Source organism: Bactrocera tryoni, chromosome 1 (assembly GCF_016617805.1).
Source record: "Bactrocera tryoni isolate S06 chromosome 1, CSIRO_BtryS06_freeze2, whole genome shotgun sequence".
Classification (NCBI taxonomy): Eukaryota; Metazoa; Arthropoda; class Insecta; order Diptera; family Tephritidae; genus Bactrocera; species Bactrocera tryoni.
Window position 1 is genome coordinate 8862738 of NC_052499.1, and position 72089 is coordinate 8934826.

The 72089-nt window shown below is 38.5% G+C and overlaps 1 long non-coding RNA gene and 1 pseudogene across 5 annotated transcripts; one reads left to right on the forward strand and one right to left on the reverse strand.

Annotated features, from left to right (window-relative positions):
• Window positions 1–1426: 1426 nt before the first annotated feature.
• Window positions 1427–15452, reverse strand: LOC120781202. 5 transcript variants are annotated; one of them, XR_005706036.1, is made up of 7 exons: window positions 15049–15452; window positions 12285–12409; window positions 12075–12224; window positions 11803–12009; window positions 11540–11738; window positions 4758–5013; window positions 1427–4649 (listed from the first exon to the last, which is right to left on the reverse strand). It is a non-coding gene; the product is annotated as an uncharacterized LOC120781202 (long non-coding RNA). The 5 variants fall into 5 exon arrangements; XR_005706033.1 differs by having other exon boundaries at window positions 12285–12545; XR_005706035.1 differs by lacking the exon at window positions 15049–15452 and having other exon boundaries at window positions 1427–3963; window positions 4041–4649; window positions 12285–15025.
• A 24809-nt stretch (window positions 15453–40261) lies between these two features.
• LOC120778979 lies at window positions 40262–41352 on the forward strand (annotated as a pseudogene).
• Window positions 41353–72089: the final 30737 nt, after the last annotated feature.

A 72089-nucleotide genomic window follows, 5' to 3' on the forward strand; every position in this document is an offset into this window, starting at 1 on the left:
AAGAAGATGGCTGCAAAATTTCAAAATGATATCTCAAAATCGCATACATAGTATACAAACTAATAAACGTCGTGGCAAACTTTATAAGCTCTTTTTGGTGCATAAATATGTTAATAGTTTTTGGTATGCACCTCCTGCTTATGCTTTCGCTAATTGGCCCATATTCCACTCCACACACACATATAAATGTATACATTTGTGATATAACCAACCTTTTTACTTATCTCATTTATTGACAGATAAACTGATTGCACGAGTGCAGCATGCAGTCGATGGCTTGGGTAACGAGCGCGGTAAGTAGATAATGGACGCTTAAGCAAATGACGACGACAACGAATGCGATAGCAGCGCGCAAGGTCTGTGAAATGGAAACTCATGAAGTGCAGGGAATTGCAAAAATTAACTTTAATTACATTTCGCGCCTTCATTTGATTGAGATTAAAAACGACGCAAATTAATAAAGTCAATGAATGAACTACAACTGTAAAGCAGAAACTTAAATTACGATAACTTATTGTAAGATACTGACAGTACTTGGCGACGGAGTCTCTCTCCCACCACGTATCCCACCTCGAGTTTGCGCTCCTTTATATGGCCATTGAAGTAAATTCCACAAGGATCGACACGTGTCAGCCCTTTTCCCTTCTATCGCATATACTTCTAGCGCAGTCATGTCAGCCTGTATTTTTACGAGCACATCAACCAGCTGGATAGCGGCCCCTTCCCAATTAAGGGACCCGACATTCCAGGTGCATGCTTTCAAATCGTTATCCGTAATTCGGTTACCATAGTCGCCATCAAAAAGTGGGTCCCTCAGAGGATACTTGGTCTAGCACCGGAAGTCGTGAGCTGCTTGAACTATATGCCAAAGAATCGTTTCTGGTCACTCTCAAGTGATTGGCAATCAAAGAACTTTCCTCACTTACGTGCACTTTTACACATGACTCCATCTTCCTATCATAGCTCTCCATCAACTCCTGTTTCAGACTTCCCGACTACTGTAGTGTATTCCAGGCGGAGGTCGCAGCCATCAAGGTAACAGCTGATTTGCTGCTACAGAGTGCATCCACCTACAGACAAGTGACTATTCACTCAGATAGTAGAGCGGCTATATTAGCCTTGAATTCAGTATAGATCGCAGGAGATCAAATGATCTCTTAGTCCTCAGTAAGGCTAACCTCTCATTGTTAGCGGGTCTTTTAACAGGCCAGTGTCCTATTGGCTTACATGCGGTAAGAATGGGTATCTTACCGGATGCCGCCTGCAGATGCTGTTTAGAAGAAGATGCGGTAGAAACAAGCCAGCACTTCCTGCTTGACTGTCCCGCTTTTGGGAGGTCAAGACTCAGACACTTGGGGGCGCATACCTTTGGACACCCCACCGAACTGGCGGGGGTTGAAGTTAAGCGTCTGTGTAACTATACATATATTGGCTACAAAGCGCTTCGGCAATCTGTAAGTCCGAATACGTGAGTTTTCTTTTAATGGCATCACAAAGGACTAATTTGTTAGTCTACGTGCGATCATCGATCAGCCATTTTTACCTAACCTTACCTAACCATCTTCCTAGATATTGTATTCATATATTTCTGGTTAATATATTACTACTACATATCACTTATTTGTAACTGGAAAATTTTTGCTTCAAATGCTAACAGAAAAGAATAAATAATATAATATCAAATAATCAATTTAAATGTAATCGCTTTGCACTCATTCACCACTTTTGTAGACGCTTTCGACCAACGAGTGCTCTTGGTCAACAGCATCAAGAGTTGTGCTCAAAAGACCATCGAAAATCGCTGCGCTTCACAACCGCAAATGTTTTTCCAAGCTATTACTATGCTTTCAAAGCAAACACAAATAGAATTCATACACACACACACTTACGTAAATATGCATTTGTAAAATTAGAAAAACGACGTGGTAATGCACTGATGAGTAGCACACACATACATACATCAATTCATGCGCTTTCGTATGTAATTGTGTAAATATTTGTGCACACACGCACACATGTACATGCGTTCGCTTGCACACCGACAATTGTCTACAGCGATTTTTAGTGCAATCGCTTTATTTGCGCAACACTCGAGTGCGGTGCACCACATTAAAACGTCGCCTCGTCCTCCCCGCCCATCGAATAGCATCGCTTCACATTAATGTGAACTTTAATGCACGTTAAAGTGGCAAATACTCCAACGAATGGCTTTCGATATGACTCCGGCTTTGACTTTATCGCATGTCTGCCTTTCTGTCGTGTTCGGATGTGTGCATTTGTTCCCGTATGTCAGTGTGCTTGGATAAACCTGCAATCTTTTCGTTGGTTGTTTTGTGTTGGCTTTTTTGTTGCTTTGTCAATCAGGCGGTCGCTTTTCATTGCTTTTCCATTTCATCTCTTTTTCTGCTTCGGCTTAAATTGCAATTTAGCGAAGAGTTTGTCATCAGCAATCGCATCGCTTTATTTCATTGTTTACTTTTCGGCCAACGAGAGCGCATGATTTTTTATCCTTATTTGTCATTGGATTAGCGACTGTAGAAGCGTTAATTTTATGGATTTAACCAATGCAGAATAATGGATATATGAAGATTGGGATAATAAATTAGGTTAGGTTAGGTTAGGTTAGATAAGATTAGATTAGATTAGATTAGATTAGATTTGATTAAGGGGATAGACTGATTACTCGTTAGACCAACATCCCTCTTGGACTGTTAAAAACGCTACACCGCTGTGATGCCCAGAACTCTTGGGTTTAGATCAAAAATCATGTCTAGTAAGGACGTCTATCATTGCGGAGGTCTGAGCTTAACTAAGAGCTGACGGTTCAATGGATTTTTTAGAAGTTCCGTTCTGAGCCAGAAGACTTTCGCGACAGTATAAGTGCTGGTTGATAACGAACTCTTGCTGAACTCGGGCGAGGCGCATAGATTCTTGATGGCATTAGAGTAAGAGTGCTTTCTCTTGCGTCTTTCATAGCCCTTAAAATTACTGACAATTCCAAGCACGCAGTTAAATGCTACTCCAAGTGAGGATATGCACTCCTTGACTAGCTTTTATTTCACTGTTAGCGAATCCAAGGACTATATAGAAACTGTGTTATCGGAGTGGATGTATACCTCCCTAAAAACAAGCATTTCGGGGAAGTACAGCTGCTGCTAACTTGATGACTGTGACTTCTGCTTGAAAGACACCAAAGTGGTTCGGAAGTCTGAAACAATAGTTTATTGAGAGATTCCGACAGAAGGTAACCCCTCAAACCTTTCACTCGAGATTCGATTAATCCACTGCGCCTCTTTTCCAGTGACTCCGGCTCAACCCACATATCTCTGGCGGTATGTGCGCGGAGAAGATGCTGCTAGGAGAAGGTTCCACGGGTGCTATAGGTGTAATGACATTAAGTGCTAATTTGTCGTTGTTCGTAGTGTAGTACTGATGCTAATTAGTGCCGCTCGTTGAACAGTTTAGCGAGCGTGACTTTACCAAGTATCCTCCACTAGACAAATACACTATAGGATAGTATTGGCTTAACTGCCGTTTCGTAAAACAAAAGCATTACTTTTGTTGAGAGATCCCACCGCTTTCCAATAGCTTCTCTACAACAATAGTATTAAACCAATGGCAATTATATCAAAGATGCGGTCCCAGTACTTCACATTTTCGAGAGTGAGGTAGAGAGCCTCTTAATAAGGAAAAGGGCGAATTTGAGATTACAATCCTCCTGGTACATGAAGCCAGTTCAGTTTTATTTTTATGGTTGAGATTCGTTCGTTAGCATCGTTTCAACCTCAAACCTATCCGGGGAACTAATAAGCGCGTCCGGTCGCATTCTGTTGAATACTCCCTCAATGATGTTCCCACCGCATATTCCTTATGTATGAGGGATCGCTCCAGCTATGGCAGTGTCAATATTATATTTTTCGATATCCTGCCTCTGATGTGCAGGTGCGTAAGCCTCTTCAGCGTCTTCAACCAAAACAAGCAGATGCTAATAGTCCTGAAATATTTAACATTCATATGGGAACTTTATACACTAGTCTTACTTGTCTCCACGTCCGGGGAATGTGATCTAATCATACACAGTTCGTGTAGATGTGGGTCAAATAGCTGAATGACACCTTTACCGTCCGCTGAAGTTGCACAGGTATGATGTCATCAGGTTCCGGTACTTGAATGATTTGAACGAATTTAAAGCTCATGTGAGATCATGCTCGTCTAGAAGATCCAAGAAAGCTATATCGCCGTTCTAAAGTCCGCGGGCCCCTTCCTTGCTGCTCGAAGTCCAGTCACCGTCCACACTTCAAAGATAACCCACGGAAATAGCGTTTTGACGTGAATGCGCCTAAACCTTTAGGATTCGTAATCCCCTTCTTCGCCTTTACAGAAGGATCTTCATGAAACTCTTTTGGCGTTCTTTATTACCGCCGCTCTAAACGCTTTTGCGGACTTCATAGAACAGTTTATAATCTATCTGAACTCCGATTGCTTTGATTTCTGAGTTTTCACAGAACAAGAGCTTTCAAGATAAGTTTTGCATCCTGCACTGAAGACCTAGGCATACCCTTCAATTGGATGGCTGTGAACACTGAGTCGGTATTGGCGCGACCGAAAGAACCAATACTTTTTCGAATGTTTCAAGGTTCTTATAGAACCTACGATTATTAAAATAAATTAAAATGGACCTGATGTCAGATTATTTATCTTGCAAAGTAGCACTTATATCCAAAATGTATTGGATGTTGTAGAATTTTGAAGCTTACCTCGTTTTCTCTTAATGCCGTTTCCAAGCGATTCGAAATTTCCTGTGTAAAAGAGAGTGGTTCTGTCCAATCCCGCTCCACCAAGGTAAGGATTTACCTTGCTGCTTTGTTCAAAATTTATACACGGTTAATGCTCACATCTAATTTCGCATGTACAACTGTCTTCGATAAGGCGTTTGAAGAAAAGAGCCCACTCTAAAAATATTGTTCCCAGCACAGCAGATACCGAGTCGGCAACGGTGCATTTGTTGGAAATCTGAAAACGAATAATTCAATTTTCATTCACTGCAAAATATACGTAGATTATCGCATATCCTCGCCGTTTACGGTTACTATCAAGGCTGCGCCATAGCAGGATATCAAACACCTCAGAGTTTTTTTGTCGGCCATTGAATTGCAAGCATACATTTATATACATACCACTTCATGTATGATTACATTATATGTAGATATGTGTATGTAAATTAAAATAAATGTTATCCGGTGGAACGTGCTGGTGCCCATGAGTGTGGAAACACGAGGGGTGAAAGCGACCGGACACTGAAAGTGGCAAACGCAGCTATTTGAAGTATTCCAATTTGGTGCTGGTTAATTTTCACCCAGTGGGGGTTTAGGTGTCCAAACAGCGAGCAGGAACGGAAAAATATATAATTGTGTGCGTGCCAATTACACGCAACTTTTACCTGCACCGTTATCATGCAACTACTTCTGCATGTGCTTCCTTTACACCATCGACGCCGCGAGTTGCAGATTTTATCATAAATAGCAAATTTTATTCGCGGCAATGCAACAATTTTGCGGTGAAAATATAAACAATGCGTTGAGAACCATTCAAGCAGTGAAAGAGAATGGGCAACCGACAAGTTAGTAGCAACAGTGCGGCAGCAACATCGATAGCGACCACAACCCACAGTGTCTCAATGCCACTACAGCACAACAAACCGCAGCACTTCGTGTAAACGGCAAGCCGAACCATTCGCACAGGAAACTACGGCAACGGCAAAAGTATGAAATTCACACATGATGCGCGCGTGTGTGTGCGGAAGAGAGAGAGAGAGAAGGTTAATGTAAGTGTGTATGTCGTCATTTGTATACATGTCTATATGCATGTCCGTGTTGGCTGCGGGTGGGTCTGACTGTAAGCGCCACCAGCTCAATTACGCAGCATAACGGTTTCCGCCGTTCGTGCAACTTTCAGCAACTTAAAATGCAAAATGGCCATGCCACGACCGTCGCATGGCAGTGAAACCGCAACGATAAAATCGAAAATCGATTGTTGCAATTTGCGGTCATCACCAAAAAGTTGGATGAAATTTTATGACAGCGAAAGCGAGCGAATGAGGTGTGAAGCGATGAGGTCGCATGGGCACAGGCACCTACAGATACATTGATAATGAGTTCCGCGAATGTGCGTATATACGAGGGTAGCATTTTACATTTTACGATTACACACTTTTGCATGCGTTTCTACCAACTGTCGAATCACTTTTGCCACTATGCTTGAGGTATCACCAAAATATGCTTTGTGAAGGCATCAACTGTCTCATCAGTTGTCGATAAACATGGACATTTTGGTTTATATGGGAATTACAAGAAGGAAATCATTCCGTACCAAATCAAGACTATATTGTGGTTGACTTATGAAATCGATGTTTTGAGTGCTTCAAAATGCACTCAAGGTGGGAGATCTTGCATTGTCGTTGTGACTTGAAAGTCGCCTGTCAAACAAATGGTTATGGACCACTCAAAATTTACTATTCTGCTTTGTTCTTTTAAGTATTTAAAGCAAGGCTACGTATTTAGTAATTACACTAGTAGTAAGCATTTACCGTCGCAGGCCTATACCCAATTCCCATTCCTGCGTCCACGCCGCGTACCCTGAAAACGTGAGTAATCCTTCTGTAAGATGTGTGGAACCTGGGGTGAAGGCTAAAAGGGAGGAAGGGTTTGCTGTAGTCTAATTGAAGCGTCTGATCTGCGGCTACGAACGGTCGTCGGTATTGAAATAAGAGAAATATTGTGTAAATGTGTATAAAAGTACTCGGCTAGCGAGGTTCTGTGCTGGGTTTGGGACCCGTCACGTAGAAATCACTCTCAATGAAAAAGCAGCATGGAATGAAAACGACCACAGAAAACGTAATAAGGGCTATGATTTACGGGCATGCACTTGGAATGTCCGGTCCCTAAATTGGGAAGGTGCCGTTGCTCAGGCAGTTGATATCTTCGCAAAAGTAAAGGATGACATCAGCGCCGTCCAAGAAATGCGATGGACGGGACAGGAACGGAGATGAGTTGGTCCTTGTGACATTTACATAGAGCGGCCACATAAAGCAACGCAAATTCGGGATCCTGGAGGACTTAACATCGACTCGGACCATTGTTTTCTTGTAGCGAGGAGACCCGCCTGCCTCTGTATAGAAAAGCATGTCGGTCAACAAACACAAGGAAGGTACGACATCGAGAAGCTACGTTGTCAACCGACAGCGATAGCGGACAGCCCACCTCACAATGTTGCGATCGACCACAACACGATCGGGTGGGATGGATACGGAAAGTTAAAGAGGGAAGCGAGACGCATATGCCATCAACAAAAAAACAGAGAAAAGAGAGGTGCGTAAGTATGAAGAGTTTGAGAAGCTGACCGACAGAGGTAGTGCTCGAAATTTCTACGAAAAGATGCGGCGACTGTGTAAGCTGACATTGCGCTACGCAAGAAGCGCCGTCAGGATCGGGAAAGATCTCAACGAGTCGCTCGATAACAAACGAGATATCAGACTAGGCCACTCCCTATCGTGTAACTTCTTCAATCCATTTCTGGAGAACTGCAGAGCTCAAAAGAGAAGATACAATCAATAAGAGTGTATAGCGGCTGCGTTGGTTAGGTCAAGTTGTCCGGATGGAAGTGAACTCTCCAGCTTTTTAGGTTTTCGATTCAGTACCCACCGGTGGAGCAGAGGAAGAGGAAGACCTTCACTCCGTTGGAGAGATCAGGTAGATAAAGACGGCACTTGGTATCTTGAATTGACCCCACCTTGCGAAAAGAAGAGGGAACGACTGTTGCTATAACTTTGAAAAAATGTGTTATGAAAATATTATGGTTTTACATAATCCAATGAGTAGAAAGTATTCGAATTATGTCAATCGACATTTGAATTGCAAAGATAATTAATTATAACGAATTAATGAAATGAGGTATGGTGACCTGACTTTTTATTATCAAAGAATGCAGCTGCATTCCATGGTTAAATTATGAAGGAAATTCCAAAGAAAATTAGCAATATTATTGGAAATTAATAAGTATAAATTATGTGGTAAATATTGATTAACTTATTATTAAAAATTGTCTCATGCAGTACGGTGAAACGCAACGTATAACCGAAGGCGAATGCAGTTTCACCAATTTCATTGCCAACAGCACGTCCAGAGAAACAAATAAAAATATTTATTGACTCAATTGTTTCACTCGCGGTTAGTGGCTATAAACAGCACTGCGGCATGGGAATGGGAGCAATTGGCAAGAAAGCGCATCAAACGTATTTATTTGCCAGTGTCACAGCGACCTTTGTTGTGCGCTTTGCCACGGTGAATACGGAAAATAGAAGGTGAATGGCGCTCGAATGCGCATTATATCTCTTCGCCACCACTTTACTAGTCGCGGTTGATCTGCGGCTCGTGTTTCATTTGGATCAGCGGAACAGGGTAATGTAAAGGGTGTTTGTTTTAGGCATGTGGCTTTCAAGAAGAAATAAATAAAATAAATAATAATAAAAATTATATGAGCGGTTATGCAGAATGACGTTGAGCACAAGCATCAGTTGCTTCAAAATCAGGCAGGACCTCTCGGAACCATTCGATATTAGACAAGGCTTTCTCCGATTTTTTTTTCAATATAACGCTGGAAGAAGTGATACGAAGCGATAGTAAGAGCCTCAGTAGCACTGCAATGCGACTGAGGGACGCAGATGATATTCAAATCGTAGCTTTTAACAACAGAGCCATCATTGCAGCCTTTTCTAGTCGAAAAAGAAGCGAAAAATATTGGTCTTGTGGTTAACGATGGCAAGGCAAAATACCTGAAAGCCACACACAAAGACTACTCCCGTTTAAAGAACTACGTCACTGTTGTCAGTTGAAACACTTGAAAAAGTTAAGAACTGCTCGGAATAATAAAAAATAAAGCCAATAATCGATTCCTGGAAAACAAACGCAGAGTAACTCTTGTCAATTATTGCCATTATTTTATAAGGCGCTGAAAAACGGTCGATGACGAATTCAGATGAAAATTGGATTATTCGAGAGAACTGTTCTCCGCAAAAGCTTTGAAGACGTCCGCGTAAGCGATGAATAAAGAAGAAGATGGAATTACGAACTGCATGAGCTCTATGGTGATATAGTTGTAGTTAAGCCAACGAATGCGCTGGTTAAGCTCTCAAAAGCTTCTTCGAGACCCTTGGATGGATAAAGGAAGCAAGGGTGACCTGGCATCCAAGGCACTAATCGACGTGTCTGGCCTTGGTATGTACCACTGGCGAGACCTCGCAAATGATAGTGGCAACATGCGAAGTTTTGTCTTCTCGATCCGAATCGACCTCCGGTTGTAGGGTCAAAAAAGTATATAATGCTTTGACCAAGAATTTACGTTTATTATAATTATGAGGGTTTGCCTTTATGTTTTAAAAAAGATTTCAAGTAAGTGACGAACGCAATTGACTCGAAATAATTACAGCCGAGGGACCCAATTTTCGGCCACTTTTTGCAGTAATTGGGCGGTATGTCAGCAAGAACGTGTCGAATACTCTCTTTTAAAGCGTCAGTTGTCTCATATTCTCTGCGTTGACCTCACAGTTCTTTCCTATGCCATAGAGTACACCAAACAGTGACTGTTTGAGAACATAACGGCGTTTTAAAAATGCCTTTGGATTATTGTCACTTATTCAACGAACGTGCAACGCGCTTCATGATCGTTCGGTTTCAATTCTAGCGCGAGTTGGATCTTTTAATTGCGAAAACTGAGTTCCGTTCAAAAAATCGACTATCTTAAGTAGTTGGGCACAGCTTCAAGTCTTGCGCTCGATGGTAAATGAACTTATTTGGGTTTTTTCGATATCGTCAATATCGTCTTCGATACGCACCCTATGGCGCCTCTGCGCATTATCCACTAGAGCAAACGTGGAACCAGTTCATGGTTGCTCGAATTATTTACTCTGGTGGGTTACTGCGATGTCATTATTTTGCTAATGGATTTTCGGTCGTAAGTCGTAACTAAGAGTTCGTCGTTTGTGGCAATGAGAGAGTTGAGTACTAGCTGTCCATTTGCGAAGCTATGGGGAAATTAAGTTTGAAAAGTTCTGTGTATCCCCACGTTTAGTGTTATCACAAAATTTATGGTAAAAATACATTCTAATGTAAAATAATACTCTTTTTATAATAGCAATTTTATGTTGAATTTTAACATTCTGTATTATATGGCTTTTGGAACAGAGAAACTATTTTCATGTATTACTATTTACAACAAATGCATGCATATACATATATATATATCTAATAACGCAAATTACGTATGCATGTTTGTATATGAGCCTGCTTCATGTGTTAAAAAACTACTTTATGACGTTAGTTGATATTAACATAAAACATTCAGACATGGAGCGAAAATAATTCTCGCTTGTGGACAGAGAAACGGCGCATAAAATCGACGTCAGCACTTCAGTAATGAAACGCCTATTTTTCTAGTCAATTTTTTAACTTAACAGGAACTTGTTGTCTACAATAGTATCAAATTGCCAAGCCTATCAAAGTCAAAAAGCATATACATTTTTTAGCCATTTACCTCTAAATGCAAGTAAGGTGAGAATAATAAATGAATATTATTCATATGACATTCGCCTGCTTAAATGCAAATATAATTCACCGAAAACCAAAAAATGTACATAATTAAGCTTAAAGCTTTATGAATACCAAAAACTAAATATTTAAGCATATTTCAACTAAAAATTCGTGAAAAGACTTACTCGTTGTTAAACACGCTCTAAAATTTCATTCTTCAGCCAATGGAAGTAAAATAAAATTTTCTGCATGAAGGCAAGAAATTTTGCCTTTCATGCTGCAGCATTTTGTTTCTGAGCATTAGGCGATAACCATAAATTAACTGGCGAAAGTTTATTAAAATCACAACCCAGCTGTCGAAATGATTAATCAAGATTAGCACTTTAAACTGTATTGACATTAAGTGATAGGGAGGGGCGTCGAAAGGCGCTTCAGCAATTTGTGTGAAGCGAATTTTGTGGAAATTCTATATATATGTATGTGTGCGTAGACAAAGCTTACTTATATGCACACAAATATAGGAACGTACAGTACTTTCAAAAGAATTGCTCTCAAAACGGATGAAAACACTTGAAAAAGTCGCACTTCTTGTTGCCACTGTAAGGCAACAACAAAGCTTTAGCAAATTTCCTACTGAATGCACGCTCAATGGCAACTATTCTACCGATTTTTGTGTTGAATTCTGCACAATTTTCTTATAGTTTGCGCTATATTCTATTTATTTGCACACGCGTGTTGCTTTCTAGTGCTTGTCTTACGCTCTATAGCCATAAACAAAGTAGTAGTTCGGTGGGAAGTATTTCTGAATAGCACAGCTTAGAAACCAACAAAAAGCAGATTTTGAAATGCTTTTCATTTTCGTTCGTTGTTATTTAGCTTATCACGATGGCTTTCATTTCTGCCAAAAATTTGTTGAGCTTTTTGTTTCATCACGCTGCATTGTTTCACCAGCTTACCTGTGCAGTGTAACTGACGCCGTCGCTGGTTTTGACTACCGTACTTGTATATTTGTAATGTACCAACTTTTTCATACTTCATGCTAGTTACAAATTTTGATATATTATTTCTGCGGCGCCACGAGCAATAAAATTTGACTCAGTCAGCTTCTTTTGTTGCCACTCTGTGTGGGACCGCTCCACAACCCTCTTGGGTATGCTGTATGTATTCGTACATAACTAATTAGTTGAAATACATTAAAAAGGGTTGGCATTTAATTTACCTTGCTCATCTTGTCGTACTCTCCAGCGGCCCTGATCTCGCATACCGTGACCTTGTGACTTCATGCGACTTCAATATAAAACATTTTATGTTTTTCATGCTAACGATTCAGTATTTGTGTGCACACACTGCTTGTCGCCACCTTGGATTAGCTCCATAAATGTAGAAGCATGCGCTGAGTAGATTTCTGAAAATGATAAATGACTTGCTGGAAGGGTTGCAATGTTGTTGAAATTATAGAAACAAAAAAAATATATGTATATTTATAATTACATTTAAAATTGAAAGTAGTGACGGTAAGTTATTAGCCGGAAGAGTGTAATCATGTGGAACAGGCAAGAAAAACAGAGAAGCGGTAATATGCTGCAACTATTTTATAAGCTAACCAAAATTTGTAATTAAGCGCGAATTCAGAGCTTCCAACTAGTGATGAAACGAAATGTAATTTATTTAATGGCAGAATTTTGATTAAGGTATACTTACACATAATGGGTCAATGCATATATTGGGTCCATAACTATATTTGTGCGGTTTGCCAAGAGATGACGTAATTTGATTGATATGTCATTGTTCCAATATTCCGAATCAGGATTGGAAAGTTACTGCTCCTGTAAATCTTTTTTAGTATATGTCAACAAGAATAATTTTTCTTCTGTAAAATATTTCCACATTGTGCCTTGCAAAGTCATTTTACGGGGAGTTATTCTTCATTGCTTTTATATTTTGGCAAAAAATCTTTGCATTCTGGGAAAAGAATATGGTTAAGATTTTCTATTTTTTTTTTTTCAAAAATGGTTTGATTTTAAAAATGATGATTTTGACTTGGAAGTCGAAGAAGCACCAGAGCGACCAAAAAAGTTTGAGGATGAGGATCTGAGAGCACTACTTAATAAAGTTGCTAAACAAAAGAGGAGCGCTCGCAGAGTCCCCGGAAGTCACTCTAGCAGCCAAAATGCGTAAAAGCAGTCGATTACGTTAAACAGCAAGTAAATTGAGTGCCTTATGAATTGAAACCAAAACACGGAGAAAGAAGATTTCGCAAGTGTGAAATGCTGTTTGAGCGCTACAAAAAGTGGTCGGTTTTTGCAGCAAATTGTGACTAGTGATGGAAAATGGATGCTTTATATTATGGAGAAAAGACGTTGAAAGACCGGTTAAAAACCATTTATACACTCATGGAAGTTTTGCCTAAGCCGTCTTTTAGCCCAGACCTTTCGACCTTTCGGTCGATGGCGAACACCAACACTGAAATAAGGTTCACATTAATAAATTCATTCCTCTCCTTCAGCGTTGATCGGGAGATAGGTAATGGTAATGGATGTACATTCTTTTTACTAACTAAGAGGGATATCTCACAATTCAAACAATAAGGGAATGGATGAAGAAGTCCTCGGTTTTACGCCTATCTCCGTTTTGTTGATGGTGTAAGGATATCTGTACCAATACTAACCCCGATAAATGAGTAGTTGTACACGAACAGTTCCCTTCGATATCCGGGCGAGGTCAGAGGTATCAAATGACTTCACTATACTATACATGCCGGACGAGTGCCCAACTTTTTCGGGATGACTTCGGTAGACCAAATATGAATGCAAACAACTACAACAACAACAAAAACTGACACCTTGATAACTACCCTTACGACTGCAGTGACAACGGCAAACATTAATATGTACTTATCGGAAACCTATAACGGAATACACTGACTGCCAAAGGTGAGGTACAGCGCAAAAAGGGGAATAAATCTCAAAGTAAACTAAGGAACAGCCGATATAAGAGTACATTCTTCTTATATACTCAACAGGGTATATAATTGTATTTACTCGAATCCACTAGTTTGCCACGATGTTTGTAACACCCAAAAGGAAACGTCAGATACCTTATAAAGTATAAATGCAAATGAAGAGCGTGACGAGCTGAATGCATTCCTCTGTCCGTCTGTCGATCTGAAATATTCCACCCTATCGGAATGAAGTGGAAAACTTTTTCATTTGACGAGATATCTTCACCAAATTGCATCAACTGCCTCTTCAGGTGTCGAGAGACCCTTCTCTTTTAGTTTATTTTTTACGTACGGTAGTCTTTCGGTACCAAGTCAGGACTGTACGGTGGATGACTCATCAAATCAAAAATGCAGGAGTTCCAGTCAATGTGTGAGAGCTTGTATTGTTGTGTTGAAGAGTAATCCTTATTCCGCGGGTAGTTTTTCTGATTTCTTGAAGGACGATTGGCACAAAACCGGTTGTGTATTAATCAAAGTTTACTACGCTGAGTTGTTTTAATGGTAGGGTTGCGACCAGTTCAGTTTTTTTTCAGTTTGGCGTGTTACGAGGCACCGCTATTGTATTTGTTAACATTTAATTCGAGTAATTGTCACGAGGCGTTTCTTGAGTGACTGAAATTTTCATGCAATATATGCTAGTCTCACTAATGCTCTTAGTTGTTTCAATCACGCGATAGGTCACTTGACGATCTAGCTTTTATTAGTTTGCGCACAGCATCAATAGTTTCCGGAACAACTGATTTTGAACGTACTTCACGAAGTTCGTTTTGGAGTAACTTACGACCTAGATTAAATTCTCCACACCATCGATAAATACTAGTCCTTAATGGAACGGCATCGTCAAACTTGAATTAATAATAGTTAATCCATATAGAAAGTTGTAAAAAGTAATCGCTCGAAAATGTTCGCGGTTAATTAAAGGTTTTTTGCAATCTTCGAAGATATTATTCAGATCAAGATACTATAGCATATAGCTGCCATACAAGCTTACCGAGCACAGTTAGTTTATATTTGAGAAGGGAATTCTAGCTTTCGTGTAACCGAAGTTAAAGGTTTTATTTTTTCTTTATTATTCTTCTCAAGGAAAGGTTATATTTACTCGGCATGTTTCTCTGTTTCATATGATTATTAAGGTTTTAAACTATGTATTTGCTATACATGTTGCTGTCCTTTGTGTTATCATTGAGGAGTCAGCAGCCAGGAGGGCTTTGTCAGTTATTAACCGACGCCACCACCAAAAATCACATAACTCTAATTACTTTTAGCATATTTCATTAAGACTATTTAGTCGAGTAAATACAATTATTTGGACTGCGAAATTTGTTTTCTATTGTCATTTACGCATAAAATTTATGCTCAATGAATCTATAGTTATGTACGGTAACAGTCAATTTAGATAATTATTGTACGTATTTAGGTAGTAGAGCATGATTTTTGCATTCTACACGCTTAACGCAGGCCTACCCAGGAGAGCTGCCATAGACACTATGTAAACAAGTCAGTAGTGACGATAATTTCAAGCCAACACTCCGATCCCACAGCACAAAATTGTTTCAGCCACGTAAAGGCTTGTATATACATAAACTACACACATCACTATTGTTATTGGACAATTTTACAGCGTTTGGAACGGAAAGACCGCACGGGCTTGCATGGGAATGACAACACCTGCTGTGACCAACAATATTTTGCCGTACAATACGAAACACTGAAAACTTTTACATGCCATTTCATTATGGATTCGCTTGCGCTTTGGGCTAGCCTACTGCGCGCCCCTCATTTGTGATTATGTTGCCACTGAGAGAGTGCTGGGTGAGTTGAAATGCGAGAATCGCTGAGTCGCCATGCGCTTCCCGTGAAATTACTAACTGCTGTCGCGGAAAAACTAGAAACCTAAATCGAAATTCGTGTGCACGAATGTTCGCTCATGCCTAAACTAGTAATTTGCCGCAGCCGCACAGACACAACAGCCACGGCGAAGCGCAAAATGTTTGAATTACAATAATAAAAGGCCACAGTCAATTGCTGTTATTGAAATTTCAATTGAAATTACAAATGTACACGGGCACTAGAACTCAAATAATACATGTGTAATTGTACATTTGACCAGCAAGTGCATGTCCGTGTGTGTGTGTGTGTGTGTGTATAACGTTTTATGAGTGGCGCGCCGCCTGCTGAAGGTGCATTGTGCGCGGGCGTAATTGCATGGAAAATATTTAGTGGGCACTTTACAACGCCGTTAGGTCGAGTGCTGGGCGGTCTTTTTCTGTTCGGCCCCACACAGCCGTACATACACCCACACATATGCGCTTTGTGCATTTTTATTACATATTGTTGAAATGCATATGGCGGCGTCGCGCTCGCCTCTCGTGTCCGCATCATCATCCACAGGTAGCAGTGCACTTTTTCCACTTTTCCAACGATTTCACCTTTTGTTGTGGCTAGTTGAAAGCGCTGCTCATGAACGTCGTGCGCACAAGCACGTGTCTTACATAAATATGTATGTAGGTGGTATACAAAATGGAAAATGTTTGCGTGTGCGTGAGGCACTGTCAGCAACCTGCCTTTTTCTACCTTACCTTACTTCGGGGCAAGGCAAATGGCACAGACTTTCATGTGAGATATGAGTTGAAGCTTAGAAAAGTTTTCGCTCGAACAAAAGGCGCCACAATTGTTGCTGAGTTGCTGGCAAGCTGTGTGATTGTTTGCCCCGCTTGGCGTATCGCTTACGTGTGTGGAAAAAGCAGCATGCAATTTGTCCGTCGGACTCGGTGGGAGGTCTTACAGTTTTCTGTGTTGGTTGGTTAGGGCAGGGAGGTACAATCAGTGCCAAACGTTTGGATTTCGTAAGAATTTCACACAATGTTGAGTGCAATAACACAAACATATATTTGCGAAAGTTAAAGTTGTGAGCAGAGTGGAAGTAAATATTAGAAATGAAAACAGAAAAAAGAGAACGAATTTGACACGAAAGCGTAATAGGATTGCTTGCATAGAAGAGAAAATATGTTGCGCTTGAAGAAAACTGTAGTAAGCGAACCAGTGCTGATTACAGTTGACGCTGAGCTGGTATAAAACGAAATTAATAAAAAAGAAGAATACACGTTAATATCGGTTACTGGAATACCTTTCCCAAAAACAGATATGACTATATGCTGTAGCGATTCCATCTTAACCATTTCTACGGAGATTGTACCGTTGCTTTGGACAATAAATTGTGAAAAATTTTTTTCAAATGGAAGCGTTTTCCTGATTCTGATTGTTCGGATAGTTGCCACATGCTATAATGATCCGATATCGGTTGTTTCGACAAATGATAAACTTCTTGGTGAGAAAAAGAGGCCGCCAAATTACTGAGTGGTATCTCAAAATCTGAGGGACTATTTCGCATATATAGGTTAGTCGAAAAAGCTTTTCGTATTTCTTATCAAACTTCAACTTATTTTTTTATATTTATAATAAACTTTAATGAACCAAATATGTACAATATTTTGGTCGACCACTTTTTGTAATTTTTCCGCATTATTATTCCAACAGTGTAAAACTTTTCTGGTTTCTCAGCGAAAAACTGCGACAAGTAATTTTCACTTGTCTTGAAGCCAACTTTACTCCTTTAAGGGAGTTTTGCATTGACCGAAACAAATGATTGTCCGATGGTGCAAAGTCAGGGTTATATGATCGATGCATCAAAACTTTCCATCCAAGCTCTCCCAGTTTCTGCCGAGTCATTAAAATGTATGTGGTCTAGCGTTGCCCTGATGAAAAAATAAGCCCTTTCTGTTGATCAGTTCTGGCCAATTTTTTCGGTTGCTTGCTTCAATCTCTTCAGTGGTTGACAGTAAAATGTATAGTCAATCGTTCGACCAGGCAGGAGTAGTTCATAATGTACGATTCTTTTCCAATGCCACCAAACACTAACATAACCTCTCGAGGCGTCAATCCTGGCTTTGCGACCATTTGTTGAGCTTCACTACGCTTAGACCACCATCTTTTTTGCATAAATATTATAGTGGTATTTAATCTAGTTTTGGTCTCCTGTTACCATTCGCTTCAGAAATGGTTCGATTTCATTTCGTTTGAGCAAAGAATCTCAGATGTTAATTCGGTCCATTCAATTTTTCACAGAGAATTTATGTGGTACCCAAACATTGAGCTTCTGTTTGCAGCCAGGCTCTTTTAAATGATTCAAAACCGTTTGATGATGAATCTTAAGTTCTTTAGGGATGTTGTGGCTGCTTATGTGATGTTAAAAGTTAATGTTTCTCATAATTTCATCGACTTTTCAATGAAGGGTTGATTAGAACGAGGTGCATCTTTCACATCGAAATTTCCAGAACAGAAGTGAGCGATATATGGTATGACACAATGTGATTGGTAGCAATGGAGATATACGACTGAAATACGGATATGACTCATCACTCTGATCACTTATTTATATACCAGGCTGTTCCTGTATGACCGGTATATGAAGTTTGCGTTAAGATACAAGTGTGTTGGTAGCTTAAATTTGTTCTGAAAGAGCCGGAATTTTTTTCTGTTTGGTTGGCATGACATCTGTCAAACATATTCAGCTACCTTACAGTCATTGAACACGCAACATAATTTTTTTTCATTGTGTTGAAAATGTCAAGTTTTGCACCGAAGAGTGATGATTTGCGAAAAGCACTAACATTTTGTTTTCATTTGAAGAAAAGTGCTGCAGATTCGCGTCTAATGTTGGCATTTTGTGATTATGTGCTATCAGAAGCAGCATGCAAAAAATGGTTTCTACGGTTTAGAGGTAATGATTCTGATGTAAGAATTGAGGACCTCGGAAAAACACTAAAAATTTTTGAAGATGCCGAACTGCAAGCAATATTGAATGAGGATGATACTTTGAGTCAAACGCGAATGGCAGCCTTGTCAAATGTTGCACATCAAACAATTTCAGACCGTTTGAAAGCTATGTGGATGATCCAAAAGTTGGGAAAAATGGCTGCCATGCATTGAATGAATAAAAAATGGAAAAACGAAAAAGCACTTGTGAAATATTGCTTGAAAGATTTGCTTCCATATTTCAACGATTTGTCACTGGCGATAAATAATGTATTTTTTAAGGTATCCTAAACGAAGAAAGTCATAGGTTAATCCGGGACAACCGTCAACATCGACTGCTAAAACAGATCGATTCGTTAAGAAGTCATTGCTCTGTCTTTGGTGGGATCGGAAGAGTGTAGTATATCATTAGCTTCTAAAACCTGGTGAAACAGCTAATACTAATCTCTACAGATAATAAGTAATCAATTTGAACCATGCATTGATCGAAATATTACCAGAATGGGCCAGCGAGAACCTTGTGGTAACTTTGTTACACGACAAAGCACCTGCACACAAAGCAAAATCGGCTTAGGATCAACGAATTTGACTGTAAGCTGCTATTATACCGCCGTATTCACGAGACTTGGCGTCTTCCGATTACCATTTTTTCGATTTTGCATCGACGAGACACGCATTGGCTAAGCAGCACTTCGATTCCTACGCAGAATTCGAAAATTGGGTGTGTGATTGGTTTGTTTCAAAGGACGAATATATCCTTTTGGCATGGTGTCCACAAATTGCCAGAAGGTTGGTCAAAATTTATGAAAAACTACCTATGGTCAATACTCTGAATAATTCTGTTTTTACTTTCCGATTTAAAATTAGACTTAATAGACCCCCTTTAAGGCATGAAAAATGTTTAGGGCAACCAAAAATAATTTCTATTCCTGAAATATTGCATTTAATAGTAAAGGAGCGATCCTCATACTTGTAAATATATATACAAGTGTGTCGTTTGCGCGTATACTTACATAAATCTAATGAAGCGGACCTTTTGTTACAATGTTGAAATACGCTCATTTATTCGTGTAAAAGCCTGGACAGCTTTACCTTCTTAAAACAGCTAAACAAAAAATCTGCAATTATTTAATGAAAATAATCTAATCAAATGCAGCAGAGAAAATAAAGCAAATTTGTTTAAACTAATTTCCATGTCCACTGCTGTCCGTGCGAAATTTCTTGCATTATACGCACACCACCGGCTTCATGGCGGAGCACAACATTACAGACGCAAAAAGCTCAGAGTTCCGCATTTTCTCGTAATTTCCTGCTGAGAACAGAAAACGGCGCGCTGTGCCCCGAACGCCTCACCTTGAATGCAAATCAACGCTAATTAATTGTCACTTTTTTCCACGACGCCAATGCGGACGTGACAGCAAATAGCAAACAAAAACCAACCGTGCACTGCTGAACAAAGAATAACAACAAAGAACAATAGCGCTGTGGCATTTGGGGCTGTTGGGGCAGGAAAGCAACAAAAACAGCAGTGGACAAAGTAACAACTGAATTGCTGCAGTTTGCAAGAAGATAAATGCATCCGCAGCGTTGTAAGCGGTCTCCCCGCACACCCCGCTCCTTCCTATATTGCATATGCAGCTGTGGTTTTTTGTTGCTGCAGCACGCTGTCCTTGCGCCCGTATTCGGCGCATTATACGCAATTCACGAACTTGGCCGGTGGAAAAATAGCAAGCGCAGTTGGAAAAATTAAAGAATTTTCGCAAAAAACAAAAACAACTGAATGCAGGAAATTGAAGAAACAAGTTGGATGCTTGCGTACTCGTGTTTGTTTATTTATTTGCTTGTGAAGGGAACTCATTTATACGGAAATTAAGTTGTTGTAAAAGAAATCCAATAAAGCAAACCAACAATGCAGCGGCTAGTTTCCCCAAAACAAGTGAATAAAACGTCTAATTCTTGCAGGAATTATACGAAATTAAGAAATATATTTTCTTATTGTTGCAATTAGCAGTAATTTCGGTATTAACGAAGGGGATAAGGCGTTGAGCACTGCGCGGCTTGCGAAGACAAACTAGAAAGAAGTGGACGAAACACAATTACTTACCCCAAAAACTAATTAGCAATTTACTTAGATTAAGTTTAAAACTAATTCGCCTTAGAGGCGTGTGGTAAGACCGAAAAGGGTATATTATTTGAAAAGAATTTTCAGAACTGGTTGTTCTATATTCTCACATCTTCATGACAATTTGTGAATTCTATAAAACAAGAACTGTACTGAATTAAGATATCTCTAGTGAAAATATAGATTTTGATATTAACCGTATTTCAGTGAGAGCATTCTACAACGACCCCAATAAAGGATAGTCTGGAAGGGCGAGGTCTAGGCTAATAGGCGAATGAGGCAAAACTTCTCAGCTGCATCCAAGTGGTTTTTAACCACGCTTTAAACGTGAGGCTCAACGTTGTCATGATGTCAAATTATTGACTCGTGTCTAGCCTCAAATTCCGCTCATTTTTTGTTAATCGCTAGCTTTAATTTGATGACAAATTATCAGTAGCTTTCACTGTCGGTTTTAGAGCTCATAATAATAGACGAAGTATTCTTTTCTCTTGTTTTTAATTCATATGTCAAGCAAATTGTTCGGGCTTTTTTTTAACGTTTTGAAATGGCTAATTGAGCGACTCCCAAAGGTTTTGCGAACTCTTCTTGTGTTTGGCAACAGTGCTAATCGAGTAATACAAAAAAAAAAAAAAATTGACAAACTTGAGAGGAAAAAAATCATTGCAGAAAAGAAATCTGGAAAGCCACACACATTTAGAGACGGACAAATTAAAGTTTCCAGAGTTGAATATTCCTAAATCCTCTCATACTTCGATTATAATCCTGATTACTTGGACCACTGCGCTGCGTTGAGTCCACGCGAGGTATTAGTGAGCGGGGTGAAGTCAATGAAAAAGAGGCGCAGTGAGCTTTGTTTTATAGATGGATCAAAGATCAAAAGAGAAGGCTGGATGGATGTTTTCTGTCGGGAGCTCTACTTTTAGATTGCCAGACCAAGCAGTCAGGAAGAAATTGCGGCATTTACGGTAACAGCAGATATATGTACATATTTTAACGAAGTGCGGCTGCTTTTAGTGAAGTATGCATCCATTTCGATAGCAGAGCTGCTATACAGACCTTGAGCTCGCAGACTATGAGCTCAAAGTAGGTAAAGGAGCGTGTGATCTCACTAGAGCTACTTCTTAATTAAACTTGTCTGGGTGCCTAGTTATAGTACTGTAAAGCTGATGAGATCGCTAGAAAGAGCATGCTTACCCATTTCCAATTAGGATGAGAGCGAGCAGTTTGTTGTTCGTGTCTTGCGTTGGTCAGCAAACAGCTCTTGTGGGATTGCGAAAGCCTTCTGAACCAGAGAGAAATGCAAAAGGTTCATGGAACTATTAGCTCTTAGCGAGGTTCTCATGTCCGCAATGATACGTGCTCTAAATGGGCACTATCCTATTGGAATTCAGGCTGTGAGGCTAAATATTTTGGAGGATGCAAAATGTTGAGAGGAAGAAGAGGTGAAAACATTTAGACAATTTCTCCACCACTGCACAGTTTTCGTCAGCCAAAGTTTGAAGCCGAACGACTTACTTAATTATAGACAAAACCTTTGAATATTTAACAATACGTTTGCCTGAATGTAAAATATAATAACGTCATTAAAAATCTCATGAAAAGTCATCCATCCAAGCGCTTGAACAAATTGAGTTTGAAGATACTATACTTATGGTCGCACATTTATAAAAATCGAAAACAAAACGATCAATTAACGATTGTGGAAATCTCAAATACTTACCTTGCATCAGTAAAAGGGAAATATTTTGTCTTCTTCTGCTACGTTGCACGTAACGCTCTTCATATTTTCCACTTAACAGGAAAATGTTCGTACATTTCCGTTTTGCTGGTTCCACAATGCAACTTGTTTTTCTTTAGTTTTAAGCGTCAGAACTCGAACTCTTTGTTAGTTAACAGCACTTCCGATTGTCAGTCGCAGCCCAGTGCTCCTGCGAAGGCTAGATAGCGTAAATGAAGAAGTTAAAGTGAAAACCATGGAGGTATGATGGCAGTCCTTTATTGTTGTTGCTATTTTTGTATTTGCTGTTGATTTTCTTGGTGCTTGCGTTAGAGCGGTGCACTGCAGCAGATAATCAATTGTGCACAAAAGATAATGACCAAACAATTACATCTTTCCACAAGTATGCACCCACACATACTCGCACACACGCACACCGAGGCAAAACTGACAGCTGTAGTGTCGTACAATGAAGCGCTGCTGTTGCCAACACCGACGTGCCACTGGCGAGATTAATGATCGCTTTCAAGCGCCTATACTTTGCGACACACTTATAAGCCTGCACTTTTGCAACAAAGCCGTGCGTTTGCACTAAAATCGGAAGCGAGAGCAAAGTACCCACATAGTCAAGAAATTAGCTTGAAGCCTTAATTTCAAAAACGAGTAGAGCATTTCGCTTGAAGTGCGTATGGAAATTTGATGAGTATTGTTGCCTTTGGGGCAGCCTAATCTTAGTACGTCGCAAAAATATATGACCGAAAAAGGCACCTCAAGTCAGTGGTTGAGTACTCCAAATTAACTACTTTTCATTTTTACAAGAAACTCAAACAAGGGAGTACTTTCTTATGTTTTTAAATATCGAAAACTGTCAACTGGTTTTTGGACGATTACTACGCCCGCAGTAATACTGTGTGGGTGATGAACGGTGCTAATGGAAGACTATAGCATTCTCCAGACGTTCCAATTTGTTTGACTCACCTAGTTTAAATACCCTGGTCGCCAGATGTCGCAAGGGGGAAGTGACATTTGTACTCCATATTTTTTATGTACTAAACAGCTCTTCTTTGATGACATAAGGATCATGAAAACTTATCGCAATGTTCGTGTGGCAGCGAGCTGATGTAAGGTCATTGGTCCACTACTGCATTACAGAGGATCAGTTTGTGGAGCACTTCATTTGCACACAAGTGCACCACATAGTTTAATAATTCTTGCAACGATAATACAATTTCCAAACTGTTTTGCTGAATGCCGATAGGAGAGGGTGCTTGACCACATATCTGTCTGCAGGAATATCTCTGATTGGCTTTGAGTGTTGTGCCTTTTGGTGTTGGTATGCGAATTGTGTTGGCTTGGGTGTTAACGCTTTACGGACTGACATTTAGCATCAATTGTGACAGGTTGCACTGTGTAGCCTTAGTGCTGGTGTAGCAGCTGCACAAATGTGCGGCTTACCGCAATGTGTTGAGATCAGTGGTGTACGCAAGTGTTTATGACGGTTTTAGAGACAACAATTATTTATGATTAATGAGCTTGTCGGCTACAAACAACTCATTAGCAGGATAGGTGTTAATTGCATTTTGTTGTTGAAATACAAGCAGGGCTTTCGAAAATTTTCTGCTATTTTTTTTTAATGTTAATTATAAAGGAAGCTTCGTAATAGCCGAAAGCCAAAACGCCCAAGATGATCCACCGAGATGGAAAAAATGTTACGACAAGAGAAAACTGGCTGAAACCGAACTTTCTATACTCCAGTTTAAAGCAGTTCACGACTTCTGGTTTTAGACCAAGTATCCTCTGGGTACCCAAACAACATCCTTTTGAAGGCGAGCTAAAGTGAGAAGGCGAACCATCCCTGTCCTGGGTTGTGTGCTGGGTTTGAGACCGGTCATGTTAAAAACACTACCAATCAAAAGAAGAAAACAGCCTGTTGTGGTAAACTCGAATATTACCGCGTAAGTGGATGTATACTGCCGTTTTTTGAACAACTCTAACTTCTGGAGGATATTAACTATAATATAACAGTAAATAAATAACAGTAAACTACATGGAATACAAGGAGCAGTCTGTGAAGGGGTTACAGCGGCTCTCAAGTCATGCCCGACAGATGCGTTAAATATACTCCTACATTAGCTGCTGTAGACCTGTATCGTGTATACTCTGGAAAAAGCTACAAGTTCAGCTATAAAGATTATCGACATAACGCCAACCTAAAACAGCTAAATATAAACAAATCAGACCATATTATTCAAAGGTCAGATTTCAATGTCACTTTCAGGTAAGGTTACTCTCTAGACTTGAATGACCGAGAGGTATAGTATGGGAGGATGATACTATCTATATCCAAACCGCCTGGTCTATAACAATCTCCAAATATCTCGACAGCTCTATTTCTATTCGTCTCAGCAGGCATCCTTTAAGTGGAATTACTAGGTATAAAGAAGGTCTGTGTAGTTCTATTGAACAACCTCGGAAGGATACAGAAAACAATAACAAGCAGATATAATCAAAATATAACAGAAATAGAACAAAGGACTCACTATCTACAGGGTTTGTCTGGAAAGTAATTGGACTGAATCGATTTAAAAAAATGTATTGAACCAATCGTTACGATTCTTTATAAACTTTCAAAGTAGGCTCCTTTCTGCGTCGATGCAGCGTTGCCGCGCTATTTCCGAACATTGAAGTCATCACGGAAGGTATTCTCCGGAATAGCCTTGAGAGCCGAGGTGCATACTGCTTGAATCCCTTCAGTCGTCTTAAAATGCCTGCCTTTCATTTGCTGTTTTGAGCAAGGAAACAAAAAAAAGTCCGGGGGGCCACATCTAGGCTGTAGGACGGCTGCGGAAACATTGGCATGCTGGCCTTGGTTAGGTAGCTGTTCGCAAGAAAAGCCCACTTCCACTCGCCGCAATTGGGACTATCTTCGCTCACACCTTCCGCATGTTCAAGCTCTCCGTCAAAATGTCATGAACCAGAGATTTTGATAAATTTAACATTTGGGCAAATAAACGAATACTTAGTCGAAGAGCTGAGTTCAAAACTTTGGGCACACGAGTCACATTGCCGGTGTTTGTTGACGTCGCAGGTCTCCCAGCACGGTCTTCATCAGCGACTTCTTCCTGGCCCTCCAAAAAGGCCTGGTCCCCCGAAATACATCACTTCTTGCTAAAGCAACAGTTTCACATAGAGTTTAACAGCGTACCTCTGCTCTAACGAACGCTGCTCTTTCCGCTTCCACCACTCTCAGAAACACGTCACGCGAAAATGTTTGTCCTGACTGTCCCGGTGCTCGGAGACAAATGACCAACCGCTCTTTTGGTAGCTAGGAACGTCCTCTGCCGAATCCGGTTGGTGGGCGTACGCTCCGAAGTACAGTCGCGGAAGAAAATCAGTTCTATTACTTTCCGGATAAACCCTGTAGGTTCAGACATAGCATATACAGACTAACAGCTACAGTGGTGAACTGGCCTTTTGTAGAGAATACACTTAGAATGAGTCTGCCTTATAACATAAGTTGACGCAGCTGCAATCAAGAAGGGAACACAGAAACCGATTTCGGCAGTGCATAAAAATGGCGCATCCAGCGCTGACTTAGCTTATGGTGGCAGGACTCCTTCCTATCTACTTTCGAGCATTGATGGTTTTACTTCATACATATATCGTATAAAATCGGTTTTGGAAGTTAAAAAATTTTTGATATCAGGTCCTTGGAGGGCTTGGGGAAAATTGTTCCGATTTTACAGATTTTTAAATTCTCTTTGAATTTTTGTTATACATTTCACAGATTAATCGAAACTGGCGGTAATAAAGCAGTTGTAGGCACTAAAGACCACATATTCGGTCCGGTTTCAACTATTTTTAGGCGTGATATTACATATGCTAAAGGCATATATAAGGCGATATAAGGAAAAATTCTCTTATTTATTATTTGAATATACTTGTATATAAAGTACAAGGACATATTTCGCATTATAAATATTTGTTCTGATATATAGTACACTATCCAAAGGCTGCTTCAAAATATAATACAATGAAGTTGATTTTCGATTTAACTCATAATGCCTTCACGCGCTTTTAAAAGCGCTGCTTATCGACACACTTAACTCATAAAGTTGTGCGAAAAATTGAACGGATTGCCATTGTGATGACACTCAATAACCCAAGGCACATATACACATACCTATATAAATGTGTTTTCTGATAGTGTAATTCGAAAATGACATTAACCCTTTGTACCTGAAGGGTGTTGTGCCTATCCTAAAGGAAGAACGCTTGAAAGGACACAATGAACGAGCCTGAATAACAATTTATTGAGTGAAAGGCGATGGCGTGAGGATAGGCAACCGATTGACATATATACAGACATAAGTATGTGTGAATACCATAATGAGCTTTCCATATGAACGTTATGTAGCATAAATACGTATATGCGTTGTGTGCATCTACTACTAACCACAAGCACTTTCACCCGGCGTCGTTCAGTAATACCTTGCGGTTGCTTCAGTCCTATGCACTGTGGGGAAAAATTAGTAAGATTTTTTAAGTTAAATTTCTCGCGAAAACCCATTCGTGCGTCAAATTTAACATTGAAACAATTATTAAGGCTTAGTATACGCTTGTCTTCAGTAGTACATAAAACAACAAAGAAGTTCCATTAAATTTTGTGTGCGAAATAAAATTTCTGGTGATGTAACGTTCAGAATGTTGGAAAAGGTCTTCGGTGATAATTGTTTGTTGCGAGCAAGTGTTTTTGATTGATATAAATTGTTCAAAGAGGGTCGAGAACGCGTTGACGACGAACCACGTCCAGTACGACCATCAACATCAACTGATGATCAACACGTCAAGAAAGGAATTGGTGCTTGAAAATCAACGGTTGGTAGTCAGAGAGCTCACTGACGTCGTTGGAATATCGGAAGGATCAGTGAAAACCATTTTGAAAGATCAATTGAACCTAAGAAAAGTGAAAACACGATTGGTTCCAAAACCACTAAATTTGTTCGAAAAACAGCATCGCGTTAACGTCTACGAAACAATGCTTTCCGACTACAAGGCTATCATGAAACGTATTACCACTAGCAATGCATCTTGGACCTATGCTCACGACCTACAGATACAGACGATCAAAGGTGAGCCGAGGCGCGAGCCTATTCGTAAAGAGAGTCCGTAATTATGGGCCGAGATCTCTCGGGTTTTACAGCATGATAATGCACCATCGCATTTTCAAATTTTCAATCAATATCATGCCGTAACCACCGTGTTCGCATGAGTTAGCTACGTGTGACTTCTGGCTATTCAGCAAACTCAAAAGACCGCTCCGAGGAAACCACTTAGAGTCAATTGAAGACAATAAACGTCAATCACTACGCGCATTGAAGGCAATTCCGGAAATTTACTCCAACAACAGTTTCGACGATTGTGAAAAACGTTGGCCCAAGTGTATTTGAGTCAAGAGGGATTTCTTTCAAGAATAAATTAAGCATTTTAAAACTATAAAAAAGTCTATTTTTGACCATAGCCGTAAGTACTACATTATCTTATTTGTATTGTTGTTGCTGTACGTTCCTAACTGCGATTGGTATTATATAGATGGATAAGCTCTTACATGCACTCAACATTTAGCGTCAAGGCTCATTAACGTCAGTGTCGACAGTGTCGTAAGCAAGTGCTATAACCTCTACCTTTCACCCTCAGCTAATATTCAACGAAATATGCAAACAAGAGTATGTATTTAGCCATCGTGTGTATACTTCAGGAGAAAAATATTAGTGGAGCGTGGTATTGTTAATGCTAATGGTATTACTGGGCTTATTCTCATACCCACATGTACACATGATTAGCTGTCTTGGTCACTTTAATCTAATCGTGCAGATCTTGGAATTTATTCGATTTGGCATATCAATTTTAAAGCAGTTATACAAAAAATTATAAGAGGTGCCACTATAGCATGTGGATCCCATCTGAATAATTTGTTGAACAATAATTTGTGTTAAGTTTAAAATTCATTGAAAGGTTTTCCATAAAAGGACTAGAGTTCGGTCAATCAGTTTGTATGACAGCTATATTATACAGTGGTCCGATGTCGGCAATGGACTTCAATTTTCAATCTTACTCCAGCCTGTCACAACAGATGGTTGTGTCGAGTTCATAAAAATAATTAATAGCCTTTTCAGACAGGAGTTTATTGATCAATTAACCGACATTTGTTCGATTGACCAACTAATTAGATCGATTTATGAAATATGATAGAAATCTTATTTTACTCGAAATCGATTTGAAACTGGAATACAACTCTACTGGTTGTTGTCCAGGCTGTAAATTTTGCTGAGATTAACTCTACCGGTTGTTGTCCAGGCTGTAAATTTGGTTATGTGTATTGCTTGATTGATTGCTATTTTAATCAGCTGAAGAAATTTAGTCAATACAAAAAATTCAAAATGAAGAACACAAGCAAGTAAAACCGTCGATCGTTAATCGAGCCTATCCCAAAATGTAGCCTAGACTATATGTTCCAACTAAGAATATTTTCCTTGACCAAAGTCATATCGTTAAAGCTTCCGTCACAGTATGTGACAAATCCACCTTATATATTTATTCTTTATTGCTTTATGTGGTGTAACCCGCTGGCAAACAACTCGTTATCTGCTTGGAGAGTCCTTATATAGTCCTTAAGTTGCATAACGGTAAATGCTTATAAATAATGCAGCAACGTGGAAATCCAACTCATCATCGCTAAACATTAACCGCTGACACCATCAAAACCCATACACATACACATATAAATGCTTAAAGCAAGAGCACACAACAACTGGAATCCTGGATGCTCCCCGATTATGCTACGTTGCTCAAGCAATGCAATAAATAAATGCAGCGTGTGCGTGTGTGTGTGTGGATTAAGTTGTGTGCTGTGAATTGCACTAAAATCGCCAAGGAGCTATTAAACTACCATAAAATTACATTCTTAGTTGCACACTTTCTAAGAGTTAACATAAATTTAGTGTCCGAAAGATAGCCAAAAGTTGTGGCTCCAAGTAAATACAACCATTGGGAATTGAAGCCGCTAAGCAGCATTGTCGTTGCCACTGTAAAGAGAAGCATAGACCAATATTAAGACGTGCGGGTGTGTCGAAACCGAAGTCGATTTATTGCAGTACAAACTTGACGTTGCAGTCGCTGTTGATTGTGAGTTGATACATATTGGAGCTTTTTCAGATACTTTATAGTCAGCGTGGTTTACTTTAAAAACCCAGAAGAAGTAAGGAAAATCTACTAGTTCTCCGACAATAAGAAGCTCTATTACTTCTATTGGGTACCTTGAACACCAACTGTGTGTAATTAGTGTTCTACTTGTGTAAGATGTGTTTAAATCTTGCTTAATTTACCAATAATATCCACCACTAACTTGGTAACTTGGATAATTGATAGAGTTGTAGTGTACCCTGTAGATGGTTTGACAAATATGTACGGGTATTTGTACATTTTTCTCTTGCATAGAGTGCATTAAAATATTGTTTTCCATTGACGTTACTTTGTAATTCTTCCACCATTCGTTGGATATTTTATTAGCATTATCATGAACATTTTGCCATTGCAGCGTGTAATGCTCATTGAGTATGCCTCAAATACTCAGTGGCATAATGGCAAAAGTTGCAGTGATATTAAAAAAAAAGTCATTAGGTAACAGTTAATGGAGAAAAAGTAGTTGTAACGGATGCGCTGAGTACCGCAAGCAACAATAAAGCGAACAAACAAGAATAGTCGAAAGTAAGCAACTCTCCCGCGCGCTAACAAGCAAAAGTTTCACGTTGCAAAGCACAAAAGTACAAAAGTAAACATAAACAAGCGTAATAATAATGGACGTGCACCATACTCTAGTAAATTATACAGGAGAAATATTGTAATGCAGCAGAGCAAGTTTATTAAAGCGCAATTTTAACAATGTCAAGAAACGAAAGAAAGTTTGGTGACAATTCATAAGTGGCGATCTCCACTCATTGTACTTGTGTAAGTTCCATGCAAAGGCCTTCGCTGTCTAGTTAAACATGGTAGAAGGTAAACAGGTGAAGTGAAAGTAGTGAAACATGGTGGAAGTGTTTCTTGGCAAAAAAGTTAGGACAAGTTCGCGGACGCCATTAAACGAATTTTAAGTTACAATATCTACTCAGTACAAATTTCCTAGGTACCCCCACCGGCTCTGTAAGAATTGATGAAATCGAATAATAAGTCCGCGTACTCCCTATAAAACGGAATTGTTAAAAACTACTAAAAGCGCTATAAATCAATAAATAAATGCAACAGAGACAAGAAATATTACACTTAAGGTAATGCAAGAGGACTTTATAGGAGCCAGTGTCAAAATTGGATGATGGGCGTGTCACCGTTCACATTCCGATAAAAATCTATATAATATTATTCGCACTAAAACATTTAATCCAATTTTAAATTCCATTTGATTCTTTCACTTTCCAATCAAGCACCAATAAATATTTCGGGATTCAACTTTTCGTGAATAGTGTCTGTCAGAACCGAAACTATTCAATCCTCAGATCCCGAATATATATATGAATCAATAGTTCACATTGCGAATTTTTCCATCGAAAAAAGTTGTCTGTGAGATGTATTATATACATATATTCATAGAGAATCTTTTACTACTATGTCCTTGAGTCAAAAATGGATTGGATCGAATTAATAATAACTCCATTAGCATCCATTTACCTGATAGAAAGATTTTTGAACTTCGGGCTGACTTCATACTCAATGCTACTTTGAGTAAAAATAGTAAGATTTTATTCATAATTTTAAAATTCTGGAACTATTCTTCAAAATCTATGTCGTCCCACATAAAGTAGCCCCCCTTGGATCCAATGCGCGTAGCGATTCACGTTTAAAGCCTGCAATTGACTCGAAACGGTTTCTCCGAAGAGGTCGTTTGAGTTTGCTAAACAGCCAGAAGACAATGCGATGGTTTTGGCGCGATGTTATTTGAAAATTTGGCGATAAACTCACGAACAATCAATACAGTGTGCAACGATGCTTTATCGTGGTGCAAAAATCTCATAATTTCGGCCTCGTTTTACGAAAAGCTTCGCGCGAACTGCGCATGACACACAAATAGTATTCTTTGTTGACAGTTTGGCCGACCGGAAGGAATTCGAAGTCCCCCAACCCCGATAATCGAAGAAAACTATCAACATAACCTTGATGTCTGTTCTGTTTGGCTCACCTGAACCACGATATTCTGCCGAGTGATTGTTTGTTTTGGTTCGTTAGCATAGATTCAAAACTCATCGCCAGTAATAAAACATTTCATGACATCCTGGTAATCGGAAAACATTGATTCGCAGAAGTTAGCGCAACGCTGTTTTTGAAAAAACTGAGTGATTTTGAAACCAATCGTGCTTTCACTTTTCTTAGGCCCAAATGATCTTTCAAACTGATCCTGCCGATATTCCTAAAATGCCAATAAAATCTTGACTGTTAATCTTCTATTCTCAAGCACCAATTCCTTTATATTAAGGACGTGTTGATCATCATGATGACCATCCTGGAAATCAGAAACACTTGCTCGCAACAGATAATTTTCACCGAAGAACTTTTCCAACATTCTGAGCGTTTCGGCACCAGAAATTTAATTCCGCACACGGAATTCAACGGAACTTCTTTGTTGAATAAAGAGAAAGGCAAACGTATTCTAAGCACTAATGACTATTGTACTTTCTTACCATATACCATATATGGTATTATTTCCGAATTCCCAAATGTCTTTAAACAATTTAGGCTGTCTAATATGTGTACTATTTCATGGAAAAGAAATGAATGTTTTCTTAAAAATTATAAAGGCATTTCCCCGGGTTCGAGCCTGACAAGGAGCAAGAGTTTGAAACGTTTGGTTCCATCCGAACTTAGCCCTTCTTGAAGTGTTGTATCTTTGTTTTGTCATTTGCATCAATATATGCCTCAAGATTCCAACTACCTCTTTAATGCCACTAAAAGTTTTTCCAAAGAACCATTCTTTAGGAACCAGTTGTCCAACAGCTGGGATATTTATGGCCATATATTTTACGAAATAAGTCAATCATCTATTCTAATGACAATCTTGTACCTTCATACTTCGTATATATAAAACTATGATTCGGTGTATATGTAAATTTATTTAGATGTTGTTGCCAAAAATAGAGATGAGAACTGCAGAATTTTAAAAATATTTTAAGAATTTCAAGCCTTAAGAGAAATAATTATTAGCTTTAGTTTATTGTTTTATTGGGAGACCAGCAATTGAATATTCCCATAGCCGTTGGAAATGAGACAATATACATTAGACCTTTCTCCGTTTCAAAACGGGCTGGGCACTCAATTCAGTTTGGTTTTGCCTACTTTTTACTTCGATTTGAATGTGACGCTTTGGTTGCCTTGAGATCGCCCGTCCAGCGGGCAAAGAAATTATTTTATATTTATCCAAAACATTTGTTGCCAACAGCCTCACAGGACTCTCTGCATGAGATGACAAGGTACAGTGTGCAGGAACTGTCGGTAGCGTACAACTCGTGCTGGAATTGAATGTTTTAGTCGAAACCGGCAGCTGTTCGAACGACATCTGGCTTCCTCTTTTTTGAATGGCATCTTCACAGATTTGTCGAAATAATTCATTCAAGCACGAGCTAGACTTATTCACAGTGATGCCGTTACGCTTCATTTCGGACAACTCCAGTATATTCGGTCTCTCAGGCAAAAGCATTGCCTTCTGCTTTTCCGATGAGCCATGCGGGGTATCGCGCTGTGGCATGTTTGATAAAGAATTCTGAGTTGATGCTTTGTACTCCGACTCGGTACGCGTGGGCGAATGAATTGACATGGTTGCATCCTCAGCCGTCTTATCTGCTGCGGTGGCATTTTTTTGGTCGGCTTTTTGCTTATTTTGTTGTAGGTTGCTTGGTGACTTTCTTTCTTTACAGGCGCTGCTTCTTGACGTAATAAATATTGAAAGAGACTTTCTGGGCGCTGCGGCGTACAATTCACTGGAGGACTCTGCTGACAGTTGTCGTTTTGGCTGTATTTGTTGTTGTGAACTTTTGAGGGATTTTTTTTGCAGTTGCAACAGTTTACTAATCGACTCTCTAGTTTGACGGAGACTACTCCCAAGCAAAGGGGACGACGAAGGGACTTTTGGCGACGCCGAAAGCTCTTGCCCTCCACGAAAAATGAATGCAACGATTTGTTTTGTCGTTCTGCGAAAACTCCCTGAACCATGTGGTGTTGCGGTGGTCGCCTTATGTACTTTCCCATCAGTCGGATGTATTTGACGCAGGCGTCGGGAAGGCAGTGGTTGGCGTAAGAAATTCGGTTGCCCCGTCCGAAATATACGAAAGCTTTCGGACATGCGCGACCAAAATTCGGCACGCGCTTTGGCTGCTGCTTCACATGCCAGCGTCTTCTGTTGCCTATGAACGCGAAAAGCTTTCACTGTTTCTACAAAGGCGTTGCCGTGGCGCGCTATCTTTGCATATTGCATGGCACAGAGCCATCGTAGGTAAGACATTACGACGTAGTCACCGTCTCTTTCCGGTCCTCTTTGCTTTGTGCTACAAGTCTCTGGAATCTGCAAACACTATTTAACAGCAAATTTTGGTTGAACCTTTTACTATTGGAACTTTAAGGTTATATTGTTCAATCGAAATATTCTAAAGAAATCTTTCTGTTTACTTAAAATAATTTTCAAGCGACGACAATTCAAGAAATATAAAGAAATTTCAAATACATACATTTATTTCAAGGTACATACAGTAGTTAAACGGCCACCGTAGATAAGTGGAAACGATTTTCAGATCTGCAAGCAAAGGCTTCAGGTTATCAGGAAGATTTTTCTGCTCTATTTTAAATCCTAAAAACCAATAGAAATTATTACTAATATAGATAAATTCAGGTCTTTCGACCGGCTAGTCAAAATTTTGATTTTGGACAAAAGGCGGCTTTCCAAAAATATTGTGTTTTGTTAAAAAATGTTCAGTCCAGAATGGCTTAGAATTCGAAATTATTAACAAAATCAAATACAGCTAAGAAAGTAGTTTCGAGTTGATAGGTTCAGATGGCTTGGAGAAATTTATCTCATCGACTCTGAAAAAAAAAAACGGACGGGGAAAACCGAGACTACAATTTTTGTAGGCGGCAACATTAAAATCAAAATTTTTACCAATGCAATCATATCTCCGAAACTATTTGCCCAAGCAAGTTCAAATTTTCGAAACATTTTTTATCATATTACATAGAGAGAGAAGATTTCAAGTCGCGCTAAAAGATGCCGCTAGAATATGTGTTCACCAGCGAAAACTACAACAATAATACATACAATCGAAGAAAGCTAAAGGAGTGGGAGCCACAAGCTTCCGGAATACTGCACTACCTTCCAGGTGGAAGTCTTCGCGTTCAAAACAGAGGTTGATATACATAGCTTAAAACACAGGAAGCAATATAAAAAGGATTTATACAAGGGTTTGTTCGGAAAGTAATAAGACTGAGTCGATTTAAAAAAATTTATTGAATCAATCGTTACAATTCTTTAAAAACTTTGAAAATAGACTCTTTCAGCGTCGATGCATCCCTGCGCGATTTCCAAGCATTGAAGGCATTACGGAAGGAATTCTCCGAATATCCATGAGAGCCGGGGCTGCTTAGATCCCCTCGGTCGTCTCAAACTGCTTGCCTTTCATCGCCCTCTTCAGGCAAGGAAACCAAAAAACGTCGGGGGGTTACATCTGGGCTGTAAGGCAGCTGCGGTGTGATCTGGGGCGTTGTCGTGGTGTAACTTTCAATCGGCTGCGATGTCTTCTCGGACCCGATTGACCTTTAGTTTGTGTATGTTGAGGACTTCCACTTAAAACTTGACGTTGACGGTTTATCCAGAAGGAACAAATTCATGGTGGACGATGCTTTTGATGTCAAAAAAGGATATGAGCACCGTTTTCACTTTGGATTTGCTTATTCTTCCGGTCTTCATCAGCGACCTCTACCCGGCCTTCTAAAAAGGCCCGGTGCCTCCGAAGCATACCTCTTCTTGCTAAAAGAACCGGCCGAGTTTTACACACAATTTAATCGCGTACTTCTGCTCTAACGATCGCTGCATTTTCGGCTTGTACCACTCGCAGAAACTCGGCGCGCGAAAATGTTTGTCCTGACTCTCCAGGTGCTTGGAGATAACTGACCAGGCGCTCGTTCGTTAGCTAGCAACGCCCTTTACCGAATCTGATCAGTGCGGGTACATTCCGAAGTACAGTTGCGGCGGAAGAAAATCAGTTCTATTACTTTCCGGACAAACCCTATATATACGCCATAAATGCAGGGAGATGCGGCTGCATATATACTTGGTTCCAGACCACAAAGGAATTCCAAGAAAACAAATAGCCCATGATATTTTTAAAAGTGCCAAATGTATAGTCTAGTCACTACAACCAATATACAATGAATTTATCCGAGAGTCTGGTAGACGGAAGTGAAATGTGCTAGAGCCCCGAAGAAAAATTCGCAAGCTTTGTAATCACATGACCTTGAAAGGACTGTAGAATAGTTGTTGGTCTACTGATAGGCCACAATCACTTGTGAGTCAAATTAGCATAAGTAACGACGATACATGCAGAAAGTACTTAGAAGTATGCATGAGAGAGACGCTGGAACCCCATCACTGCTTATGTTCGACCTTATTTGGAACACGTCTTAAATATCTAAGAGCTTCGCAGTTCAAGGAAATAGATGAAGTATTAAAATTATAATCAAGTCGCTCTTAAAGTTAGCGAAAAGCGTCCTAACGACCGACTCCTACTCCTCTATTTATATTTCTGGTTTGGGCTAAGTTTTGTAAATACTAGTACAAGAGTTTCCAGTGACTTTGAGATTAATTAAATAAGGAACCCGAAAAGCTACTCCTACTTAATGCAAGCGCTAAGCAGTGAAGTAAATTTAATTAGCTGATCAGTAGGCACTAAGCTGGTGCTTCAATGTTATCGGATGCCAAAGCCATTAGCATAACAGAGGATGATGGCATTGACGGCACCATGTACGTGTGGGTGACTGTCTACGCAATTCGGTTGGAGCGGTTTTCGAGCGCTAATCGATGGCTAACGAAGGACAAGAAAGGATAACAAATGTGTGGCTGGCTTGTTGGAAGCATGCTCACTATTAGCAGCCAACAGTCTTGGCTAGTTGCTATTGTCTTGTAAGATAATGGGATTAGAGGGAATAAAATAGCGGAAAGGTAAGATTTTGGTGTTTACGTTAATTGGCTTAGTAAATATTTCAAATATTAAGTGTTTTATATATTCCATGAATATTTTTTGTTTATTTTGAAAGAATTTACAGAAAGTGAGTGAATATTTACTACGGGGGTTGTATAAGAGCACATAGAGTAAGTCGAAATATGCCATTTTTACTACATACAAATGTACATACATATGTATGTATATCTATGCCGAGGATTGCTGAGGTAATTGACAACAAAAGTGTGACTGCAGGCATGTGATTGCCGGCGCCGAGTGTGAACATCAATGCTTTTGAGCAAACGTGACTGGCAATAGCAACATACACAAATGAGCAACGTGCTCAAATGTGAGTGTCCATTAGACAGTGCCCAAATCTCGCTTGGAAAGAAGTAGGAGCTAAGGAGCTCAATTGCCATAACTAACGTTTCAAGTTGTACATGTTAAGACGAGTGTACGCCTGCTACATGTGTATGCAGAAGACATGAGTGTGTTAGTACATGTGTATGTTGATGACATGAGTGTTTGAGTAGCCCATGTGTATGTATTGTTTATGTAGACGTCCAAGTCGTGCTGAACGTGCAGCACTTAGTAATACTTTCCTAGCAGAATCCGGCGGTCGGGCATGTCGAATTCGGCGTTACTAAAAGTGTGAACGTGCTAATTACACACATTGGCGCACACATACAACCGTCGCTAGGCGCTTTGGGAAAACTTAGTTGCTCAAAAGCAAAAAGGCATGATTCATGACAGTTTTGCGCCTAAATGATTATGCTAAGGCAGGCTGCTAATTCAGTGAAATTTCGAGGCAATTAGTCGGGAACTTTCAATATTTTTGGAAGCGGTTAAGATGGACGCATATTAGGACGAATTTTAGGATGCATGATTATCGACTAAACACGTTCAACAAAGGTTGTTCTTGTAAATTGTTGGTTTTTAAGTAATATGTGAATGTCTATTGACTTCCGGCTGGTTTTTCAGTATAATTGTTATACAGCTGCACTACTTCAGTAGTTCAGTAGTTTCGCAAGGGTTTTCTCTAACTACTTTTGATTTCTCATTAGTAAGCTTGTATGCGCGATTGTACTCAGGGCTGTTGTATAGTATACCGGACAAAGTTGTATTTTCTACTTTGCTTTCATACTGAAATATCCTGTGTTGCTTTATAACAATGTATTGTGAAATGCCCAGTCACGCGATATTTAGTCAAAGTTATGCATTCGTTTCATTTAACTCAGCCGACGACAGCTTTGATAGCGATTACGTTGTTGTTGATGTCCAAGCCAAGTAAGACAAATGGCCTGTAAATGCATTCATGACGCTGCCTTCGATTATTACCCATACACAGTGTTTGCGCCATACAATGGATCGGGGGATTTTGTATCGGACTTAATTACATATACGTGCGCCTTAGAAAGTATAGCTAATTAATTACATCTACATTACTCAATTGAAACAGTTAGGCGTGGTGGGATAATTGCGCTTTATTCAACTGTCATTATGAGCTTATTGGGAAAACGTTTAGGAGTCGTTTAGTAATTATGAAAGTGTGTCTTAGCTACGTTGTTGTGTCAATTGAGCACAATAGCTTTATTCGATTACAGTTTTGTATAAAGGTATAATTGACCGAATTGAACTGATAGGCGTAAATGTGTTTCGTGAGAAAAACAAAACTAAAAATTCTGATTTTTTCAAGACTAATTATGAATTTATGAAATAACAGTGCGAGCTCCTCCTACATGCCAATTTCGAATAATTCGTATAATAATGCCATCGTTGGTCTCTAGTTATTGTCTATTATTGCTGCTTCACCAACAATTATATCAGAAAATATTAAATTCTTTCCAATTAAATAATTAGGCTGAGGTGGCAACAACATACCAATATTTTTTCCAATTTAATAATTAGGCTAAGGTGGCATACCCATACCAGAGGTAAAGATTTCTTTATGCCAACCAAACAGAATTGTATAAATCCCAGCTTATGAACAAAAATGAAAGCTGGTCAAAAAGACAACCACAAATTTTGTTAGCGTTCTTCGGTGTATATATGTATATAAATCGGCACATAAAATGCAAAACAACGTTTCATCAAAAAAATTGAATTTGATTGCTTAGTAAATCGATTCACTACATCATATAATATATATGTAGCAATTTTCAGCTTCCGCTGTCAGATATAACCCATATTTAACCCATATATAGGCAATATACAACCCATATATAACCAATATAACCACTTTATAACCGAAGCACAAATTTTGTTTCAATATGAGCGGTTTATATTACATCGTTTCTCCTTCGCCTGTAAACTTGAAAACTTGTAAAGTGTTGTTATGTTATTTTGCATTTTGGGTGACGTTATATAACTATGTATATGTGTATTCACTTATAAGTATATTATGCGGTAAAATTATGGGTTGTAATTAGTGATTTTACATGAAATAAGGTAACAAGTTAAAACAAGCACTAACAACGCTGCACAGTATCAGCGCGATGTTAGACCGCAACAACAAATTAGCAGTCAATGTGCTAAGCGGCAACAATTTAAATTTAACCGCAAATACATTTACAAAGCGATTTAATACATTTTGTATTTTTTAGCAGCAAAGTTTTGCTATTTGACCACATTCTAACGCATAATTAATAAACTGCTGCGCTTACTAAAAAAAAATATTACCAAATTAATAGCTGATAGTGTTTGGATTTCAAATTTAAATTTATAGTTAATCAAAAACATTTTTCACATACGCTGCTGCGACCTTTTGGCTCTTATTTGGTACTATGTATATCGCGAATTTCAGCAAACCATATGGCGATTAGAACTACTTAAAGCGATTTTCGATTCCTATAATTTGTCTTTGTTCTCAAATTAATAAATGTGCTACGCAGGCCTCGAAATTGTTTGCAAGCATAATTGGATGAAAATCAATATTTAGAATATCTAGTTGAATAGAATATACACATTTTCTTTACATAGTTAGACGTGTTAACTCGGGTGTATAAACGGCTTTTGAGTTAAGTTGAACGTTAAGTCAGCTAATTTAAAGAACAGATTCAAACAGGGCTCCCATATTGCTAATTTTTTGGCAAAAAAATATAATTATTTACCAAAAATTGTACACAAATTTACTATACTTTCTTGCACACTCTAGTCTTTCAGAAAGGGCACTATACTTGTAAAATGTTGCAACTGTTCATACTTGTAAATATTTCAAAATGCAAAAAGTTTCGCGTAGCAGTCTTCAGGTTCAGTTCATTCAGAATTCACCTCGATTCGAATATTTTCCGTTTAAGCTTATAGGTTTCAACCTTGAAGAATATAACCTTGTGGGAAACTGTATACTATACGTTGCTACTGTTTGCTCCAACTAATTTGTATATTCACACATATCGCTTATTGAGAGCAATGATCTGAGCTTCACAACAAAAAAGTTCGGAAGTTATCACAGATCTGGGTAATGCCCGCCCATGTATAATATGGTAAATACAGTGGGTTAATGCAACATTTCAAATATTTGTAATAAATTATAATATAAACAAAATATAAATAAATAAATTCCTCTACGAATGATGGTTTAAATGCCAGTGTTGGGATTTTTTTGGTCAAACAATTAGCAGAACTGCTCGCTATATTGAATAGCCATTTTTTTAAATAAAAATTTAGTCTTATATCACACTGTAAGTCATGTAGTTGCCTTTATTCCATATTTGTATATGTACATATTTATATTAATAATATTGAAGAGTTGTGAGCACGCCAGCTAAGCTTAAATAAAACAGTCGCTTAGAGCACGTCGCAGAAATTAAAATGCTCCGCTTTATATTGTTCCTGTTATTACATTATTTGTTGTGGCTTTCCATCACCAATTGTGATGTGCAAATAGATGTCGTTAAAACGTTCATTCAGGAATTGGAAGCTGTGCGAAAGCGGGAAGAGCAGCAAAGGTACTGCAATCTATTATTAGTAAAGATTATTTTTAATATTTTAGATAAAATTCCAGTGTTCGAAAGTCGGTGCCTTCAAGTTGTTTGGAGGCAGCAGCTGAGAGCTTCAAAAGCGGTGTTTACAATATAACATTGGAGAAGTTTAGTGACACACCATTTGCCGTATACTGTAACGAAGAGGTGGACTATGGTGGTTGGTTGGTTATGCAACGCTGTGGACTTTTATAGAGATTGGCGGGAGTATAAAAACGGTTTCGGGGTGCTGGATGAAAATTATTGGATTGGTTTGGAAAAACTACATGCCTTCACGAGTAGTTGTCAGCATGAGCTCTATATTGAATTGCAGAAGTATAGTGGTGACAGTTATTATGCCCGCTACTCGGAATTTGTAATCGGCAGTGAATCGGAGGGATATCCTCTTAAAATATTGGGTAGTTATGTAGGCACTGCTGGCGATAGCTTGGAATATCACGTGGGTTCGAAGTTTACCACTCGTGATCAGGATAATGACCTCGCTTCCGGTTATAATTGTGCTGTTTATTTCAAAGGTGCCTGGTGGTTTAAAAATTGTTACTATAGGTAAGTGCAACACCGTTAACTTGTGCCACGTGTGTTTGAGATTTATAAGCATATTTGTAGTCATCTTAATGGAGAATATGGACAGACGAGCAAAGGCGTCAAGTGGCTCGGCATAGCTGAGAATGAAGCTTTGAAATCAGCGCAAATGATGATACGCCCTACAGAGAAATGCATAAGGCGCATGTCACTGAAGGCCAAATGATTTTATTTATTTTGTGAAAACGATTTAATTTTTAATAATTAAACGTATTACTAATGTTTTAGTCAATTTTTCGATTTGATGCGGACATTATGTAATTTTCGATTAACACTCTAATAAGAACATAATTATATTTTAAATTTAGTAACACGGTATAATTTCCAATATTTCAAAACGGAGTTAAATTCTTTGCAAAATTTTGAAAAATGTATATTTTTTTTTCAGTCAGTTTGCGCACAGCATCGTTAGTTTCCGAAAGAACAACTGACTTTGGACTAACCTCACAAAATTCGTTTTGGAGCGTTCTTCGACGTCGATTGAATTCACCATTACATCTATAAACACTGATCCTTGGTAGAGATTTGTCGTTAAAAATTTACGTAAAAAATGGTATTTAATAGTATTTATTTTTTAAATGTTTCTTTATTTTTCTCAAAATTTCTTTAAAACAGATTAGAAGTTGGTAAATTGCTGTTGGCGATTAGGGTAATACCAGCTACTAATTTTGTGGAAAATGTTAATATTGTATAATTTGATATTATAGATATTTGCGAGCACACATAGATGAAAACTGTAAAGTCAGCTATATGTTTTAGTGGTGCAATACCGGTTGTTTTGACAAATCAGCAGCTTTTTCCTCTTTATTGGCATAGACACCACTTACGGGGTTATAGCTGAGTTAACAACAGCGCGCCAGGCATCTGGCGCAGCCGCTGTCTCTTAATTCGCTAAACGATGTCAATGTCGTCGTATATCTCATATAGCTCATCGTTCTATCGAATGCTGTATTCGCCGCGGCTAATGCGCAAAGAACCATAAATCTTCCGCAGAGCCTTTCTGGCGAAAACCTGTAAACAGAACGGGAGTAATGAGTAACTTATAGAGTTTGGTTTTTGGTCGTCGAGAGAGGGTTTTACTTCTCAATCGCCTAGTTAGTCCGAAGTAGCACCTGTTGGCAAGAGTGATTCTGCGTTGGATTTCAAGGCTGACATTGTTGTTGCTGTTAATACTGGTTCCAAGTTATTACGAAATTATTTACTACTTCGAAGCTATGACTGTCAACAGTGATGAAGGTGGTTAGTGTGTTCATTCCACACTGCCAATTGGTACTGAAAATGCCTGGCATTTTCAGGGAGCTGATCAACGCATTGATTTGATCCGTGTACTTTTGAGTACCGTGGAGTTAGGCTGTCGTCAGCAGGTTCCAATGTTAAACACACCGGATGTTGTCAACAGTGATGTGGGAGACTAGTCGCAAATGCGACGACTGCTTGTTTGATGACAGAAGCTATTTCGTCTTGTCCTCGTTCACTACAAGACCCATTTGCTTCGCTTTCTTATCGAGTCTGGAGAAAGCAGAACTAACGGCGCGGTTGTTGAGGTTGAGCATGTGGAACAATGGAACGTCTGCTCCATAGTCTTTGATTAGGGAATCGGGTTCATCATCTCCTGGTGTAATGCTTTCACTGCTATTCAGCAGGCCGAAGAAGTGTTCCCTCTATACCTTTAGTATACTCTGGGCATCAGCCACTAGATCGCCTTTGGGGGTTCTATAAAAGTCTTGAATTTCTCAAGCTTTTTCTATGCACGCATTTCGGCCTCTCTCCTTTTTTGTCTGTAAATGCGTCTCGCTTCCCTCTTTAGCTCTCAACATCTATCCCATCCCGCACGTATTGTGGTCGATTGTAATGTTTCCGAAAACCAATGGTTTCGGTTCCAGCTGTATATAAGAAGCTTGAAATGGCATCCCACAGTGAGCAGGAGTGCAAGTCGAGTAGAAAATCTTTTGGCTGTCTGTTGTAATTGCAGCTTCTCGTCGGCAAACCATTGTTGTAGGATCTCGGAGTCGATGTTAGGAGGAAAGTTCTCAGAGTGACATTCACTTGAGAGTGACCAGAAACAAATATTTTACGAAGTATCCTCTGGGTAGCCAGAGAACATCCATTTGAGGGCGAGCTAAAGTGAGAAGGCGAACCATGCCTCCCCATGGTTATGCGTTGGCACAGATTATTATTAAAATAATATCGATATCCGAGGAACTATAACATATGGCTGCCATATTGACATCACGCTCTTCAAAGGAATTTTCTGCATTCGTGAAACGTATTAAAGCTTTTTTCAACCGTTAACGCTTCTTTTTTTGTTTTTATTTAAAACTTATATCTCCACCTTTTTTGAATTGAAAAGTCTTCCTCATCGCCATTTGTACAATTTTTATTAAAGACTAAAAAATGTATCTTAATTTTTATTCATGTGCAAATGCTTGCTAAAAGGCTTTCCGTGTTTTCCTTGTAAATATTTTCACTGTGAAGAGCCTAATGCTAGGTACAAGTACGTACTCGTATATGTACATACTTATATAATGTATGACTACATGCGGTATGAATAGTGCTTTTCATACATAATCGTCTCTGCTCATAAACAACAATCGTTGTATGTTTGTTCGACTCCAATAATTGCAAACAATTGACGAAGCTATTCTAATATTAATGCATGCAAATGCTTAGCAATCGAGTTTAATTGAAACACTTTGCAGTTTTGCACAAGTGCCAGCTATCATCGCTAATTCACAGCCCATAATTCATGTGAATTGTGTGCAGTTTATACACGAATAAAAGTCAATTCGAGTAATATAGCCATATATCAAATAATATGTGCGCAACACAGCTGTGGCTTGTTTAAGTAATTTATTCTCAAAATTGGTTCAACTGAAAACTCAATTGAGCGTGCATATCGGGCATATCAAAGTTAGTCTTCCTCGTTTGCGTAAATGTACACAATATCAATTTCATATAAGCCCCATGCCACTATTTTACTTTAGCGGCGAAATATTCTTATGAGCGTTTATTGCATTATTTCAGTCTTTAATTGTTTTAGACCCGCGGCGCTTTACCTGCCCACATTGTGGAGTGAACCGCGCTAGAAATGACGGCGTGCCTTTACGCAAACGATTGAAACTCCAAATGTGTGCGGTGCTTTGTACGCAGCTAAATATATTATATATAGTTGCGAGAATGCTTATTTCTCCGAATTGAAATTTTCGCAGAAATGTAAACTGAGGCCAAAGGCTGAGAGGTTTTACTTTGTGCAAAGTTTCGTGTAAAGTTATTGGCAAACTTTAATAATAAAGGATAAAGGGAGTACACTGCCTTAAGTGCGTTCTTTTGCAACCGAGTCGTAATACATTCAACAAAACTAACATAAATCCAGCTAAAAAAACCAAAAAATATTCCTGACAGTTGCATTTTTAATGCAGAAAATGGTATACAAAATGTTTGTGTTTATTTTGATCGGTCATTTTGTATGACAGCTATATGCTATATTGATTAGATCCGAATAATATTTTAGAGGATTGGACGGTTTTATCTTTGGTAATAATCTCTGCCAAATTTCGTGAATATTTGTTGTCAAATAAAAAAGTTTTACTTTCAAAGACTTGATTTTGTTCTATCAGTTTGTATGGCAGCTAACGGGTTATTTAGGTTAGGGACGCTATAAAAGTAGACCAATAAGGACAGCCATATTTTTTCCCGTTCTTTTGACATTTCTGCTCAAAACGGTTTGCCGTTTCATCATGGAATGATATACGATCTAACAAAGAATCAAAATTATTAAACTTTACTACCAAAATTCGTAGTCAGTGACCTCAATTTTAAGAGCGCTACGTCCAATTTATGGTCGTCATAATCGTCCTATTAGATCAGGAACTGAGCGTCTAGTGGGAAACTTTTAGTTCACAGGCACACAAGACAAAATGCTGCCGTGCCAGTGAGACAAAGAAGTGCCCGTAGTGTCGAGAATATTGCTGCCGCTAGCGCATCTCTATGACGTCATTGTGGCGAATTTTGTGAAAAGATCTTGGCCCACATCCTTACAAGATAAAAATGACGCAAAAACTTAAGCCGCTTGACCACCAGAATCGTCGTATGTTGGGGAATCGGGCTGAGCAACAACTCGAAAAGGATCTGGATTTTCATTGAAAAGTCATCTTCAGCGATGACTCTCATTTCTAGCTTAATGGCTTCGTCAATAAGCAAAATATGAATTATTGATCAGGCTGCAATCCACCCTTACTCCATGAGTCACCATTGCATCCCGAAAAAATTACGGTTTGGTGCGGTTTATGGATCGGCGGTGTCTTTGCGCCGTACTTCTTCCGTGATGATCAAGACCGGCACGTTACTGTAAATGGGAATCGCAACCGCTTAATGATAATCGAATGTTTTTGACCCGAATCGGATGATATGGACTTTCACAATACGTGGTTCCAACAAGACGGTGCCCTTAGCCGCACAGCGAATGTCACAACCGCTTTATTGAAAACCATCTTTGGCGAACGTGTTATCTCACGAAATGGCCATACATAATAGGATCGGATGTACTTTTACAAGAATAAAGAATTTCATTGAATTTCTACTTGTGTTTTATTTAAAAAACTTTTGTAGCGCTCTTATTGAAAAAACCGCTATATGCTTTAGTAGTCCAATATGGGCGATTCTGCCAAAAAGGCAACTTCTTGGAGAGTAAATCATCGGATCAAAGTTTGTGATCAACTTCTGAAAAACTGAGTGACTATTTCGGTTATAAAAGGACGGCAGGACTAAGCTCGCTAAGCTGATTATTCATAAGAATACTATAAAGTAGGTAGTCAGGTATAAATTTTCAAGCTAAGTGTTTTCTTTAATCTCACGCTTTTGTAAAGCTAGCTGACATAATTATTTATTTGATCTAATTTTATTAGCAATTCCGCTTTTCAGTTTCGGGTGACAGGATCTCTAGACATGAAACCATTAAGGCTTAACGTGCTTACGACTGCTTCTCCTTTTCCATTACCATCTCAAAGGAATTGTATATTTCACTAGCAATTTGGCTATTCAGCGACAGTTGCTCTTACACACATTTTAGTAATTAACACTTGACCCATTGCTTAATTACATGGCTGCACAAACAGATTTCGTACTATAAGCTGGTTTCGCCTCTTGTTCTCTTTGTGCGCTTTGTCGTTGTTTATCGTCAATGGATAATATAGGTTTAATGTTATTGCCATCAAATCGTGTTTGCTTCGTATGTCTTATGCGTTTAACATCATCGCATGGAGAGCCTGCTTCAAATCTTATCAATTTGTGCGTATGTAAATGGCTCTCACGTGATGGCTGTACACTGTTAAGGCTTGACTTTTGTGGCTTTTCGTGTTGTGGTGTGCAGAAGCATTGTGACCAGCTTTCTGCTTGTTGACTTCTAGCACTACAAGTATACTACTTACGGATTGCGGTATTTAGTGGCATAACTTTGGGGAAGAGTCGAAATTAATATTAAAGTCAAGTTAGCTAATTGGCTAATTGAAAATAAAAAAAATTAAAAAGTGATTAAATTTTTTTCATACTGTGTTTTCACAGAGATTGGCATAATTTAAGAACGTTAAATATTTACATGCTTAATGCTTGCCTCATATACTAATTATTATAAGGCATTTGAAACCAGCTTGTTTTTCATAATTCAATTGAAACAATGTCCGGAGAAGTCCAACTGCTCAATTAATTAAAATGTTGCAAAAATAAACTATTTATATTTTATTACATTTATAGCAACAACAATTACAGTTTAGTTTAGTTTGAGTTCCGGACGGCTGAACAGTAACTTTAAGCCTTGCAATTACAAACAAAAAATGGGAAAAAAGATTAAAATATTATAAAAAATAATAATTATTAAAAAATGTAGGTTTATTGAATTTTTCGCTTAAATAATTTTTAATTTTGTTTAATGTGATAAAGTAATTACCCTTAATAATATATTAATTTAATATTTTTTCCAGCGATTCAAAACCACTAATTTAAATAAATTGCATGCATTTTGAATTAATATTAATTAGCTGAAATGGTAGAAGCAGTTGTTGCATCCGTTCCGTGGATTATTGGTTTTGCCATATTCTTGATGTTTATGTTGGATATATACTATACATATATACATATGTATAGATGCGTATAATTGATAGATGTGCATTTTAAATCTAGTTTTCCCTTGTGCCTTACAGTTGCATGCAGTAAATCACAATTGAAGTGTTAAAATGGTTTACTTTTTTATTTGAGCATAGGTTAGGTTTGGTCAGGCTGGCTGGCTTTCACGCCATATTTATGGCCTGCAGGTCCTTTGTAATGCCAGTTGGTTTATTATTAAAACGAGCTGCACTTACCTCACGTCAACGCTTTTTGCAAAGTTTAGTAAAGACTTGATATCTAATTCTTATACTTTATCCAGCCGCCTGACTCGCATGTGTTGCCAGTAGGCCAACAACCGTCCTGCATTCTTTTCGGGATCGTGTGTGTAGAAAGCTTGCCAGTTTTCCTTCTGCTTTCCTGCCCATCAACTTTGAAAAAACTGCAGCCGGCATTTTGAAGGGTCGCCTGAGACTTGGCTTCGCGCAATGGATCTCGGCGCCTAACCCATCAGCCATTTTTGTTTCGTCCGTGTATATGTTAAGAGTTCCGCTATGTTTATCCACCGATCTCCGCCTATAGAGCTGGATCCGAATGTTCTTGTGCAGAATTCTCCCAGCGCTGCCAATCTTTCAACTGGATTCGCTGCCGAGGTTTCCACTACAATGCTAATTTTTGGCAGGTTGAGTAATTTTTCAAGCGCAGCCGTGAAAGTGGTTATTATGTCTTCCGTTATTCAGAGAGCACCAGTCATTGTATTCGCTCCAACGGTTTCATATATGAGATTCAAAATTGCTCCCAAGTATTTGGTATGATCAGTGGTAGTTAACTTTCCCCTTCGATCCACGGTGGTTTCCATGACGGGATCTTGTACGTCCTTGTGAATGGACATATCCGTCTTACCGTCATTTACCCTTAGGTTAGCCGATATCTTCCATTTTAGTATGACTTTTAGAGCCTGTCACTAGTAAAGCGATGTTGTCTGCATGGGCTATCAATTTGGGCACATTTGTTAAAAGTGATAACAAGAGAGGAGTTTCTGCTCGTGCTAATGTGAGAAGTTTGACTTAGTTCAATTCTGCATTAATCTTTCTGCTGTTTGGTAGAGCTTATATCCATTCTATGATGGCTAGCTTTATCTCGACTACTGCCAGTCTATTAACGAATGCGACGAATGCTCAGCTTATGTCAAGATTGATACTCAAGGTATACTCCTCAGGCTTTAGGGCTCTACCACTCATATAAGCCCGTTGAGCCCTCATTAGTGAAATCTTGTCCATAATATAGGCATTTAGAATTTTTTCGAATTTGGTGCTGATGCTGGTTCCAAGATATACGAAATTATGTCTGACTTCAAATTTTTGACTGTGAGCGGTGAAGTCGCGAATGCTTTGATTGTTTGTTTAATGGAAGGAGATATTTGGTTCTGCGTTCGTTCACAATCAGGCCCCTACGCTTCTCTTCCTTAGCCAGTCCGGATAAGGCAGAACTAACGGCGCGGTTGTTGATTCCAATAATATTATAGGTGTACGCCGGCAGCTGTGGACTCTTATGGAAGATTGTATCTTTCTGCAGCAAAATCTTGAAGAAGTCACACGATAGGCAGTCTCCTTGTCTGAAACCGCGCTTGTTTTCGAACGGCTCGGACAGGTCCAACCTGATTCTGACAAAGATTTTGCCGCTGCTCAAGGTCACTTTAACAAGTCGTACTGGTTTGCAAGAATGCCAAATTCGGACATAGCGGCTCAGACGGAGTTCCTTTTGAAGTAGAAGCAGAAGTCCATAAAATTAAGCATAAACGACATGAACATAGCTACAGGTGAAGCAGTCAAGCTGCTGTCGAAATGACGTGAACTTCCTAGAACTGAATATTTCGAGCATGAGTGCGATAGGCGTAGCACAAATGGTTGCACTGCCGGCGGTTTGCATTTATTTTGGGTTATGCATTTGGATCCGTGTTTGTTTGCTGCTTTATCGTTGCACTGGCATCATTATTAGTATCACCGTTGGCTTCTAAATTGCAAAATCAAATTTGTCCAAGCCTGCCAAAATTCCAGGTTTTTCCTACCTGCATACAAAAAAGTGTCTTTGCCTTTTGCATTTCGCCTGGTGTCGGGTGAAATTTCGTTAATACACTCTATCCTAAGCGGATTTCATTCGCTCCAACGATATTCCAATCATTGCGGAATTTCTGCCTGCACTTCCTACATGTCTACATATACAAATGCGCTTTCATTTAGTGTATATGCTCCACAGTCTCTTGTAGCCAAATATAGATCCTTCTTTATCAGCCAAATGAACTCACTACCAATTTCGTTGCCGACTTTTGCAATTCCTGATCAATAGCAGCTTGCTACCTGAACACGTTGCTACTCCGTGTGCCGATTTTGAGTAGAAATCTTGCTGAGATACCTCGCAGTCATCATTTTATTAAGTCTGACCGCATTTTTACCGCTCTACATATGTACACCGCCGGCGTCAGTAAGCTGATATCACATTTTCGAGAGCGACATTTGCGGCATGGCTTTGCTTGCGTTGGCAAGGTGCCAAAAATGGCAATACCTTCAATTTTCCCACAATTTCACTTTAACGAAGTGACTTGGGCACGAAGTGTTGTATTTAAAAGTCACATGTGCCCAATTATAGCATTCTTAAATAGCTTAGACTAGAATTCTTTTTGCAATTAAGCCTTTAAAAATTTATTAAAAGACGACAATTAATTTATTATGCTTTGGAAATAATAATAAAATTTATTGCGGGTGATGATGAGGGACTTGTAAAATTTGGCCTTTCTTCGTCGAGTGAGGACTTGACTTCTCAATTGCCTACCCAGTCCGAAGTAGCAGCTGTTGGCAAGAGATATTCTGCGTTGGATTTAGAGGCTAATATTGTTGTAGGTTCCAAGATAGACGAAATTATCTATGATTTCAAGGTTATGACTGTCAGCAGTGACAAGCGAGCCAAGTCTCGAATGCGTTGACTGTTTGTTTGATGACAGGAGATATTTCGTCTTGCCCTCGTTCACTGCCACGCCCAATTTCTTGGCTTCCTTATTCATTCTGGGGAAAGCAGAATTAACAGTGCGGTTGTTGAGGCCAATGATATCGATGTCAGCACTTATGGAAGATAGTACCTTCCCGATTTAGTTCTGCAGTTCGAATTATTTCTCCAAGAGTCGATTGAAGAAGTCGCACGAAAGGGAGTCGCTGTGTCTGAAATCTCATTTGATATCGAACGGCTTAGAGAGGTCCTTTCCTATCTTGACGGAGCTTTTGGTACTGCTCAACGTCAGTTAACATAGCCGTATTAGTTTTGCGGGAATACCAATTTCAGACATGGCGGCATAAAAGCAGCTACTTTTTGTGCTGTCAAAAGCAGCTTTGAAATCGACGAAGAGGTGACGGGTGGCGAATCTCTTTGCACGGTTCTTTTCCAAAATTTGACACATGGTGAATATCTGGTCCGTTGTTGATTATCCAGGTCTAAAGCCCCGCTGATAAGGTCCAGTTTGTTGACGGTGGGCTTTAATTTTTCACCCAGTATGCTTGATAGAACCTAATACGCGATGTTGTGGAGATTTATCCCACGATAGTTGGTGCTGATTGTGGGGTCTCCCTTTTTGGGGATTGGTGAGCACACTTAAATTCCAATCGTTGCGCATACTTTCGTTCGATCATATACTACAAAAAAGCTGATGCATGCTCCTTATCAGTTCTTCGCCGCCGTGTTTGAATAGCTCGGCCGTCAATCCATCAGCCTCCGCCGCTTCGTTGTTTTTCAGGCGGGTAATTGCTATTCGTACCTCATTACAGTCGAGCAATGGACCATCTATTCCATTGTCATCGATTGGGGAATCAGGTTTGCCATCGCCAGATGTCGCACTTTCACTTCAACAAGAAGTGTTTCTTCCATAACTGCAGTATGTCTGAAGCTTCAGCCACTGGATCACCACTTTTTGGACTATTGTATGCTACGATCTTTAATCATTCCGTCAGTCGCCGCATCTTTACATAGAAGCATTACTCCTGTCGGCCAGCAACCTTTTCCTGTCTATGGCAAATTAGTTTGCTGGTGCAAAATTCTCTTTAATTGAAGCTTGTGAGAATCGACTGTTTCAGTTTTTCGTGCATAGGGACGAGCATTTCCATTAAAGTATTGTAGCATTTTGAAATTATCTGCAAAATGCGAAAAAGTCGTCGAGCATACAATGAACTTTTCACCTAAAGTTCCGCTTAATACGTATTTATGAAGGCGTAAACAGACATTTAGCTTGGCATCTTATATTATTTCCTTTCAATAAATTTGTACCAGCAGAGGTAGATTCAAATGAATGGTTAGCTGTACAAGTTCAATTATTTTAATAATTATAATTATTCAATGAACTCTGCTTCAATTATACACAATTTTAGACATAATGGCAAAATAAAGGCGCTTAACGCAGGAGTTGAGCTGCTTAGTCCGCTTTTCATGGTAAAACTAATTAGCGCACATTTCAATTAAGCATTTCGCAGTACAAAGGCTTAGTCAATGCACATTCATGGAACTTCAATATTGACGCATTAAATAACTATTTGTAACTTTACGGATAACTTTAATGGCGCTAAGTGTTGCCCGACTGGGTCATAAATGCCACAGCAGGTCACGCCACCTCATCCACCTCGCACAAACACCACTACATACCTACAGAATGGCACGCATACGCTCAATGATTTATGTATACCAACACATACACAGAAGTGCAAATGTTTACAAAACTCTGGTTCGTGACTTAACGCGGGGAATGCGAGCAACGCTTTGTGTCAGTTTTTTAGTGCCGCCATTTCACTTATATTTCTTTGTAACACACACAAACATTTACCATTTTGCTGTTGCGTTTATAGCTATTTAACGCTGGTATAAAGCCATAAACAAGTCACAACTTTTAAATTACAATAAAAAAAGGCCAACAACAAAAGCCATTTGTGTTGCAGAATGGAAAAAGTGCGATTTAATTGTTGCAGTTGCAATCAACTCGCTTCGCCAGTTATGCAAAGGGACTTGCAACAATAGCAACACAAAGCATTCTAGTGCACAAATTTACTTACGACTGCAAGTTGTTGTGTTTGCTTGTGCACGACAATGCCGCATGTGTGTCAAATACATGTGGCGAGAGCGTGGCAGCTATGGCATGCGACAACAGCTGTTTACTGCTGCACAAGAGTGCTCAACAACACACACACATACATGTTAAAACAAAGTCGGACACACATTGCAAATGCTAACTAGTCCCTTAACAGATACCCGAAACCAGCGCCCTCCGCACATTCACCTCTCCGCCGGCATCAGCACGTCAGCCAACAATTTTAAGCTCATGCTGTGCATTCGAAAGCGAAATTGTAACTTTGTTTCAGCCATGCAGCCAATTTGTGCTAACTGCCCGCTGCCCAGCCTCACGCTTGGCCGCCGTCCGACAGGCGACAGCCGCTCCCCAAACGAACGCTCGTTAGTATGGTAAGTTGGTTTGTTCACTATGCTAAATAAGGCATATTGTAGCTTGGTAGGCTGAAGTCGACTGGCTGGTCAAAGGCAGCTCGTTGTCCTGCAAAACAGCATGAAAGCGGCCTTAAACGAGTTTAATTAGTTGCCTGGTTACATATTTAAATGAGGCGTGTGTGTGTGTATGTGTGCGCTTGTTGTTTAACTGCACTTGTGTGCGTGTACATAAGTTTGTGTGGGTGTGTGTGGCTATGTGTGGGCGTTTAACATATAAAGAGCTTATAATTAATGTGGCAACTGCGGTCGTGGCCACTTTGAAGCCACACCGAGCGCAAAGGCAGCAGCGGAAGCCTACTTTTCGGCTTAAATGCTTTATTTGATTAAATTTTCATTAAAGATTTTATTGTGTACTTAATTGTATTTGTTAAATTCGGTATTGGCATTTCGTGTTTTGGCATACAAGTTGCACTAACCACTCAATGGCTTCTCATTGCGGCACTTTTGTGCATAACTAAAGGCATTCTGTGAAAATTTAAATACTCTGCTTTGCAAATTAAATGCAGTTAGTTGCAACAAACTGAATACATTATATTTTGAAATTAGTTTGATTTTGTCTAAGCTGGTAGGTGAAACGGGTCGGTAGAGTATGCGGCAAAGAGCGCACACTCACTCGTACGTAGGCTCTGCTATTGAGGCTCCCTTTTAGCCACAAAGTGCATAATACATCAGACAAATGTAATTTATATTCCATCTGTGGCTGGATATCAGTCAGTGTCTGCACAGCTGTTTATTTGTGTTGGCAAATCTTTAGGTATTAAATTCTATTTGGCTTCTTCCGTATGATAGATTTGGTCCTAAGCGGCATTGTTTGTGCATTTCAGTACTAAATGCTAGCGTGTATACTGCTGTATTGTTGCGGAAGTTCGGATAAGGTATCCTCATCCAAAGAACTATCCAAGCTAATAGCGCATCGTTTGCAATCGTGGAGAAAGCAATGCATGTCTATCTACGGCTAATCTAGTAGGCATGAATTCATAAGTAAATGCACAAAATCCTTTAAATCTTTATGACTGAAGCTGCTCAGATTTACTTCAGAAACAAGTGTTTTTTTCAAAGGAAAAAAAATTCAGAAATTAGAGCGCTTAAAAGTACAAATTAATCCTTAAGAAGTTTATTCACAAGAGAATTTAGAAGAAAACAATTTGTTTTTGCATATGTATACATATGTACATATATTGAATGTTTTGAGAATTTTCTCGGAAAACTTGAAAACTTGCCGATATTTGAGTGAGCAAAATTTCTTCTACACTCTGGGGCGTTGAAGCGTTGCTTTGCTAGTGCAGATTAAGGTGGGTTTCCTCAGGTAAAAAACAGCATTTTTTCAACAAATCCTTTCCCATGAAAAAATTAAATATTTTATTAGAATTTTTTATTGTTTTAAGCATACACTATTTGCACAAAAAATTCTGAAATTTATGCCAAAATATATTTTAAGCTCGGCAATTTCGATGCTATTTCCGCTGACCCCTGGGAAAAAAAGTTGCACCGCGTTGGCAGGATAACACCTTATAGAATCAGCTAAGGTGAAAATATGCGTGTTTTAGTTAAAACCTTAACTTAGCACTTGAACGAAGGAAAAAAATGAAAATTAAGTTTGTGACAGACATTTTTACAAAAAAAAAATTAAAATTGGATTTTTGACAGACATTTTTACAAAAAAAATGAAACTGAATGAACATGAAAATGAATGAACATGAAAATTTCAGTAAAAATTTCGCGACTTTTTTTTTTCAAATTGTTGAAATTGAAAAAAAAATTCTTCGCTCCAGTTTTAAAGAATTGTATCTCTCAGGTCTGTGTAAAATTGCATGCGGATCGGTTAAGTAGTTCTCAACAAATCTTTCCAACCGACTTCAAAAACGCAATTTTGAGAAAAACGCGTTCAAAGATGGCGCATTCAGCCTAGCTAGCCTCGGGCACACAAGTTCTCAATATTAGGATGTCCGAACCTATTACTCGGATCAACTTGAAAATTAAGGACAATATTTTAGAGGTATTGGAGAATTTAATAGGAAAAAATAAGAAGAAAAACATATTGATTTTTGAAAACTGTAAACCCATATAACCCCTTAAGTGCTCAAGAGATGCCCCTCTATTTCCCAGATGCTTTGCTCTTGACATTTCCAGCAGTCACCCCGATCAGTGAGCTCTATTCTGCAGGCGTGTGTGGGCATCAGACTATGACCAGTGAGTATTCCAATCATGTTCCTTCTTCTCAACAGTGAGCAGAAGCTTTGTGTAATTTTATGTTCTAGCAACATGTTGCTACCGAGTAGTTTTGTTCACCTAACGGTTGTCACCTCAAAATAATCGAGTTAGATATAGGAATATACATATAAATATGTACATATATAGAAAACATATGTATGATGAGGTCAGTTCAAATCCGAGTTATTATATGTCCGTCCGTCAGTTCGTTCATCCGTCTGTGTGAGCAATAACTTGATTAAAAATTAAGATATCTTGATGAAACTTGGTACAAGTGTTTCTTGGCAAAAAAGTGAGCTGAACTAGTAGTTGTGCGAAATCGGTCCACTGCCACACCCGGAAAACGTCATTGAACGAAACCTTACAAAAAACTATATCTAAGCACTGCATTAAGATATGGAACTGTAATTTGGCGTAGTGGATCGCAAAAGTATGGAATATGTGAGGATAAAGAGTTTTGAAAAGGTGGGCTCCCAACTATCAAATTTGCCTAGAGCAAATACTATAAGTATTCCAACCGACTGTGTGATAATAGGTAGAATTGGATGATAAACCTACCCACTTCCAATATAACTGTACTGTTAAAAACTACTTAAATTGAAATAAATCACTAACTAAATACGCTAGAGACTTTAAATTTACTTCCGAGATGGCGTGATAGGGCTTCAAAGCAACAGGGGACAATATCAGACAATGGTCGAAGCAACGCCCACTTTTTGATAAAATCACATACCTCTGAACTTACTCGATCGATTTTAACCAACTTCGGCATAATAAATAACTTTGGCATTTCTAAGTTACAGCGAAATCGGGCTACAACCACGCCCATATTACATAATCAGGCTGATTTTACATCGCATATATCTGCGAATATGAGAGTTATATTAATAAGATTAAAAGAAAGTGTTTTTCAAAATACGTTTCATATTTGTACCTAGACTGAATAAAATCGGGTGCATACATGCCCTAGATCCCATATAACTAACAAGCCTGAGACACGTGAAGGTATTACGGCGGCTATAATCCATGCAAACTGCAGGAGTATGAAATGTTCGGTTATACCCGAATTTAGCCCTTCTTAACTTTAAGCATTATCTCTTCAAAAAATGTAAATCACAAACAACGCATTTTTCTGAGTTGCAAATTAATATAACCCCTTAAAATTAAGTTTATAAATTTATAAAATTACCGTGAAATAAATAATAAAATAAGCACAGTATTTTCACAGATTTATCAACGCCGAGAGCCGACATTACGCCGAGGGTAAATCAAAACAGATATGCTTTTTATTTAATCAATTATTGCAATGGCGCTAAATGGAGACGATATTTTCAGAAAAATCGTGCGCTCAAAAAAGTGTAAGTTTGTCTGTATAAATATGTATAGGTATGTATTGCGCTGGCCTACTGGCGCATTTTTATGCGGTTTCGCGTCATCAACAACCCGAAAGGCAACGTCAACTAAAACGACGCAAACAGACGAAGCAGCATTTTCAGAGGGATGAACGCGACAAACGGACAAGCTGTCAGTTGGACACTGCAAGGCTGATGTAGTAAAGGTGGGCTCGGAGGGCACATACGTGAGTTGCGTCCAACAATTTTGTTTAAATTCAACGCTATGCGCTTTAGTATGGAACCGAATAGCCGACGTTGTCAGAAAAGTATGTGTGCGGTACAAATATACGAACTCAGTCGAAAACCGTTAATAAAGAATTTATACTCGAAACCGACGCTTATGCATTCGACCATTTATGGTCTTCTTTCTAGTGTGATTCTAGTTAGTGTCCGCTAATTGAAGTCGTAAACGGCCTTGTCATGACTAAAGGTTAGTACAAAAGCGCAACTCAGCAGCACGTAAGCATTAAAAATTTGAAATACCTTAACAAAGAATAATCGAGATTTCGAAATTGCTTAAAACTTGAGTAATGAGTACTTAATTCTTTTCTCGCTGGGATTGTGCCTGGTTGTGCCTGAGTAAATGTTTTACAAACCTGCTTACATGTAAACGTGTCTGCATTTGTCAGTGAATAAATGAAAATCGATAGAGTTAACACTTGCTGTGCGATAAAAATGTCGAAGCTAATGACAGTATTGGCACTGTAGGCCATGGACGAGTTCACACGCATATATATGTTTTATGCAGTATATAAAGCTGTTTGCCTACGCACATTGTACATGCTTTATTTGTTGAACATTTTCGAATGGATGTAAAATAAAATCTGGCCCTAATTAAGCTGAACCCACTTGGAATACTGTACATGGGCTGACGCCTCTTACTATTGGTAAAATAAATAACACTGATGAACTGTATTGCATTGACCTATTCCATTAGCAAAGCAGACAGACAGAGACTATTGACTATTTGAGTACACTATAACTATATATAGTTTCAAAATTGCACGAACAAGTTTTTTCATTCGAAATTTTACCATCAAACATGAATCAGTTATATACTACTCATTCATATATGTATACAATGTATGGGCATTAGGGTGTCCGTTGCTTTTTATGTTGATTTTATTTTTACAGAAGCCGTGTGGAAACGGCATCCAATATTAACAGGTGCTCGATTTTCAATTTAAATCGTGCCTATATTATATTTATTTTTCCATGTGCACATAAATCATGGGTTTTTATAATATTTTGTATTAAACAAGTAGCCCTAAAACGTTTTGAAAGTGATATTTTAGTACAAAATGCTTGGCTACACGGAAAAGGTCCAGATTTTTTCCATAAAACCACTTCTTTAGAAGTTATACGCAGTGAAAGTACATCACGCGTATTGCACTTGCATACGGCACCATGGCGTATGAGCAACACAGCAGTTATAAGGCATTTGAATGAATGCATTTAATACATGACTTTAACTGCGTGTAACTATTGCAGGAGTGGTTTAGTGGAAAAAAACTGGCACAGGTTATTTTTTAGGGCAACAATGTAATCTCCGAAAAAATTGTTCAGATCGGATTACTATATCATATACCTTCCATATAAACTGAATACATAGTTACTAAAAGAAATGCACCTGTGAAAGGTATATCAGTTTCGGTGCAGCCGAAGTTAACGTTTTTTCTTGTTTTTTTTTAACATCATTTCCTCCATATCCTTAAACGTTCGGAAACTTATGTTAAGCTATTTTTCATTTTAAGTGACGATATATATTTAGCATATATGCTACGCTAATTATGTGTGCCCATTAGTTAGTCAAAGCAGATGACACTCTATGCGCAAATTCTCTAAATTAATTATATAATATATAGTATTACTTTGTAAAAGAGCCGCTTTTAATATAATTTGAAAATGAGAAAACCTTTTGCAAATTCGACTACTACTACGACTAATGAGCTTGTGCAACATATAAGTAATACTTACGACATATTCGTTTCCAACGAATTCTCTTGCACGCTTTCATTAAATTTCAGTGATGTTTTCATTTTAGCAGTAAATTCAAACACAAAATTACAGCTGAAACTCTGCGAGATTTTCTGTTCGTTTTTAACTTGAAATGAAAGAATGCAAAACAAACATGAACTGACGATTGCTTAAATTACTTTGATGTAATAATTTCATATATGCATCCTTATTAACACTGGCCTACACTCATTTTGGTGCCTAAGGTTTTATACCTGATTTTGGATGTATTTTGTGAGTTGATACGAGAAAACAAGTCACATTTTCCATATCAGCTCTTGTTCATAAAAAAGAAGAAAAAACATCTAGTAGCGGGAATGTGGTTCATCCTAACTACTATAGCGACTACTGATGCGGACAGAGCTGCATCAAACTAAAAAAATTTTTTCGTAGGCCAGTGTAAGCATTGAGGCATCCCTTGTAAGATTCCAAATATATGATATTCCACAAAATAGTAAGACTTCATAGTTTGAATTTTGCGCGAAAACTCATTCATCGAAATATTCTTTTTCTAAGTTGTTATGACTGCCAGTGAAATCTGTGCTAAATGTCACATTAAAATAATCTTAAGTCTTGAGTATGCGCTTGTCGTAATTAAATGCATTCGGCGATTTTTTCGATGAGTGAACAAAGAGGTTCCATTAAATTTTATGTGCGGAATCAAATTTCTGTTGCCGAAACGTTCAGAATTTTAGAAAAGGCCTTCGGTGATAATTGTTTGTCACGAGCAAGTGTTTTTGATTGATACAATCCAGCATGGCCATCAACATCAACTGATGATCAACACATCAATAAAATAATGGGTTTCCTGGGGCAAAAAACGGCCTTTTTTCAATAATTTTTTTTTGCATATAAAAAATGAAATATTTTAATGAAATTATTTTTTATTTAAAAGACTCATACTTAATAAACATTTTGTAAAGTTTTCATAAAAAAACATCAAAATGGCAGTCATTACGACGCCATTTCCGGCAGTCCCTCGGAAAAAAGGTGCATCCGCGATGTCAGCAGAACTTCTTTCAGGATTATCTGAAATAAAAATAAAAAAATACGTGTTTTAGTAAAGATAATAAACTAGGTATTGGACGAAAGAAAAAAAATGAAATTTGAATTTTTGGCAGACGTTTGTATAAAAAAATGCAAATTTCGATGAAAATTTCTCGACATTTTTGTTTCTTAAAATAGTTGTAATTAAAAAAAATCCTTCGTTCAAGACCTTGTAAATGATATCTCGAAGACTTGTGTAAAATTTCACCAAGATCGGTTAAGTAGTTCGCGAGAAATCCTGACAACCCACTTTGAAAACATAGTTTTGAGAAAAACGCGTTTAAAGACGGCGCACTTAGCCTATCTAACCTCGAACGCACAAGTTCTCAAGGCTGTATCTCCGAAACTATTAGTCGGATCTACTTTAAGATAATATTCTAGAGATGTTATAGAATTTAATAAGACAAATAAAATTTCGATTTTTTGAAACTGTGAAACCCATCTAACCCCATAAAGGAACTTATGCTTGAGACAGAGATCTTTCTGACATCGTTGAAATATAGAAAGGATTAGTGGAGACCATTTTGAAAGATAATTTGGGCCTAAGAAAAGTGAAAGCACAATAGATTTCAAAATTATTAAAGTTTTTCGAAAAGCAGCTGCGGGTTTCCGTTTGTGAATTAATGATTTTTGACTAGAACATTTTCAACGTCATTCTCTATCTTGCCGCCATAATAATATGTTTAATGATATATTATTATGGCGGCAAGATAGAGAATGACGTTGAAAATGTTCTCTCCAAATTGAAACTAGATATTTCCAAAAGACTTCCTTTGAGAGGGGAAACCGTTTTGAAAAAGACCATTCTGAGAAAGCCGCGTTTAAAGATTGTCTCGCTTCGTTCTCCGCTCTGTAGCGACTGTAATAATTTGAATTTCGATTTCAAAATTTCAGAGAATGTTTATTACAGTGTATACTATCCGACAATGTAACAAAAAGAAACGATTTTTTCGAAAATTTCACACTCAGACGATCTCTTAAACATAAATTTTTTAGCAGACTGTAACTCAAAAACTATTTGATAAATCGATTTTAATTTTTTCAATCTTAGTTTGTAAGTACAAGCCTATCGAAATAAAAATATATTCGTCGATATCTTAGTTTCAATAATTACAACAAAAAATTTTTCCACAGACAACACATGAATGATGCAAATGTCGCAGGCAACTAAAATGATTGCTAAATGTTGCTAAGTAAACGCTATGGCCTCTGGTGGTAAAGTGCATGACCGCTGACGGCCGGTGGCGTCAAAAATATGGCCAAGCTCAAACGCAAATATTTTGTAAACAAAACTTGGCCGCATGCATGCCAACAATGGTTGCATGCTGCACTTAACACAGACAATGCAGCCATGGATCTAACGATAAATTATAGCGCCAACATATGGGTGCGTGTAGTGAGGGCAGTAAACAACAATAAAATGCGTGTGCGGCAGGAAATAATAGCTTTTACAGCTGACGGCGCAAAATCCAAAATATGTACGAATGGAGTTGGGATATTGCACTCGTTGAGGCTATTAATGCTTTGATATGGACCTTGGCACCTTTGGGCTATGCGTCAAAAACCGAATCGGCAGTCGGCAAAGCTGGCAAATTAGTATGACTTCGCAAAAAGGAAAATCGAAAATTGGCAAAATATTACCCTCTGCAGTAGGATATCCATAAGCACGCACTAACTTCCAGTGGTTAATAAACTCATCTGCATACATGTCTCACTATTCTCATTGGCCATAATATTTGAAAAAAGTTTTATTAAAGTAATGAAATCCCTGGCTTATCATAGTACAACAAATTTTTTTCGCAAAATTCGTATTTATAGTAAGTTCCCTTCAAGGGTGATCCACTGTCCAAATTTTTCATACTGTTTTTAGTAAGATTTGCTGAATCTTCAGAAAACCCCTCAATCTTGGAGATCATTTCTTCTCAACGAGTATTCTTTTGAAATCTGAGACAAGCAAATAGTCGTTGGGGGCCAGATCTGGAGAATACAGTAGATGCGGAAGAAATTTGATGCTCAATTCATGAATTTTTGCCGTCGTTTTCACTGACTTGTGACATAGTGTGCATTGTCCCTGGTGAAACAGCGCTTGGGTTTTTCTTCAAATTCGGCCGTTTTTCAATTATTTCGTTCTTAAAATGATCGAAAAACGCTATGTAATAGTCGCTGTTGATTGTCCTTTCTTTCTCAACTGAGTCAATTAAAATTATTTCATGCAAATCCAAAAATACAGACGCCATAATCTTGTCCGCCGACTGTTGCATTTTTCAAGCCTTTGCAGCAGGCTTATCGCGTGCAGTTCGTTCGGATGACTGTCGAATAGATTTTGGAGTGAAACGGTGGAGCGGTGTTTCATCCACTGTCACATATCGAGGCAAAAACTCAATTTTATTACGCTTGAACTTAACCAAACACTTCTCCGGATCATCAACTCGTCAAGGGTTTTGGTCAAAAACGGCACACACTATGAACATAACTTTTTCATACCCAAATATTCGTAAATCGTAATGACTCTAGTATACCTTTTGTTTTCAGATACTCACCAGATGACCGTGAAATCTAAAAAAACTTTTGTGGACTTTTTTTGATGTTTTCGTCATTAAAATAGCCTCTTTAGGGCGTCCGATGTCTTCATCGTCCTCGGTGCTCATTTTGTATCGTTCAAATTAAGCAAAGCACCATTCAACGATTGATTTCTCTGGTGCAGAGTCTAAGCAATCTTGGTCAATCTAAATCTTGGCTTCAACAGTATTTTTCTCTCGCAAAAAGTTATGCTTTTGATCCACTTTTTGTAAACTAACACAAGCTGCGTTACCCAAAATGCTGTATCTCATTATTTAAAAATTCGACAGCTATCACAGACAGTCACGTATATTTCAGAGGTAGGGACTGATTAAAAATCATATTTGTTTAATATTTTGTTTTAGCCTATGAATTTTTCAGCCCATAGAATTTCTAACTCCATTTGTTTGTAAGGGGTTTGTACAATAACTTTTAAACAACCATTTATAAGAATTGTACTTCTATCGATATTGTTTCTTCGCTTCCACTTGAAGTAGTGTTGCTAACCTTCGAAATTTAAGGCACACATAACTTCTGCTATTCAGCAAGCATTTCGATTTGACGGTCATTTTACTATAACATCGTTAAATACAAACGTTTTCTGTTTTTACAGTTTGACACTTATACATACTATACATACTGATCCTGTTAGCTCTGCAAACACTGCAATGCCTTCTAAAAGCATTTCCACGCCAGCAATCACCAACAATCGATACAGATCAATACTGGGTGGCGGCTGTGGCCGAGTGTAAAATCCACTTTTCATCTGCGTTGAAAAGTTAAGAAGTTTGTTAAAGTTGCTGACAGGACATGCATCCATTTTGATGAGCTTCATCTGAGCTTTAGGGGAATAAAATCAAATATACTCGAATGTAGAGTGCTCGTGTAAGCAGATGTGTGGGCATCTGTGTACAAAGACAACACTTGACGGACAATATAATGTAATTGAAAAGTGTTTGAATGTGTGAGCGTTGGTACGTATTTGGTTCAGGAAAAGTAAAAACAATAAAAGGTGTTAGATGTAACGCGAATTTGTTTGATTTGACTTTCATCGAAATTGCAGTGTTGCTTTACTTGCCCACGAAAACTTTCCTTTCAGCTTCACTAAACCAACAAACCAAGCTAATTTCAACAGAAAGTTTTTGTTGTGACTGTTTTTAGGTCTACGTTTGTTTTACACAGACCAGTAACGTTAATTTATGTAAAGTACACTTTGAGGTCCTAAAATATTGTTCCATTCATAGAATAGTAAAAAAACAATTATAAAAGTTTAAGTCAGCTAAAAAGTTTAAAATGAAGTAAAGTAAGTATTAAATTGGCAGTATTTGAGTTGTGCTAAAGTCTGAACTGGGCAATTACTCAAGCGTATTCGGGAATATGTTTCCATGAAATTTATAAAGAGAGCACCCACACTAACCGACATGGTTGGTTGGTTGAAAAGGGATCCGAGCATGCCACAAACCGCAAGCAGCCGCACTTAAGCCATCATTAGGACCATTGCGACCCGATGCGTTCTATGACGTCCTTTATGAGGCCATAGAAAAGAAGAACTTTTGTGTTCGAATTTACGAACTAGCAAAACGCTTAGTAACCAATACAAATTTGCACAGACGTTTTGCCTGGTGGGGTATATGAAGATATGCGCTCCCAATTGCTTAAGTCTTGACCTCACAAACGCGGGACAGTCAAGAAGAAAGTGTTGAGTTGTTTCCACCTTATCTTCTTCCATACAGCGACTGCAGATGGAGTTTGGTAGGATTCCCAGCTCTACTGCGTGGTCGCCAATAGGGCGATGACCCGTTTATAGCTCCAAAACTAAGGAGAGGTTAGCCTTACTGAGATCTTTGGGATCGATCTTGAGCTAAAAGGCTTTTGCAAAGCCCAGCTATTCAGTATTAGAACACAAGAGGATACGGGAGCACCAGGGTGGCCTTTCTTGCTAGCTCATCAGCTTTATAGTTTCCTTCGATTCCTCTGTGGCCTGCCACCCATACCACACTTTTCACAAGGCAATCAATGCTATTGATAGCGAGATTAGGCTCACTTTGACAAGCCCTGACTGCACTAGTATCGCCGCTTTGCTATCTGAGTGGATGCTGACATCTCTGAAAGAGGTTGCACTCCCGAGCCGGAACTGTACTGCTACCTTAATGGCTGCAACCTCGGCCGGAAAGACACTGCTTTAATCACAAAGTTCGAAAGTAGAGTTGATAGAGACCTCCTGACATTAGATCCCTCCACCAACCTTCGCCCCAAGTTTTAACCCATCCCACCCACAACTCCTTTGCCGGTACATGAGTAGAGAAGGAGCCGCCAGAGTTTAGTTTAGCGACTCCATGATCCAAGTGATCCTATATGAAATCAAAATGGGTGAGGATTTCCATGTGTTCAGACCCGTATTCTTTTAGGAACGCACAAATAGAACATAAGGAAGTAAATCTTTCCCTTAAATCACTTAAAGAAAAAAGAACTACAAGCATGATGTTAAAAAAAACTTTTCTAAAATAACACTTAAGAATATTTAGCAAAGAATACGTGGAACCTTTAAATGGTTCTACTTTAAAGTGGATGATATTACTTAACGCATCGCCTTCAAGTTCTCCATTGTTGTGCATTTTGTTGTCAGAGCTCAAGTTTACTTCTTGGAAGCCAAACTACCTTAGTCATATTTACGGAGATCTTTAAAATACTTTGTGAGCGTACTAGCCATGCTTATGTATGATTCGATTTTACTTATCGGATTATATCAATGATTGTGTAGCAAACACTTGAAAGTTCATTGCACCGCTGCTGATGCGATGTTAGCCGTTGAATGGTCTCATTTATTCACTTTCAGCACATTTTGGCACGATTTACACCTTAATCCAACAATCGCCGCACCAATCCCCCCCCTTTATAATGTAATAAAATTCGCTGGCCTAGTTTTTGGCCCGAAATTGCGAAATGGCGCTTGAGAAACATCTTACCGCAGCACACCTGAAGGCTGCATAAGAGAACATACTACTTTTGAGACTTTTATACTAAAAAGTGCGCGCCAAAAATGCCCGTACGAATACACAAGCGTTTGTGTGGAGAGCAAGCGAAGTAATGGCGGAGAAGAAACAGTTGGCGCGTTGGCATTCTGGCGCGCTGCCAATGTTGCAATGGTAACGAGAGCTCTCAAGTACCTTGGGTATGTATGTGCGTTAATGCCATGCGTATGTAAGTGTGTGTGCGCAAATGCTCGTATTCTTGGCTGCACTTGTGTGTCTGTGTGTGCGAATTGTAAAAGTGCCAGAAATTCGCTTTACACGCCCGACTAAGTACGGAAATTCTTCGAAGCGACGCGTCTCAAAGGTTGATCGCTTGAATTTGCAGCGGAGCACATGCGGCTGTTACAAGAAATACATTTGAAGCGCACAGCAACGTGCAACGTTAACGGAAATTCGTTAAGTGCAGTTAATAAAGCTGGAGCAAAGGCTTGCCGGGTGGCGCCGCTTAGGGGGCACAAAGGCGCTAATTGAAGGCGTACGGTGTGATACATTAATCAAAGGAGCTCTGACGCTGAAAAAGCGCAAATAAATATCTGCGCTGCTGCTTATTTACGGAATTGCATTGCATGGTACCTCAGAGGTTTTACAGTCCGCAGTCATGGGATGTTTTAATTAAAATTTCCACTGAATGTGTGATTAATATATATGTACATATATGTACTTATGTCTGAATTAATTACAATTTTGAACAGTACAAATACAAATAAATATTTTCCGTTTTTGCGGCATGTGCAAGCAGCAAAGAAGTAAAGTTTTCGAATAATTCATAAACCGCAAATACTTTTAGCAGGCCTGAAATTTCGGAAAGTGTTGTTCCAGGCGCATGCCGAATTTAATTTCTTTCTTTAGTTTCATTTGTGTTACTTTTGTGTGGTTGCGGTTGCTTTGCTGCTTTCTTGTTGTCAAATCTGCACCACAATGTTGCTTTCTACTTTTCATTTGGTGGTGATTTTCATCGACGTGCCTTCCACTGTAATTCCCACACGTATTGTGGTTATTTCGAATCATTCATCCTTTGCTCACACGAACCAATAATTAAAAGCAGAGCAACTTATCTCCTCGCAGAGGAGAATGGAATCTGTGTAATTTTTCTTCAGCTTTTTAAGGTGTAAAAAAAACAAAAGAAGACATTTTACTTTTTAGAGTTTTCGAAATATTAAGGAGTTAAATATGTCCACTTCTGAATTTCAAAAAGTTTATGCTTTTTGCACCAATTAGAGGTTCCCTCTTCTTTAAAGAAAAAACAGAAACTTCAAATTTAATGGGAAATGTTTATTATCATTCGAAAGAAAATTCTTTGGTATTTATGTTTTGAAGATTATCACATTCAAATCTTGGCCGCGGCTGCGTCTCAGACGGTTCATTCGTTGAGTTCAATTTTCGATGACTCATTCGGGTATTTCGACAGGTAACTGGCGAATGACACGCGAGAATATAATTTGCTTCTTTGTCTGAATCGGAGCAGGGTGTCCGCACAGACTTTAGACTTTACAAATCCATACCGGAAAAAGTTTAACGGTGTGATATCACACGATCTTGTGTGAGACCAGCTCAAAACGTGTCATTATCTGCTCACCTAAGTGTTGTCATAATAAATCTATTAATTAATGCGATTTGTAGAAAGTGAAGCCATCTTGTTTAAATCAAATGTCGCCGAGATCACGAGCTTCAATTTCAGACATCAAATAGTCGGTTATCATTGCGCGATAACGGTCGCCATTGGCGCTAACGTTCTCACCGGTATAATTTTTGAAGAAATATGAACCTATGATTCCACTGGTCTACAAACCACACCAAACCTTTGTTTTTTCTGTATAAAATCGCTGCTCTTGAATCTTTTCAGGCTGCTCTTCGGCCCAAATGTGCCATTTTGCTTATTTACATACCCGTTCAGCCAGAAATGGACAAAATTTGGTTCACAAACGTCGAATCTTCTTGGGACTTTTGAAGAGTCCATAGTGCGAGGCGACGTCGCTTGGAAAGGTCGAGTGTCTTCAATGCTTGCACAAGCTGTATTTTGTACGTTTTCAATTTAAGACTCTCCAAGTTCTTCGTATACACTCTTAGCTACAGCTGCTATATTTTTTTTTAACTACGTGCTGGACGTGATCTACACGGTCGAATATTATCCAATAATGAAAGATGTGTCTCAAGATGGGTGATGGGGTTGCGAACAGGACGCTCAGTAGGCCGATTATATTGATAATAATTTGAGCGAAGCCTTCGAAACACATTCTTTACAGAATGTGAATTTTCGTTTTAAAGTTGAATGATTTGTAAACTTTGTCATGAAATGCCAAACAATACTGAACAGAAATAACATTACAGCAGCAGCGTGACACGACTTACGCGTGATCTGTCAAAAAACAGGCTATTGAAAAAAGTGCATCATTGGGATCACTTTTTATAAAATTGTTTACAAATATTTTTTTGTGTATATCTGTCATTGGTTGGCAAGTTTTCAGTTGCTGAAATGTGAAATATTTGAAATATTTAGTACAGCAGTATTTTTGCTCTGAATTTCTATATTGCCGTAATATCGTATTTTACTGTTATTTTCACTGGCGCAGGTGTTATGAAACAATTTTTAACTACTTCTCAGTTTCCGTAGAAAGCTTTGGCGTATTTATTTGCAAATGCGTTGTCAGAATCATTAATGACTTGCTAGTAAATCGTATTTGGGCAAATATGGATTGGAGTCTTTTATATGTTGAAGTAAACTGCTGTTTGAACGAATTTGTAAATTACAAAACATTTTTGCTTGTAATATTACTAAAGTTTGTTGTCAAGCCCAATCAAATTGCTTTCGAACACTTGCCATTACACAGCTTGACTTCGGTTTTCATAAATTGCATTCTGGCTTTGATCTGTGCAATTAAAGTTTACAAGTGTCATATGTTAAAGTTCTTTCACAGAAATGTAGCCCATTTCTGTTTCTATGCTGAAGTCAATATTTGGAACTTAGTTTATTTGTTTGATATGCATATCAGACTTTATTTGTAGCTTGCAAGGTTTTATTGAAAAAATATAGCATTCAGATTTCGAGTTTAATTTGCAGATTTTTTAACTCAATCTTTTGTTGAAATGAAAGAAAGATATAAATGTATGGCAATTTGCTGGCAGATATCGACGCATGGATGACCTACTAAAAAGTAGAAATTTATTCCAAATTTTGGTTGGATTTGGTCTGGCGAATTTGATTTTAGGTAAATCAAAAATTGGTATATTACTGTATAGAGAACTCTATATATCCTCACCTAATTTGCAAAATAACGAAACTTCAATTTTTATGAATTTACAGGCGAAAGAAAAACGATGTAAAAGAAAGCACTCACATTCAAACAAAATTTGGGTTTTTGGTTATAAAATGGTTATATATTTTTTATATAGTGGTTATATATGGGTTATATATTGGTTATATCTGACAGCGGGAGGTTGAAATAAAAACTCAAGATCGATTTTTTTCATATATTTAGTCTTCTAAAACTAAACTGCACATTAGGAATACTCTTAATCTATTCTACTATTAATATATTCTATTGTCGCTTTATGACCTTGCTGTATTATTCATATTGCCTCGCTGTAGGAAACTCTACGCAAGTCCTCTGCAGATTTAACAAGGTTGGGGCGTGAAAATCATGAATTTAATTGTGCTGCGTGTTCTGGCCGTGTTTGCAACAGGCGGGAATGAAAATGTCTGATATTGTAGTTAGTCACAAGGCGACCGGAAGAGAGCCTAAAATATAAAAAACCATTGCTAAAGTTTTTGTAGTTATGTTGTTGTACTTACAACTGAACCCTTTTTGCCAAGTACTTTTTCTATTTTTTTACAGTTTCTTCTTTCGCTTTCATCATGACATTTTGCTGAACCGCAGCAACAGTCAACCCTTGTACTAACACTGCACTATTGGAGGCGTCGCTATTGTCTTTTATTGTGACAGCACCGACCGTTGTCCCTTTCTCACACTTTTCTGCACCCTTTGTTTATTTATGTGTGTGTTTGAGTGCAGCCGTGCTTGCATTTATTAGGCAAGCCGTGCGCCCCTGATACTAAAGCTGATGTCTGTGCTGCCACTAATGACCGCTTGCGACCACCGCCATCAACATTACCAACACTTACACACCTACTACAACAGCAAGACCCTTGCTATCACCTAATCCTCATCAGCATTTGGGCAAAAGGCATTAAGCCAGAGTACAGACTGAACGGCTTTAGTGTGCGCTTATCTGTCGTAATTTTTTCCATTTGCTTGCCTTTGGACTGGTTCCGCATTCACTTTGACTGTATTTTATTTTGGCGGATTTTCACAACACATTTTCATTCTTTCGCTGCCAGTTTATTGTATTGTGTACTCCAAACGGACGTTAGTTGTATTTCTGCGTGCAAATTTAGTACAAAAACTATTGAACGTGCAAACTCATGACCAAAAACAAATATGTATGTTGTTAGTATGTGTTATAAATATACATATGTATACTCTCGCTTTCGGTTGAATTACTTCGCCTTCGCATTCATCTGCTAAGTGCTATTGTTACTGAAGATATGTTTTCTGATTACAATTTATCCCTTTTCAGTGTTCTCTTGTCAGCTCCACTTCCGCCAGCTGGCTTGTGATTTTCGATCGCAAATCGGTTTGCTATCAGCTTAAAGTCACTGAGATTCAACATGGTTGAAGTTTTATGCTACCAACCTGGTTGAGTGTTTGAGTACTTGTGCGATAAGGATCTGGAAGTTTTAAATGAAACCGGCAAACCGGAAGTCCTTTCAAGTATGGAGAGAGTTTCAAAACAATGATAGTATATCGGCTGCTGAAAACTTAGAATATTTATTTTGCGAAAATTTTGTTATACAATAGAAATGGCCTTGTTCACCCAGCGGTTGTCTGTAAGAGCCTTATCTGAAGTTAATCTTGTGACGCTAGTCTTTGATGATCAAAGAATCTCAACACTTTCAAGTAATGTTCATTTGAATTTCATCAGCTGAGATGAATTTTGGTTGGTTAATGTGACCTCTAACATAAACCATAATATATATCGTCACCTAAAATGCAAAATAACGTCAGATCATTTTTCATAAGTTTATAGGCGAAAGATAAACGATATAATACGTAGAAACCACTCATATTGAAACAAAATTTGAGTTTTGGTTATAAAATGTTTATATATTGGTTATATGTTGGTTATATATTAGTTTCATGTTGGTTATGGATGGGTTATATGTTCGATATATATGGGTTATATGTTGGTTATATATTGGTTATATCTGACGACGAAGGCTGAAAATTGTATGCTACATTTATGGATTATGGTCACAAGCAATAGAAAACTCAACTTCAATGTTTTTGAAAATGCGTTGCTTTTTATTTTAGGTGACAATATGCATGCTGAATCAGTTAATAATAATATGTGAGATCCTTAGCTTGAACTCGGATTGGTAAAAAGCAACATAAATACTTAAACTTGCGTCTTGTTACCAGCAACAATGCCACTGATGAATGTGGAGTCCTCAGTTGCATAGCAATTTTGCGACCTCTACAAGACGTTGCTTTGCAAAAGATTCAGATCAGATCTACTACTCACACTCTACATACCCAAAACTTTAACCAATATGTATATGCTGAGTTGATCCGAAAGATAGGTTGAGATCCTCTACTACCTCTTCGATGCTAACGCGACGATTTTGAAGAACAATTTCTTTATTTTAATTGAAGTGCTTGTCATTAGCAGAGGCGGGTGGGACGACTTACACGAGCAAGTTCTTTACGACTTCAACCATCACGGAATGATTTGTGCCACTCAAATACTTGTGTTCGTAAAAAAGTAGATTATACAAAACCGTCCTGCAACTTTTGCAAAAAAAATATCTAGGAATATCTTTATTTCGTAGTAAGATTCGGTAAACAAACTTTTCGCGTCGTAAACAAAGCGTTTAACTCATGGTGATGCAACTTTTTACCCACAAAAAAAAAGGGTTGAAGCAATCTATATAAGAGTCTAGAAAAAAAATTTATTCGGTTCAAGTTAGCAGTGCCAGTCCGGGTCATATTTGATCAGACGGCAAAATGTGATTTCATACCAAAACTGGATTAAAATCACTCGTTTCATGAATTTGCTGATTCAAAAAGTCCGCTTGATTTAAAAATATTTCGGTTCGGTTATTATAGAAAAAATTAAAAACTTGCTACTTAATGAATTAAGATGCCACATGCCAACGCTTTAGGTACTATTCTATGGCTTCCAAACTCCGTATGAGCTTCCAAATTAAATTTTTTAATACTTTGCGTGTCGATTGTTGCACCCGAAGCTTTATATTTTCTCATGTCATAAATAGTTTAACTTAATTTTGGTTGTATCTCCATCAGCACCAAAACCGTTTACACCGTAAACATCTAACTCTAAACTTAGCGCACATTGAGGCATCAGAGTTCAGACATGGTTGTGTGTATACTATATGTAAGAGCACAATTCTGCAAAAAGGTAAGCGAGAGCACATATTTAATATATATGTATATACCTATAATATGTGCACTTATTCGTGCGTGGGTGCCAACAACAATTTGCGCGAAATCGTTAGTTCGGAACATTACGTCATTTATCAAAGTCAGCTGACTGGCAGTGCAAATCTATTACATCTTTGCCAATATGTAAGCACACAGGATCAAGCATATACCACCATATGCATATATATGAGTGTATACATGGCAGAGTTTTCGATCGGATAAGAAATAGTATATGCGGAAATTAATACGACTGTATAATAGAGTGATTGGTGTGCCCAAATAGCACCGTATGTGTTGAAATTATTAATGTGCGTGATTCAAGTGGAAAATTGTAGCATTTTTGCTGACAAATTCATGCACACACAATCAATAAAGCTGCTTTACAAATGCATGCAAATAATCCTAAGCTTTTCATGTACAAATGCTCCGTTACCAACGCACACATACGTGCACAAGTTTGCGTATGCTTTTGAGCTGCTTTAATAGAATACAAATTGGAGAAATACTTTAACGCATGCATATAAATAAGCTGTTGTTATGGACATGTTGTACTATATAAAGCTACAGGGATATAACTACATTAAGCTGAACACCAAGTCATTATTGAATCAGAGAGTTCTATGTGTATACCGTATATATAAGTATATATGCAT